General features: G+C 36.4%; 3 protein-coding genes across 8 annotated transcripts; all 3 read left to right on the top strand.

The window, feature by feature from the left end:
* Positions 1-22,226: 22,226 nt before the first annotated feature.
* Positions 22,227-47,148, top strand: LOC139887927 (metacaspase-3-like). Its single transcript, XM_071870995.1, has 5 exons — positions 22,227-22,715; positions 43,837-43,938; positions 45,887-46,094; positions 46,409-46,526; positions 46,708-47,148. The coding sequence occupies exons 1-5, from the start codon at positions 22,262-22,264 to the stop codon at positions 46,801-46,803; spliced, it is 978 nt and encodes a 325-aa protein (XP_071727096.1). The 5' UTR covers positions 22,227-22,261; the 3' UTR covers positions 46,804-47,148.
* Positions 47,149-49,657: 2,509 nt separating this feature from the next.
* LOC139885811 (uncharacterized) lies at positions 49,658-53,748 on the top strand. The gene is made up of 3 exons (XM_071869570.1): positions 49,658-50,227; positions 51,352-52,706; positions 53,398-53,748. Exons 1-2 carry the CDS (start codon positions 50,167-50,169, stop codon positions 52,197-52,199), a joined length of 909 nt encoding a protein of 302 aa, XP_071725671.1. The 5' UTR covers positions 49,658-50,166; the 3' UTR covers positions 52,200-52,706; positions 53,398-53,748.
* An 11,512-nt stretch (positions 53,749-65,260) lies between these two features.
* On the top strand, positions 65,261-71,600 carry LOC139885810 (uncharacterized). 6 transcript variants are annotated; one of them, XM_071869569.1, is made up of 10 exons: positions 65,261-66,763; positions 67,406-68,055; positions 68,146-68,413; positions 68,490-68,589; positions 69,301-69,423; positions 69,536-69,617; positions 70,345-70,477; positions 70,601-70,764; positions 70,839-71,137; positions 71,217-71,600. In XM_071869569.1, the coding sequence occupies exons 2-6, from the start codon at positions 67,912-67,914 to the stop codon at positions 69,549-69,551; spliced, it is 651 nt and encodes a 216-aa protein (XP_071725670.1). In that variant the 5' UTR covers positions 65,261-66,763; positions 67,406-67,911; the 3' UTR covers positions 69,552-69,617; positions 70,345-70,477; positions 70,601-70,764; positions 70,839-71,137; positions 71,217-71,600. The 6 variants fall into 4 exon arrangements, with proteins under 6 accessions (XP_071725670.1, XP_071725665.1, XP_071725668.1 ...); XM_071869564.1 differs by having other exon boundaries at positions 65,261-68,055; positions 70,898-71,137; XM_071869565.1 differs by having other exon boundaries at positions 65,261-68,055.
* The last annotated feature ends 489 nt before the right edge of the window (positions 71,601-72,089 follow it).

Here is a 72,089-nt window from a genome sequence, read left to right as displayed (position 1 = left end):
ATATTAATTTAAATCGTTATATATATTTAATAAAATAAAATATAAATATCGTTATCTTTATCATACTAGTTAAGTAATGAGTTGTCAAAAGTTGTTCTAGATATTTATAAAAGTTATATACGTTTTAATAATAAAGTTCTTTTTAAACTGAAAACATTTTTGTACGTTTGAAACTAAATAGATCAATCGAGTCTTTATGAGATTCAATCTTCCACTATCCTTTGTCTAGTTCTCAATGACTGACAATTTGTTCTTATTTATAAATCACTTTACCATTTTTCGAATATTGTTAAAATGGAAAGATTTCTTAAATCAACGTGGGCCTTTCAACAGAGACTTGTAATCATAATTCAATATATATGATAATTCAATCATTTGATCTTATCTTCTAATTCCATTGATAAACATTTTGAAACAGATACAATCATATAAAGTATTTAATCTAATATTTTGTTTACGTTTCAAGTTATAATATATATACACATATACATATATAATCATATTCGTTTAATGGTTCGTGAATCATTGGAACTTGGTCGAGGTTGAATGAATGTATGAACAGTGGTTTAAAATTCTTGAAATTTAACTTAACAAATATTGCTTATCGTGTCGGAAACATATAAAGATTAAAGTTTAAATTTGGTTGGAAATTTCCGGGTTGTCACAGTACCTACCCGTTAAAGAAATTTCGTCTCGAAATTTGAGTGAAAAGGTCGTGAATGATAATAAGTATGTTTTCATGATGCATACGGGCTGAAAATTAGAGTTTTATCATCAGCGAATAATTTGGATAAATAATCCATTTATATGAAGAGTACGAATGAAGCTAACATAGAAGAGTGAAATGAGTAAGTGTAGATTCATCTTATCATTTGACGTAGATATGATTGATTCCCAGATTTTAAGGGATTTGAAGAAAATCTTCTTAATAAGATTTGACTCTCCGGTAATCAAGGGAATTAGGATCCGCTTTAAATGCGATCGTCCATTTTAATTGTTCTGTCGAAGATTTTCTTATAAATTCCCCTCTTTCGTTTCCTTACAACTCACACCTTCTGTTGATGCATTTTATGCAAGTCCCTAGACATCTACCCATGTCCATTGCAGGTACAACAATTTACATGCCACCATGATTGCTCGTTATTATCCTATCCGTGTTTGTATGTGGTTACAGGAACTGCAGGAACGAGATTTAGATGTTTGACTATGTTAGACTTAGTCAGACGTACGAGTAAAGCCGCACTAGTACGGCTGACAGGCTCATACGCACGGTTGATGCTGAGCTAAGTCACAATTACAACCTAAATGAGAAGACACGAGTGAGTGATCACCCGTACGGCTGATGAAGCCAACTCGTATGTGTGATGAATGAATCGTATGGGTGAGTCAACAGCAGGGGTATATAAAGTCTTATGTTCTTCATTTCAGGTTAAGCCTCTCATTTGTTACACACACTCAGATCTAGTGAGCTCCTCCGATTCTCTCTCAGTCCAAATCACCCAGGTGGTGAATAATAGCTCTAGGTGTTGATCTAATCACACTTGATTTAGTTGTGGTTTGACTAAATTAATCAAAAAAAAAAAACTTAACCTATTCACTAGAGGGTTTGATTCACTTATTCGACCATTGTGTGAGTTAAATCTGTTGATTTCTAAGTTCCTAGTCATGTTTCATCACCTTCTATTCTTTCCCCCTCAACTCATATTTTAAAGTATTCATCAATATGCTCCATCCAGTTCTGATTCTCGATATACTTCTAACTTTCATATCGGTCATTCTTCTTTTTCATCTACTGCCGGAAGAATCTATTTACTTCTACTATACTCTTGGGTTTATAGTGTTTCTAGTTCTCCCGTATCTTTATATTGCTATATGCATCGATATATATGGTTTATAATTTCTGGTTTGTCGTTGGGCTTTATATGTTCCCTTATATTTCAAAGTCTCTACTTCTGTCTTCTATAATCATTTTCATTCACAGTTAATGCTCTCTTTTATTTGCTGCAATTTATACCCCAATTTCTATTTCGGAGTTTTGTCCTTTTGTTTCTTCTTCTTGCGATTAAGCACCGCTTGTAATGGTCCAGAATTCACAGATATGAATTTCGGAATGAACATTGTTAATGTTCTAGGAAGGAAATTGTGATGGTACGATCTTGACTTGTCAAATTACTAGAATACCTTAGAAAAGGCCGAATCATCAAGAAATATTTTCTTGATATTTTAGAGGTTAAATAGAATACAAGAGTCGTATAACAGGGCACATGATGATGTTATGATCTGTGAATCATCACGTTCCATTTAGAAACTCAGCATGACTTACTGTAATATAATCACATTGATCAAGTGTCATTATATTATACTAATTCATGTTTCAGTTCCCAACACTACTTCAAAATATTTCTATTTTAAACTTGAATGTTTCAGAATTTAGAAACTAAAATAGTTTCTTTTATGATGTAATACAGATAGTGCGAAGAGGTAAATGATTTCAAATAAGAAAAATTAAGAAAATATCTTCAGAAATATGGAGGATATTTATAATGAAAGATATGATGATATTTTAGAATTTCTAATATCAGAGGATGATGAAGAATATTGTCTGCAGGGGTTTAGAGTCAGGAGCAATGTATTCATTAATGACTTCAGCAGGTACTGAATCATTTGGATCCTTTGAAGTCAGGTTCAGTCTTTGTAATTTGTCCACAGCCTCCTTCCTACTTTGCTCAATCCGTTTTCCAGTTCCAAAACTTTTCTTTTTCTGCGCTTTGCCAGCACACTTCATCATTATCATCCAGCTTTAACCGTTTAAAGTCGTTTATAGTTTTTGCTGCTTCATCAGCATTTTTTTTTTCTGAGAACCAATTCGTAGTTTGAAGTGTTTTTCAGAAACTTCACATTCAAATTAAGTCCAAAAGATAGACGTTATATATACACATATAACTGTTGGCGTAGACATGCTGCGAGATTTCAAAATACTGATTGCTAATTCCCAATGATTCGTATGGCAATTCTCATTACAAGATGCGAATGAGTAAATGATGGGGTTTCAATGAATAATTATAATGACTTTTTGGAGAGGCTAAAGTCAAAGGGTAATGAAGTTGTTGGTACATCTGCTAATAATGTGGTGGAATGTAAAAGGTTCACTGGTAACGATGGTGTATATCTCAAGGTTATAATAAGGTTAGTCTGATTGAAAAGTCGTAGTTGACTTGCTGGAGCTGTGACAAAACTGGTTACTTTGAATAGGAGTCGCAAAGTTATTTTTGCTAATAAATGCCAAAGAATCTGACGCGGATACGTTGTTTAAACTTTTACTTTGGTTTCAAGAGTTTTTTGGGTACATAACTGTGGGTAACATGTGGTTGGATCATCATCTCGATTGCTCATCATTCGAAGTGTCTTCAGAAATTTTCGAAGGGTTTGAACACAGATTGTAATCGTTAACATACATTTGATGTTCTAACACAGTTTTGAAGTCAAAATATAGCTTGTGAAAGATGTAAGGATCTAAGAGTGATGATTTTGGTCATATCTCAAGTTGAATTTTGAGATTTCAAAATCAGAATATGTAATTAAATTTTGAATGAGTATGGTTGTTTTGATTTCTATAAAAGAATGTATATTGTTGTGAAAGTAGGGAGTATAATGGATGATTTGCTGAATCAGATTCGAAGAATGTAACATATTAATTGTGAATTTATATATCTCTCGGGTATTACCTACCCGTTAAAAAAATTTCACAATTAATATTTTGTACAAAAGAATTTTATTACAGTCTTTATGAAAATATATATACATGTATATTTTCTTCAGATGTAACATAGATTTAATGAGTTAATGTTAAATTAAACTCATTTGATTTACGGTTGAAACTAGAATTGAATAATCTCTAAAGGCTTTAAAAAGTACATAACTTTTACGCAGTATTTCTTTAATGACATTGAAATTATGAATCAATACTTCGTTATTTGTTGATGTATGATGTTCGGTTCGTGGAATTCTTGTGAATTTCGCAAAGTACGAATGATGTTATCTGAAAAGTTTCGGGTACATGGATGATGAAAGTGTAAAATCAAATATATACTTGATTTATTATGAATTGGAATTTGTTGAATTGCGACAGAGATTGTAGTTAACGCTGGTTAATTTGCGGCCGAAGGACGTACATTATTGCATATTTGTAATATGAATTAACCGAGTAGTTAAGATTCGAACACAATAGCTTAGCACGGAAAGATTTATTTCAATATATATATATATATATATATATATATATATATATATATATATATATATATATATATATATATATATAATTTCTTCAGAGGGAATGAGTTAATTCTTCATAACTCGTTGATACAATATACACGTTATTGATTCGTAATGATGTCCACAGTGATTCTTGAACTGACGGAGTTTGTGATGTTATCTGTGTTGTTGATTCGGATGTTGACTGTACTGATGATGCTGGTAACGCTGACGGTACTGTTGATGCTGTTGGTAAATGTCAGGGTTTCTACTCTTCCTTCTATCATTTTGGTTCGCTTAACTAATTTATGGTTAGGGCTAGATTAGATAATCTCTAAGACTTTAGAGATTACATAATCGCCGCGGAATGTTTCTCCAATGAAGTTATGAATTAATACTTCGTCAGTTATTGTTGTTGGTAACCCTTAGTATCTATGGTGCGTATGACGTTGATGCTCGTGGGACAGATTGTGAAGTTGAGGTTTACGCCGCGGTTGTGGTTGGAGTTGGTAATGGTACTGTTGGCATTGATGATGGTGGTACTGGTTATGCTGCTGATGCTGCTGCTGGTGTTTGTAATCTCTGCACCATATTCTTCAAAGCCACTACCCGAGCGCGAAGCTCGTTGACTTCTTCTATTACACCGGGGTGACTGTCGGTTCGGATGAGCGGATAAATAAAATCTAAAATTTGATGTAATATATAATCGTGACGAGATACTCTGGAAATGAGCGAGAAAATGGTGTTTCGGACAGGTTCACCGGTAAGTGCTTCAGGTTCTTCGTCAAGAGGGCAATGTGTTGGATGGAAGGGATCACCTTCTTCTTGTCTCCAATGATTGAGGAGGCTACGAACCCATTCCCAATTCATCCAGAATAGGTGATGACTGATTGGTTGATCTATTCCGGTCACACTGCTTTCGGAGCTTGAATGGGATTCCATTTCGGAATCTGAGTGACTTGAACTGATGACGAATTCCATTTCGTACTGATGTGGTAGCGTGGGGGTACGTGATAGTACTATATTTTACTACGAAATACGTTACAAATTACACAAGTTTTAATTATTTATTTACAAATGGGATATACCTAAACCTTGCTACAACACTATAGGCAGTGTACCTAATCGTAGAGTAGTATAGTTTTTAGTAAGTCCGGTTCGTTCCACAGGGAGCGGGCTTATTGCACACTATATTTTTAAACAACTATATTTGTACAAAATATATATAATAATATATAATAATATATAAAAGGGGGTTTACCGTTTAATGACCGGTTTGTCGATTTATATTTTAAGCGAAGCGTATAGTAAATGACGATATTTAAATAACAATATAAAATAAATAACAATAATTGAAATGACAATAAATAAAAGTACGAGGAAAATGAAATAAAATAAATTATGCTTATTTAAACTTCCGTAACCATGATGTTTGACGTGTTGATTTTAGTTTTATGCCCATGGGTTAATTGTCCTTTGTCCTGGATTATTTAATATGTCCATCTGGTTTTTGTCCATAACAGTCCATCAGTCATAAATATAAAGTGCGAGTGTCCTCGTCAAATTATCCTTATACCCGAAGTTAAATATTCCAATTAATTGGGGATTCGAATTGTAACAAGGTTTTAATACTTTGTTTAATGAATACACCAGGTTATCAACTGCGTGTAAACCAAGGTTTTACTACTTTGTTAGCAATTACACCAATTACCCTTGAATGTAATTTCACCCCTGTTTTAATTATTCTAGTGGCTATTAATCCATTCCCGTGTCCGGTTAAATGAACGATTATTCGTACATATAAATACCCCGCCCATCGTGTCCGATCGAGTGTATATGGTAATTTATAAGGACGCCCAATTGTAAATCTTTATATTAACATTAACAAACTATCATTTAGTTAAACAAATATAAAGCCCATTAATAGCCCATAGTCTAATTTCCACAAGTGTCGTTCTTTTGTCCAAACCCCAATTATGGTACAAAGCCCAATTACCCAATTTTAGTAATTAGCCCAACATCATGATTACTTCGTTTTAAATAAACATAATAATAACTTAGCTACGAGACATTAATTTAAAAAGGAGAACATAGCTTACATTGATTATTTATCGCGTAGTGTTACACGGACAGAGCTTCGACTTTAAAACCCGTAAAATAACCTTTACATAACCCAAACTAATCTAATATAACACTAATCTATACTATATATACATATATATATTTATTTATATTATACTAGGGAGTATTATTATTATTCTGTATTTAAACTCGGCAGAATTCGCGACCTTTTATAGGGATTCTGAAATTTCTGTGCTCCGCGAGTCGCGGCACTTTGTGCCTGAGAACTCAGCGAGTCGCGGGGATATGGAATACAGCTCACACCCCTTTGGATCTTCTTTGCCGACGTTTTATATATATAAATATAAAATATAAATAATTAATATAATTATTTATATATTATATTATATTCTTGTGCATAGTAGACTTGTAATTTTTAGTCCGTTGCGTCGGGCGTTGATAGTTGACTCATGTCCTGGTTCCGGATTTTCGAACGTCCTTGCGTACAATTTAATATCTTGTACTTTGCGTTTTGTAACTTGTACTCTTATCTTTTTTAGACGTTCTTCATCAATAATTTGAACCACTTGGATTGTATCTTGTACATTTGAGCTTTTTGGTCATTTGCGTCTTCAAATCGTCGTTTTCGCCTTTTGTCTTCGCACTTATTTAATATAAACGATTACAACTTAAAATAGGACAATTACAACTAAATAATTTACATATTGTGAGGATATTGCTACTAAATATATGTTCATTTGGAGCACTATCAAATATCCCCACACTTGAACGTTGCTTGTCCTCAAGCAATACAGAACTTGAAATAAAAACATACATGAATCACTTTTTTATTCATCACATTTTGTACATCAGTGATTTTGATATAGCGGTATAAACAATGACAGTAATGATGGTTAAAGGTGGGTGTGTCATCCACAGTTGCCTTGGGTTTAGGTCAACGACACTTGCAATCAAATAGCCGATTTACTTTCGATTTCCAAAGCAAAGTGCACATTTGAAAGGTGGTTTACAGTCCCACATGACTATAAAAATTTAGATCCTTTAGGAAATAGGATCTTTATGAAAACATTTGATCTTTTGAAATTTCAATCTAGCTTTTACCCTAGATAAGTTTTCTGATTTGATCCACCATTGGTGTTGCAAAATATATTTGTGGATCAATATTTTGGCTAAAAACATTTAGGTTCGTGTAATCCACTGCTATCCCGGTATCGGAAAGCACACATCCAGTTTACTTGTTCCGTATATTACCTTTCGGCAAACTACCGTCCGGTTGTAAAGGAAAGCGATGAACAAGAAACTGTTAAGGCAATGTCCCGTGACATGCAGATGATTATGGTCTTTTAACGTGTCGGATGCTAGAACTATCCTTGGTAGGAGTGATAGTAAAGATCATCCTATGATTTTTCGGTCTGGCACAAGGTCCTGTCTCCGACCATGCTATGCAACCACCGTTCTTACGGTTGACACCCGATTTGGTTCAGGTGACCTAATGAATTCCAGGTGAATTCCTAAGATTTTACGTTCACTGGTAATGAATGCATTGAAAATGGGTTTTCAGAAAACAAATCGGTTTGTATTTTTGATCAAAATATTTTCTCGTTCAAGCTCGAGTTTAGACATCATCGAATTCCATGAGTTTGAATTCTCAATCTTTAAGGTCAATCTCAAGGATTGAGTAATATCAGGCTTAAAAGCTGATTTTTGATCTTTAAGGAGATTATCCTTTCTGGGGATCTGATTCATTAATCTTATCAAGCTAATTTGCACGGTGCCCCCCCATTGTACGAGATAAATCCTTCTCATGGTTAGGATAAATCTGACCACTTGGCGACCCTGTTTGATGCTGAGGTCCGTGGATTTCCTGCTGATTTTAGAGATAACTTTTCTAGATTTTTCGTCAACCTACAGCTGGTCTGGACGACAACTTCCTGACCTAAATCAAGAAGCGCGTTTCTTTTTCGGAAGACTTTACTTCCTTTTAATGATGGAATTGATTCATCGTGTAGATCCATCTTTCTTTAATAAATCGGGTAAAACAGTTAATTTAGTCCAAAACAAAAACACCTGCAATAACTTTACAGAAACATGTGATAGATAGTTTTTAATTGAATAACTTGGTACATTCTCCCCACACTTAGTTTCTTTCTTTGCCTTTTTATTCTCCTTTATTCCATTTTAAATGAATTCAAGCGTTTTAGGGTGTTTCTCAATTTATGTCCTTTCCGAGGTAACGATAATTTCGGTATTAACACCTAGTTTTCATCGTTCATAAATATGTATAAACATGATTTTGACTTCATTTACTTGAAAATTTTTCAAATTTTTATAAAATTTGGCAAATAAACCAAGTATAAACTCGAGAGAATTTATAACCCTTCCCCACACTTAAGATCATGCAATGCCCTCATTTGCATGAAATCAGACTCTAATTATAAATTCATGAGGGTAATTAGTGTAGAAAAGTAATTAAAAATACCCAGTTTGTAATTACAAAGCTCGTCGAATGATAGATGGCGCGTCTCATCGTTCATTCCTTCTTGTTTTATCACACATGCTTTTTTTTTTTTTTTTTTTTCAAAAATGGCTGCTTTTCTGAACTGTTTACTAATATTTGAAAAAGCGTCTTTTACCCTAATCATGCATTTTTATTAACGAGTTATGCACTAACCCGAACCCCTAATTTAACGTTAAGTGGGGTTAGACTTCCCCACACTTAGCTGACGACATGTGAAGTCACTAGAATAAGTTCCACGAATTAGAATAGTGAGCCAGTTATTTACATCTCGGGTGGTATAAATTATATAAATGGATTTAAAGTTTAGACTCACCCGATCGTCACTACTTAATTCTTTTTTAAGTGTAGCTTTTAGTAAATGGATATGTCTCTTTTCTGGTTCTTGGTCAAATGGATCGATATACACCGACATACTTATTTCTATAGGGTGGACAATTCCTAATATTTCCTTCCGTTTATTCTCGGGATCAAAGTTTTCACCTCTATTACCCATTTGGGTGAAATCCGAGGTGTCATTATCTATTAAAGCTCGTAGTTCATCTTCGGTAAATGACTCGTCTATTGAGAATATTGGGTTGGAAGGTTGTGGAATGGTGAATTTCGGGATTGGAGTAGATTCTTCTTCATTAACGGTACTTATCGGTCCCACCACTTTGGTCTCGGGGGTAAAGTTTTTAACGTTATCGTTTTCCCAAGAGTACCAATTTGTCACCCTTACTTCTTCTTTATCCATTGATGGATCGATGATTTCGTCGGTAGAGGCTAATGTGTTGATATGTTGTGAAATTGGTAAGACTGAATAAAAAGTATCATCGGGATAGTTGGTGATTTCGGAGCTCTCGAATTCATCAAAATTCGATGATATGAGATTTTCTTGCACACGACTCCTCAGATCAACAGGTGTGTAGTCTGATAGAGTTTCAGCTTTCCGGTTTACAAACTCTCTCATTTGTTCATTTTGAGCGTTGAGTTCTTCGAGTTTGATTTTCATATTGTCTAATAAATTTTCAGACACGTAATTTTCCTCGTCTACTGGTTGTTGAGTTTGGAAATATTCTTGGGAATAATCCCAATTTGAATTGTATTCTTCATAATCATTCCATTCAGGTTCCGTGGGTGCGTAATTTTCCATAGGAACGTAATAATAACATTCCCATGTTGAGTGATAATCTCCACAGATTTCACAACCAGTTATTGTTTCGTCATTCGTGATCCAAGATTGACTGAACGAATTGTCATCAACACCCGTTTGAGAGTATTGATTTAATTGATTTTGGATATCAAAAAGAGTTTCCATAGCCTTGTTTTCAAAATTTTTCATTTTATTGCGATGGCCAAATTTTAGCTACAATGTGGTGCATTTACTAATTATCCTATTAGTTATAAAAATAGAAAAACTTATATAAGTTGTCCAATTAATAGACTTTTCTGCTTTTGCCCACGTTTCGAATAGCCAAAAGATGCAGCAGGGAGCCAGAACCCTTTAAATCGGAAGCTCACAACTCAGCCACTAACAAATCCAACTATTACTACGAAGCAGAAAATTGTCAACGTCCATTAATTTAATCACTTAAATAATTTTTCTTTCCGTTTGAGATATTAGATAAGAAATAGAGAAAATTTCTAAGTCCTAAAAACTAAAGCGTCGAGAAATAAGAAAGAAAAAGAATGCGCGTCGAAAAATAAAAATAAGAAAATAGCGCGTCGTAACTTAAAAAGGAATTAAAAACTAAGAATTAAAAGTTGCGTCTAAAAATATTAAAGCTTAAAAGAAAAACTATATCCCAAATGGTAATAACTTAAAAAGATACTAAAATATAAAAACGGCGTCGCAAAATTCTAAAGCACCTAAATCTTAGTCTAAAGAAAAAGCACTTAAGGGATTTTACGGCAAAGCCTAAAAATCTAGAAGTAAAAATAACTATGGCAAAAACTAAGTTTAAAACTAAATATGAGCGAAAAATACAAATATTACGCTAAAACGATTAAAAAGGGACAAAATATAAAAATATACAAAAAGTTGTAAAAAAATACAATTTTTATAAAAATATTATTTTTATATTATTTATTTTATAATAGTATTAATTTTTATATATAAATAAAACTAATTAAAATTTAATATTACAAATTAATTAAAAACTTAAACTAAATAATATTATATATAAAACCTAATTAGGTTTAATAATAATAATAATAAATAATTAAAACCTAAATCGTATTAATTGCTGGACCAGGTTCGTGTCAGACGGCTCCGCGAGTCGCGGTTCCCGAAGCTGCAAACCCCGCGAGTCGCGGGGTTCCAGAATTCAACTCTGGTACAGTTTGAAATTCGACGTTTTTTTTTTTTTTTTTTTTTTTTTAGGATTTTATATTGTTTTTCTAAAAATAATATATATTTATACAAAAATGAATTAAAAATATAGAGTTTTGCCGGTTCCCCGGCAGCGGCGCCAAAAACTTGATGTGGTAGCGTGGGGGTACGTGATAGTACTATATTTTACTACGAAATACGTTACAAATTACACAAGTTTTAATTATTTATTTACAAATGGGATATACCTAAACCTTGCTACAACACTATAGGCAGTGTACCTAATCGTAGAGTAGTATAGTTTTTAGTAAGTCCGGTTCGTTCCACAGGGAGCGGGCTTATTGCACACTATATTTTTAAACAACTATATTTGTACAAAATATATATAATAATATATAATAATATATAAAAGGGGGTTTACCGTTTAATGACCGGTTTGTCGATTTATATTTTAAGCGAAGCGTATAGTAAATGACGATATTTAAATAACAATATAAAATAAATAACAATAATTGAAATGACAATAAATAAAAGTACGAGGAAAATGAAATAAAATAAATTATGCTTATTTAAACTTCCGTAACCATGATGTTTGACGTGTTGATTTTAGTTTTATGCCCATGGGTTAATTGTCCTTTGTCCTGGATTATTTAATATGTCCATCTGGTTTTTGTCCATAACAGTCCATCAGTCATAAATATAAAGTGCGAGTGTCCTCGTCAAATTATCCTTATACCCGAAGTTAAATATTCCAACTAATTGGGGATTCGAATTGTAACAAGGTTTTAATACTTTGTTTAATGAATACACCAGGTTATCAACTGCGTGTAAACCAAGGTTTTACTACTTTGTTAGCAATTACACCAATTACCCTTGAATGTAATTTCACCCCTGTTTTAATTATTCTAGTGGCTATTAATCCATTCCCGTGTCCGGTTAAATGAACGATTATTCGTACATATAAATACCCCGCCCATCGTGTCCGATCGAGTGTATATGGTAATTTATAAGGACGCCCAATTGTAAATCTTTATATTAACATTAACAAACTATCATTTAGTTAAACAAATATAAAGCCCATTAATAGCCCATAGTCTAATTTCCACAAGTGTCGTTCTTTTGTCCAAACCCCAATTATGGTACAAAGCCCAATTACCCAATTTTAGTAATTAGCCCAACATCATGATTACTTCGTTTTAAATAAACATAATAATAACTTAGCTACGAGACATTAATTTAAAAAGGAGAACATAGCTTACATTGATTATTTATCGCGTAGTGTTACACGGACAGAGCTTCGACTTTAAAACCCGTAAAATAACCTTTACATAACCCAAACTAATCTAATATAACACTAATCTATACTATATAGACATATATATATTTATTTATATTATACTAGGGAGTATTATTATTATTCTGTATTTAAACTCGGCAGAATTCGCGACCTTTTATAGGGATTCTGAAATTTCTGTGCTCCGCGAGTCGCGGCACTTTGTGCCTGAGAACTCCGCGAGTCGCGGGGATATGGAATACAGCTCACACCCCTTTGGATCTTCTTTGCCGACGTTTTATATATATAAATATAAAATATAAATAATTAATATAATTATTTATATATTATATTATATTCTTGTGCATAGTAGACTTGTAATTTTTAGTCCGTTGCGTCGGGCGTTGATAGTTGACTCATGTCCTGGTTCCGGATTTTCGAACGTCCTTGCGTACAATTTAATATCTTGTACTTTGCGTTTTGTAACTTGTACTCTTATCTTTTTTAGACGTTCTTCATCAATAATTTGAACCACTTGGATTGTATCTTGTACATTTGAGCTTTTTGGTCATTTGCGTCTTCAAATCGTCGTTTTCGCCTTTTGTCTTCGCACTTATTTAATATAAACGATTACAACTTAAAATAGGACAATTACAACTAAATAATTTACATATTGTGAGGATATTGCTACTAAATATATGTTCATTTGGAGCACTATCACGTACGATTAGATAAAGGATTTTTTTTTTCGATATGAAATGATTTTGGCTAACGGATGGTATTCTAATTACATAGAATATATATATATATATATATATATATATATATATATATATATATATATATATATATATATATATATATATATATATATATAGATCAAAAGATTTCGTAGATTACAGAAGACTTTGCGGGATATGTCAGGCAAAGTTTAAAGTAACAGATACGATAAGATATAATTTAGCAGATATGCTAAGATATGAATTTTTGTCTATACACTATTCATGCAATCAATGCAGCAAGACGTGTCTTAGACTAAAAATGATAAGTAGGTAATTTTCTGAGGATGATAAGTAGTTAATTTTCGACACAAAATGATAAGCAAAACTTTTGACATGCAGACACGGTCGAAGTCCAGACTCACTAATGCATCCTATCGACTTATCAGTTAGACACACTAATGCAGACCTGGTTCGCTAAGACCACCGCTCTGATACCAACTGAAAGGACCCGTTCATATATATTATAAACGATTCATAATAGTTGATTACATTGCGAGGTATTTGACTTCTATATGATACATTTTACAAACATTGCATTCGTTTTTAAAAGATAAACTTTCTTTACATCAAAAATTGACAGGCATGCATACCATTTCATAATATCCACTATACAACTATAAATTGATTTAATAATAATCTTTGATGAACTCAATGACTCGAATGCAACGTTCTTCGAAATATGCTATGAAAGACTCTAAGTAATATCTTTAAAATGAGCAAATGCACTGCGGAAGATTTCTTTAACACCTGAGAATAAACATGCTTTAAAATGTCAACCAAAAGGTTGGTGAGTTCATTAGTTTATCATAATCATTTATTTCCATCATTTTAATAGACCACAAGAATTTCATTTCCAGTTCTCATAAATATACGTCCCATGCATAGAGACAAAAATAATCATTCATATGGTGAACACCTGGTAACCGACATTAACTAGATACATATAAGAATATCCCCTATCATTCCGGGATCCTCCTTCGGATATGATATAAATTTCGAAGTACTAAAGCATCCGGTACTTTGGATGGGGTTTGTTAGGCCCAATAGATCTATCTTTAGGATTCGCGTCAATTAGGGTGTCTGTTCCCTAATTCTTAGATTACCAGACTTTAATAAAAAGGGGCATATTCGATTTCGATAATTCAACCATAGAATGTAGTTTCAATTACTTGTGTCTATTTCGTCAAACATTTATAAAAGCGCATGTATTCTCAGTCCCAAAAATATAAAGGGTAAAAAGGCAAATGAAACTCACCATACTGTATTTCGTAGTAAAAATACATATAACGTCATTGAACAAGTGCAAGGTTGGCCTCGGATTCATGAACCTAAATTAATTATATATATTTATGTGTTGGTCAATATTTGTCTAACAAATTAGGTCAAGTCATAGTGTACCACAATCCTAATGCTCGAGACTAATATTCAAAAGTCAACAAAAGTAAATTTGACTCGAAATAATTTTCAAAAATCTATACATGATTAATATATAGTTTAAATATCGTCGTTTTATATTTTTAAATATTTTTAAAAGATTTATTAGAGTAAATAATATAATTTATTTATTAATAAATAAAATTTTATATTAAATTTATATAATAAAATATACTTTTATATATATTAAGTAATAAAATTTATAGGGTTCATTTAATAACATAAAGATAATATGATAGGTATTATTAAAGTAAGTTATTACACGTAGTAAAATATGTTTGTATCACATATTTATTTGATAAAATAATATCTATAATGATAGTAAGTAAAAGTTGTATTATTTTGTAATAATAATTATTATTATAAAAATATCAATATTTATAATTACTAAGATGACATTATGATAAAACGATAATTCTAATTATGATAACTTTAATATTTACGATAATTTTTAATATTATCTTTAAAATAATAATTATCTTTAAAATAATAATAATAATGATATTTTATAGTAACAATGACATTTCTATTAAAATGATAATTTTTATTAAAATGATAGTTTTAATACTAACGATACTTTTAATAATAATAGTAATGATAAAAATAATAAGAACGATAATTTTATCTAAATCAATATCTTATAATATTTTAATTTCATCATGATACTCTTACTCATTATTTCCTAATCGTTTCGTTTAATAGCTTTTAATCGTCTTTTATATCGTGTTCATAATAATGATAATAATAGTAATCAAAATAATTAGGTGTTACAAATATTTGTTTTAATTACACTAATATTAATAATGATAGTTACTATAACATTATTAATGATAATACTAATAATTATCTTAATGATAATATAGTAATAATAATAATAATAACAATAACAATAACCATTTTTAAATAATATATATATATTAATAATGATAATAATACTAATAATAATAATAATAATAATAATAATAATAAGTGGATAATAATAATAATACTAATTATAACTTTAACGATAATAACGATAGTAATAATAAAAAAAAATAACAATTTTTAATGATAAATCCCTTTTATTGATAAAGATAATAATAATCATAATAATAAGATAAAACTAGAACGACGATAAAAACGACGATAATAATAATCATTTTTAATAAAAATATCGAAAATTCAATTGATTATAACTTCTAATCCGTTCATCGAAACCATTCGATATCTAAAGGAAAAGTTCTTAATTTTTCGCTAGCTTTCCAAGGACATGCATATCTTATACCTTATCTCAACCGCAAGTGTAACTAATTCAAGATTCAACCTAACCTGTCTAAGGGCAATATCAAAAGTACAAGTATGCATAATCCTAAATACTCGATCACTAGTCAGGGATACACTATTAGTATGTAAAAGTTAAATTATGAGTACTCACGTATCAATATTGAGATTCAATATTGCAGGAAAGGTACGTAGACGCAACGGAAATGATAAACAATATATTGACCTCACGAGCATACCCATGAACCATACTCAATCACCTCCATAGCTATAACCCATAATTTCCTTAATCCTATCCTACTCGAAAAACAATTTCGAAACCACTCGGACAGCACTCCGTCGTAATATTTTATATATACTAATAATATCTTGAAATAATACGGAGTAAATATATATATATAAATCGATTGAGAGAGTTTAGAGAAAAATATTTTTAAGTTTCTATGAAATAATGAAACCTATTGAATTCTATTTATAATAGATTTTTGAATTATTAAAGTGAATTATTAAAGTATGAATTATTAAAGTGAATTATTAAAGTTAAAGTAAAGTAAAAATAAAGTAAAGGTAAAGTTTAAGTATAGTAAAAGTATAAAACTATGTACGTATAATATGCGTATAAATATATATAATATTAATTTAAATCGTTATATATATTTAATAAAATAAAATATAAATATCGTTATCTTTATCATACTAGCTAAGTAATGAGTTGTCAAAAGTGGTTCTAGATATTTATAAAAGTTATATACGTTTTAATAATAAAGTTCTTTTTAAACTGAAAACATTTTTGTACGTTTGAAACTAAATAGATCAATCGAGTCTTTATGAGATTCAATCTTCCACTATCCTTTGTCTAGTTCTCAATGATTGACAATTTGTTCTTATTTATAAATCACTTTACCATTTTCCGAATATTGTTAAAATGGAAAGATTTCTCAAATCAACGTGGGCCTTTCAACAGAGACTTGTAATCATAATTCAATATATCTGATAATTCAATCATTTGATCTTATCTTCTAATTCCATTGATAAACATTTTGAAACAGATACAATCATATAATATAAAGTATTTAATCTAATATTTTGTTTACGTTTCAAGTTATAATATATATACACATATACATATATAATCATATTCGTTTAATGGTTCGTGAATCGTTGGAACTTGGTCGAGGTTGAATGAATGTATGAACATAGTTTAAAATTCTTGAAATTTAACTTAACAAATATTGCTTATCGTGTCGGAAACATATAAAGATTAAAGTTTAAATTTGGTTGGAAATTTCCGGGTTGTCACACGATATACCCTGTTAATTTTTTTATAGGACAAGAGAGGATGCATCTGATGTTTCCATAGTAAGTAATTGGAGGAGGAGAGGTTGATGTTAAGCATATGTAAGATCGTGTTGAGTGGAAGAGTTCCATCAGATGGTGTAGGAGTTGTCGACATAATGAAAGTCGATGTTTAGGGGTTTTGAAAAAAAAAAAAAAAGAACGGCAGACGTACTTGAGAGGGGAAGAGGGATTAGGCTGATACTATATTGGGGTTTAATTCTCCACACCTTGTGGGATGTTTTATTGATCAATATATATAGGAAACAATACATGTTTGAATAGAAAATAAATACAACAAGGAAATAATCTATATAATAGGAATAATATATATCCTATAATTCTATCAGTCGTAGTCTTCAAGTTATATCGCTAATAGTTAAACATTGCAAAAACAATATAATGCTAAAAAGTCTAAGTGTGGGATATCTTGTCACCAATATATTACCACATTCGGCAATAAACATTGAGGACAATGTTATTTTAAGTGTGGGATGACATATACGCTTTTTCAAGAAACTATAACATATAAATTTTGCTTACAATCAAGGAAATTTGCAATTTTGCCAAGGAAACAAGTGACATAAACGAAAAATGAACGGTTTCAAAAAGTTTCCAAAAATGTGTTTTTATATAGAAATCCTTGCCATTTCAAATGATACGAACACTAAAAGTTCCTTGAGTCTCCTATCGAAAGCACACTACAAGAAAAATGAGTATATAAGACCCCAATAATGTACTAAAATCTGCATTTTTAGGAATTTTTATCTAAAAGGGCCCTCCAAACACGCGTCTCCTATAAGACGGTTGTACAAGTGAAAAGTGTCCTAAAACGCGAATCACATTATGAAACCTATGTAAGAGTTACCTTAAATACATCGTTAGGGTCCTTATAGATGTACACATTAGGACATATTATTTATGGTTTAATTAGCTTATAGTATTTTGAGACACACAAAAGGGTCTTTAAAAAAATACTTTATAGGAAGAAAAGAGCATCAAAAGAGAAACTTTGATATGATGTGCGAAAAAATATAAAAATACAGGAAGAAAAGTTCATGAAGAAAAATAGAAAAACAGGAAGAAAAGTTCTTGAAAAAACTGAAACTAGAATTTTACAATGTGTTATTCACCTCATAACATGCAAAATACTTCACAAACAGAGCAAAACCAAGTATATAAGCATTGTTTACTTTCTTATATAGTTGTCCTGCTACATCATAGCCAGGCTGGATCAGGGGCGGATCTTCTTAATGGCTTGAGGGGGTGGTCGTCCCTCCTAGGAATTTGATTGTGGCTAGCCTTTTTTTTAATAGTAAAGTACATTAAATAAAGGATGCTTTGGATCGTCCCCTATGACCCTATAAGTATATGGAGTATGAAAATACAAGGTGAGTTGTTAGAAATCTACACATATAATTTCATGGCCCAGGCCCAATGTGTCAAAGTCAATATTTAATTCTTTATTCTTGACTAGTGATACAAAAAATATATTTTACTAATCTACCCATCATGGTTTACCTCAGATAATTACTTGCAGTATTTCTTGTTTACATTCATTCATATATTGCATTATTTGATAATAATCTATTAGATTTGTATCCTACTCCGTCATAAAAACTAATCTAAGTATTAAAAATGACTTTCTTTGTTATTTTATAAGTTATAAGTTAATGCTATTTTAATATTCGGTATTTGTATGTAATATTTTAAATTATTGTATTGAATTAGAGGCGTTATAAAAGTAACAGAACTAAATTATAATTTTTGTAACTTGACCTTTGAGAAGTTTATAATAACAGAGGTGTGGTACATTTTATTATGAATATTGCATATGTTAAAAATATTAATTCCATATAATATTACAAGAAGTAGTATATTTATTTATGTAAAGATGATTTTCTCAAAAACTAAAGTTTTCAAGTGTCACCACTGGACTAGATATGAGCACGAACAAGCTCATAATTCAAAAAGATTTATTCTTTGCCAAATGCCAATAACTCTTTATTATAAAAGACCCATCATGCAAACCTCAAAGGAATTTACCGGTCTAATGAAATAGACTATATGTAAAATTTTGTATACAAGTATTTTTTATCTATCGAACATGCCTAAAAAATTGACGACCTTGTTCATAGCATCTGCACATAGTTATCGTACGTGGACAACCGACAACCCATCGTGGTTTTGAAATTCAACTGTAATATTTAAACACAATGTTTAGTTAAATATTGATCAGGAAATTTGTTTAGACTAATCAAACTAGATATTTTTTTTTTTATTTTAAAAACCTAACACAACTTTTAGTTATGGCAAGATTGACTTGCGAGTGTACTTGATTGAAATTTCTGTTCCACCATATATCCATATTTATTACTACTCATTTTACTTTCGTGTAGTCACTTGGCATGTTAGGTTTAACTTGTTGAATCAAAAAAAGTGGAGAATTGTGACCTAAGTTACTTCGGTATGCCAATTTTTATTTTTATTATTATTTTAACAATTTTAAATATAACATAAATTAATATAAATATAAAAATTAACATAAATAGATATAACTTCATTAAAAATAATAATCACACATTACATTAAATAATTAAAAATTACAATACCTAATTAAAAAAAAAAAAAAAAAAACATTACACATCCTAAAACAACACAATTCCTAAACTATTTCGCGATTATGCCATAGATGCGAAACAAGAGTATGTCGAAGATACTCATGCTCGTCTTTGTCACACAGCTCTTTTGTCTTCTCAGTAAATAAATCAAACATTTCTTACCAAGTTGATCCTTGTAGGTTGTTAACCGGCAAGTAGTAAGATTTATTTTCAGCGATGTTAAAACTATTGTCTTTAATTATCATGTTGTGCACCCTAGCAGGTTATCTTAAAATACCCCAACGACCTTGCAAAATTCCAAATGTCTTCTCAACATCTTTACGAGCTGCAGATTGTTTCTTTGTAAAGTATGTCCTATTTGGATCAACAACATTTGAGAATCCCTTAACGAAAGAAGCCCACGAGGGGACGAGGGGTATTAGTTGTATATATAGAAGAATTAAAGAAAAAAAAAAGTAACGGTTCAATTTATATCCTTTGGAATATTTATATTAATATTTTATTAATATTAACGCGTGCCTCAATTTACGTCGCCATGGCGACTGACTTGATCGGAACGAGCATACGCGACGAAGCTGCAGAGTGGGGGACGGCGTCTCTGGGCATGCGACGGGGGTGCCACGGAAGTCCACTCCCCTTGCTCGAATAGTAGCATGCATTCCGTATTTAAAGGTAGAGATAACTGATTCATTTGTTTTAGGCTCCTTCATGTTCCCTCGCCAGTTCCTTGTGACAAATGGCTACCCATCTAGCACTTTGATTCTTTGTGCCTTTGTGGCCTTTATTCTAAAATATCATTCACTGAATCACTGCTGCTAGTGGTATTTGAAACGAGCATCCAAAGCTCATCGACTTATTATTTATACGTACTAACGCATCTGATGCTTAATAGTGATTGTGCCTAATGCCTTTGTGGTCATTATGCTTTTCTAGAGGGTAATACAACAAATCATTCGGAAATGACCTTTCATTAGTACGGTATTTCATATTTCGTCCCTCTGTTCACAAGATATATGTTTTGGACCTTAATTTCAGCCTTGGAGTTGATTCGTTTTTGTTCTTAGACGCCTAAGTATTATCATTATCATAAGAGTAAATTATATATTCAAAGTTATTATTTTTTGGCATTACATTGATCATTCCCGACTTACTTAAAATGAACATCCATGGTCTATGCAAAACATTAAAAGGTATTTTCAGAATTTTTTTATTTCAAAATACCATCTTCAACAACATGAGTTCATTAAGTCTATTTCCCATTTTCTCAAGTTTCGTATCAGTTTCAATTCGATTTTTGTTTGATCTATCGATATAAATTCGATTTTCTTTTTCAAAAATTCTAAATCAAGTTAAATCGAAATCGAGCTCAAAAACATATTCAACAAATAATATATTCAATATTAAATTACTAATACATGGACACAACAAATTGAATCCAAAACCAAATTATTAAAAACTGACTTTTTATAGTTATTTAAAATTGAGAATAGGGCGGATGAAATAATCTGTAGAAGATGATGTTTTCAAAGGGAGAAAGAAATGATGGAAAATACAATTTTACCCTTATACGAATTGCACATACTTAGACTTAACGAGTTTTTTAACGAACACAAGAAGTAGGGACTATAACCGTGCACTTTTGAGTACACCATGGACGATTCATGTAATTATTTTAAATTTAAATATAATAATAATAACTACTACAGTAATATATTGATATATTTTTATTTAAAGTATATGGATCATTTAATTTACATTTATTTATCGTAATAATATAAAATAGGCAATATTCCCAGATTTCAACATTTAATTAGATTTTATTAATAAATGAATAAATAAACATTATTTACCACTTAAATATATCCCTGTTTTGTTTTCTGGACAAAACATCAATAGGACTAACCTTAGAGGATTAAACGTGTGATGTTTACAAAGAGGTTGGTTGTAAATTGTTACCTGAATTTGATCCACATGAATAAGAATATAGTTTCAAAGATTTGAGATAACAGCTGCAACACCAAATCTTATGAAAGTTATCTATGAAATGAAATAATTAAGATTAAGGAACCTGATACTCCACACCCACAGAACAAAATATAAGCATTGAACATTACATATAGAACAAATACCTTTGTGAGCATGTTACGCCTTAGCGCCCCACAATTTCTATAACTCGGTCAGTATCTTTTCGAAGGACCATTATATATATCATATGTGAATCTTATCCTTGCATTTATTCTGCGAAGACCGAATTTAAATGTACCAGAAAAGTAAAAAAGGAATATGTAAGACACACGACAACTTGACTATAAAAGTTGAAAAAATCTAAAGGTCGGGACTATCATGTTTAATTCTATTTCCAAAACAAAATCTAAGTTAAAACAACAAAACATGGCAACTGCAGCACAACACTGCAAAAAGTGTATCATGTTTAATTTTATTTCCAAAACAAAATCTAAGAAATTAATACAACAAAACATGGCAAGTACAACACAACAACACTGCAAAAAGTGTGGAGTAGCCTTGATAGAGGGATCAAAAACTGAAATATGTCCAGAGTGCAACAACGTTGGCCATAACAACCAAACGCTCATGAGCAGCCTTTTCCTCGGAGTTGGACCTTCTAAGAATGGCGCATCAAGTCAACATCAGGATGGAAATCAAAATAAAGCAGCATACTTATCACCTCAATTTCATTGGAGCAGGAAGAAGGCAGTTCTATGTGGTGTGACCTACAATGGCCATAAAAAGAAACTCGAATCAAGTTTCTATAGTGTCATAAGTATGCATCAGTTACTAGTTGAAAAAATGGGCTTTAAAGATTCTTCTATCGTCATCCTTTCAGGTACGTACTTTTTGTCACCCGGAGTTACTACTATATTTCTATGATCACATGAATATAGTTATACTATACTATATATCATTAAAGGATACATATATAATATTCTAATAATAAACGCTCTCATTCCTCACTCTGATCTGCCTCTGTCCGTTGTTTCTTCGCTAGTGGTTTGGTCTCTTTTTTCCTTTGCTTTCGTTTTTCGGCGAGCTATGGTGTCCATCTTCTGGTAGCTTGCTTGAGGTTGCTCCGACGGCCATAGCCACCCTCCAGCACCGTTCTCCTGGTGGACTTGGCTATTCCTAAATGGCGGAGGTGTTGGAAGCTTCGACGAGCCCAACACACCCACTATAGAGGATCTAGACTATACTAGACTCACTACACCAACACTTTGACGTTGTTTAGCCTTTAATTTTATAAATCCTTAGTGCACAATGTACTTAGGCGACAGTGTCGACCATATATCTTTAGGCGGTATAACCGACCATGTATTACTTAGGCGGCAGAGCCGACCATATAATAAGAACAACAAAAGTGCACTACGAACTTAAACACAAACTAAGGCTTGATCGGGAAACTTAACAAAAACACTTATATTAAATTACAATTACAATATTACTTACAAGCTTTATCTTCTCTACTTTCGCTAACTCACACTCTTCTTCTCTTCTTCACAACTCACTTCTTATTTCACTCTCACAACTTCACACAACACAAATGAAATCTCCTCCCATATTTATACTACTCCATGGAACATTCTAGAATCTAGATATTTCCATGGATATATAAATATCTAGATATTTCTACAACCTACAAATATCTAGATTTTTCTTTTACATTTCAATTTCTAGATTTTTCTCTCATATTCTAATATCTAGATATTTTCTTATACATATTAATATCTAGATATTTTACCCATATACATTTACTAATTCCATATTATTCTAAATTTGCATTGTATTTTAACACTCCCCCTCAATGCAAATTTTCTTCCAACGATGTCTTGCAGACCATTCCAAGTGCTTCTCTGAATTTTGTAAACTTCGGTTTACTTAGGCTCTTGGTGAATATATCTGCTACCTGTTCATCTGTCTTTGTTGGCACCATCTTGATCTCCCCTTCAAGGACCTTCTCGCGAACATAGTGATAGTGTACTTCTATATGTTTTGTTCTTGCGTGAAAGACTGGATTCTCTGCTAGACGTATAGCTGATAAGTTATTGCAGAAAAGCTTTACTTGATAATCTGTTGATTGATGAAGATCTTCCATTAGCTGCTTCAACCAAGTAATTTCTTGTGTTGCTGATGCTGCCGATCGATATTCCGCTTCAGTGCTTGACAAGGATACTGTTGGTTGTCTCTTGCTGCACCATGATATTACTCCTGATCCAAGACTAAACATGTATTCAGTTGTTGACCGTCGTGTATCATAGTCTCCAGCGTAATCGGCGTCACAATATCCAGTCACGTGACATTCTTTTGATTTCTTGTATAAAATACCAAATTTAATAGTGCCTTTAACATACCTTAAGATGCGTCGTACAACATCAAGGTGAGGCCTCTTCGGATTGCTCATGTATCGACTAACCACTCCAACTGCATAAGATATGTCTGGCCGGCTTAGTGTGAGATAAATAAGACTTCCGACCATCTTTCGATACATGGTAACATCTTGAAGACTTTTTCCTTCATCTGCTCGTAGTTTTGTATTCGGATCCATCGGAGTTGAGATAGGTTTGCAATTAAGCATTCCGTACTTTTGTAAAAGATCTCGCGCATATTTCTGTTGTCCCAGAAATAATCCTTCTCTTTTCTGCTCTATTTCGAGTCCAAGAAAATGTTTGAGTTCTCCAAGCTCCTTCATATGAAATCTGATAGACAGATTCTCTCTTGTTCTTTGAATCTCCTCATAGTGATCTCCCGTGATGATTAAGTCATCCACATATACTAGCACTATGGCTAGTTTTCCTTGATCTTGTTTCACAAATAAACTAGAATCTGAAGGAGCAACTGTGAAACCACTTTTTACTAAAAACTCGCCAATCTTCCCGTACCAAGCTCTTGGAGCCTGCTTCAAGCTGTATAGTGCTTTCTTTAATTTGCAGACATGGTCAGGATGGGACTTGTTCTCAAAGCCTCTTGGTTGCTCCATATAAATTTCTTTGTCAAGTTCTCCATGTAAGAAAGCGTTCTTGACATCCATCTGCCACAGCTTCCAAGATTTGCTAGCGGCTAAAGCTAGTAGAGCTCGAATTATTGTGATCTTCGCCAATGGACTAAACGTTTCTTCATAATCCAGTCCATATTGTTGAGAAAAACCTCTAGCAACAAGTCGAGCTTTATACCTTTCAATGGAGCCATCTGATCGAGTCTTCACCTTGTAAACCCATTTACAAGATATTGGTTTTACATCTTTTGGCTTTGGAACTAAACTCCATGTCTGGTTTTCTTTTAGTGCATTAATTTCTTCTTCCATCGCTTTCTGCCATTCTCGATTTTGCGCTGCTTCTTCATAAGTAGAAGGCTCAATAGGTATTGATTCATCCACATGAGCAGCATTGGCATACCTTGGATTAGGTTGTCTCGGCCTTGTTGACCTCCTTAATTCTTGTGCATGCTTGATGTGTAAAATCGCGTCTATAAATTTATAATGGGAAATACCGGTTAAAAGGATTACTACACACTAAGGGCAGTGTACCCGATCGTGCAATAGTATTAAGTTGGTAAATCCAAGTTCGTTCCAAGGACAGTTTAAGACGTGAAAATTAAGGTTGTAACTAATAAAGTAAACTAAGTTAATCTAGAAAATTGAATAACAAGATAATTTGTTTTGTTGGCTATTTAACGATTAGCCAAATCAAGATAGATTCAATTAATAACAAGAAATAACAATATTTTTGGTGTTTTTAGTTTAAGCTTTAAAGCAAACAAAAGAGTAAATAAAGATAGTTGTAAACAATTAGAGAAATGAATGCTTGTCTAGACCTTTTTCACCTAGTATTGGATGCATTAAAATTAAGCCCCAGTTATTATCTAACTTATGTGAATTATCTAATCAGTTCACCTGGAATTCTCCAGCGCAAACACTTCAATTAAGATTACACGACACGGAATTCCCCGTAGCCTAAGACTTCCTAATTGTGACTAAACAGCTCAACTGATATGAAGACTTAAATCACAATCACACCAACTCTCGTTGCGTGTAATTCACCCCTATTTCGTCTAGCCTTTTGAATTCAATTTACCCTCGTCTCCGAGTAGGCAAACAATCAATTAAGACAAACCAATTGTAAATTAATGCACTAAATTAATGAACTCTCGTCCTATCAAACAAGTACACAACCAATTGAATCGAAAAGTCTAGCTTCAATAAGAATGGTTCTTTAATTCAAACATCAAATCATCATAAATTGAATAATAAACTGATAAATAGCATCCAATACATAGGTTATTAATCTAGACAAGCATAAAAGAACTTAGCCAATAATCATGGCAACAATAAAAATCAAAGTAATAAATAATAGAGAAAACATCTTTGGATAATTAAGAATCAACCTAACACGATAAATCTTGAAGAATGGTTGGATCGATCCTTGAAATCGTAATGATTGGAGCGTTATAAGAACCTTGGAATTCCCCAAAAGTTGCAGAAAATCGCACCTCTAAGCTCCAAAAATCGGCTGCCAAAAGATAACCCTTCAAAATAAAAACTGCAGCCTTTAAATACCCTAAAAATAGTAGGTCGGCCCAATTTGCGCGGTGCGCAAAAATCTGCGCGGCGCGCATAATACAAAACAGATATGATGCCCGTAAAGTTAAAATCTCTGATCTGAAATTGCACTGTTCGCGCGGTGCGCAACCGTATGCGCGGCGCGCACATTAGAAATCAGCTATTCTCGCCCTTTTTTACTTATAACTTGATAATATCATAACCAAAATCACCCGGTGGCCTGGAAACTGCTAAAAACGCGCCGTGAACATCGTAAAACACTCAAATTATCACTTCTCAGCTCTCAAACCATAAACTTCCAAATACTCGTGAATAATAGCTAAAAACCGTATCCGAAGGACCAAAAATGAAAGATATTGCCATGATAAATGTATGAAAAATGGGCAATATCAAATCACCCCACACTAGAGTCTTGCTTGTCCTCAAGCAAAGTCGACTCGAAAATAATCTTCAACTCAATAATAATGCCTTCATAAGCGTAAGAAGAACCAACGAACATGAACCAAAAAGACAACTAGCGTGGGCACGGTTTAATAAGAACATAATAACAACATGACTTCCACTTGTAATCCCCAAAATCTCCAAAAAATCCCCAAATAAAGCAATCGGCACTATAATGATAACTTGAACAAATGTACCAAATATATAATCCAAATAAATGTAGAGGATCTCGAACCTGATAACGTCTTCAAATATGTGAAACAAGGGATACAAATGAAAATCATGAGCCGAGAAGGTGAAACCAACGAACCAAAGAACCGTACGGGCTACCCCGCAATTGGTCAAGCCAATGCCTCCCACAGTACCTAACATCGCGAGATGTCGGTAGAAAATAATGTGCTTAGGAGGATATACATTACGTCCGGATATCATCGATGGTTATGAGGTAACCGTCTAATCCGTTAAGTCAACCATAAAGATTGAGGTTCATCAGGCTTAAAAGCTGATATCTTACCTTTCCGGAGGTTATCCACTGGGAATCTGATCAATCACTGACATTTTGTGTATCATGGTGCGCTTCCCATTAAGCTAGCAAATCTCCCTCATTGAGATAAGCTTCGACTACCAGTTTCCCTGTTTGATGTTGAGGCCTGGTAGATTTCCAGTCGATTTTAGCAATGACTTTTCAAGACTTTTCGTCACCCTACAACTGGTCTGGACTACAACTTCTGAAATGAATCAGCAAGTGTGTCGTTCGGGAGACTTGACTCCCTTTAGGATGGAATGGATACATCCTGTATGGTCATAAAAGGTGGTCGAGCGCATACATTGTCCTTGTTAGGAGAAACAATGAAGACCGCCCTATAAAGTTTTCGATCTAGCGTATGGCCCGGCTTCGACCACACGATCCAATCACCGTTCATACGGTTGACACCCGTTTTTGTACAAGTGACCTACGTATGAACTGTTATGTTCATGTAGGCTTTCACATTCAAAATAATGAACATGTTTTGAAAGTTCAAGACTTTCTCCTCTAACGGTACCTCATCGTGATATGATGGGTAATGAAATGGCACGCTTAAGAGGTATACGTACCAAGTAGAACGGTCGGAAGACTTTACTTCCTTAATGAGTGGATCTGAGTCACTCGGAAGTGCCAATCTATTTCAATTGACACCGGTTTTGAAGCACTTTCGGAAGACTTTACTCCCGATAAATCCCGAAAACCTTCGGGTTCCATAGCTTTTGACTATGGGTTGTGTTGTCTAAGCAAACACAAGCACGTAGCTATTGCTCCTAAAAAGGACAGCACTGGTGAAGCTCAAGGCTCCTCTTCCCACAGTATCACACCATTAGATGATGTAATAATAAAATGATATAGTTTCGGAAGTCTGCTATACCAAGTAACCAAAAGTTTTTGATCTGGCACGTGATTCGGTCACAATCACGCTATGCAATCACCGCTCTCTCACGGTTTACACCCGTTTTGGTACAGGTGACCTACTATTTAGTTCCCCGAACTAGTAGGATTTCATGTTCAATGGTAATGAACATGTAAAACAACTTTGGCTTCTTTAAACATCATTAAATATAAATACCAAGCCATACTTAAACAAGGGTTTTGGTCGAATTTTTGTCTAGATTTTAAATTTTTTTTTTTTTTATTCTTTTTTTTTTTTACGACCAAAACCCCGTGAAACGTCAAGTCCTTTAAATATCAAAACCAAAATAATGATGATTCTATTAATAACCAACCCGAGAGATTTGAGAGATTTTACATCCCCCACCCCACACTTGAGATCAAGTAATGTCCCCATCACTTGAGATCAAAAATGGATTAAAATCAAAAGGGTAAGAAAAATAAAAACTTATCGAGCATAACCACAGATCGTGGAATGACAGTGACAGATGGCGCTGAACTGACTGCCAGCATAAGAACATCGTCCATTCCCGATCCTCACACCAATATCATCACTCAGGTAGTTTTGCTGAACTTAATGCCAGACTTGAAAAACTGTTTCACCAACAACCTATGAAAAAGAAAAACACACCAAATACATAAATGGGCAAGGTGGTACCACCCGGTACCGAAACGCCTTGCCCTTAATAGGTCTCAAAGTACATCATACGAAAAATAAAAATAGTCAAGTACAACCAAATCGAAATGAAAATAGTCTAAAACAAATACAACAAGATCTACGGGCACGCAGGCCCTCATCACTGAAACCCATCATACGGCCAGCTGTCGTACGGGTACTGCTGCTCATATCTGCGCTGTGCATCCTGCAATCTCTCCCTCTCATCATAAATGGGGACCTCAACTCGAGGCCTAACTTCACTTCGATAGTAAACTGGTTGCTGAGCAATGGTACCAAAATAATTCTCTGGATCATGGTAATAGAGGCGATCGTTATGACGTTGCCAGTCATTACCGTATGCTAACCACCGCTGGTCGTGAACCGACTCATTCATCCTATCCTCCATGCGTTGCTGACTTTGCCACATTCGATCATTATGCGTACTAACGTCAGTATTATGTCGCTCAATCGCTGAATGATGCCTACGCACCTCTTCTTGAAAGTCTATGTTATCCGAACGATCAATACCATACTGAACCACATGGTTCTCTAAATGTCCTGAAAGATCACCATAATCCAACCGTATTTGACTCACACCGCTAACCAAACTATCCCAACTTTGCTGACTTGGGTGCCAAGAACCCGCAACATATGCACCTGCCGACGAACCCGCGCTCGGGCCCGGCGCTGAACCCCCTGCAGCCCCAGCTGCACTTGTACCCGCTGCACTAGTACCTACGGGCTCCCGATACAAGACCAAACGATTATTAAAACCGGGCATCAAAATTTTCCCATTCGTGTAGAACAACGACCCAAAAACAGGCATACCCTGATCCGTCGGAACCAACAGACTCAAATCAACATTCAAAGCTTTTGCAAACTTAGTAATGTAATGACACCCAAGAAGCTTCTTACCACTCGCCGTCTCATTCGCACACTTACTCAAATAAGAACCGATAGAACCAACGATATCGGTATGTTTCTTTCGCTTAATTTGATCCATGAACCAAAGATCCTTCTTATTTGGTTTCTCGTTACCATTCACCCGCGCGTTAAAGGTAGTTGCAATCAACCTCTGTAACAACCTATCAAACGGAAGCTTTATTCTTTCATACCCAACTCGTCCCGCATTGAATTGTTCACCCCCGGTTATACTTCCCCAAAACGCATTATCATCAAACGGTTCTTGCTTGTAGTATTCGGTTCTTGCCAAATAATTTTTAAGTCGTATATCATCTAACTCCGGATATAAATCCAAAGCTTTTGCCACTTGAGCCCGACTTAACGATTGATTTTTACCTCCAAGACGAAACTGCATATAAGTACGTTCAAGTGGGTTTCGTGAACCCGAAACCGCTAACGAAGAGAAGAATTCTTTAACCAAAACCGGATAAATATCGTCATTAAGCGAAAACACTCTCTCCCAAGGGCGGAGATTCGTGTTGTTGGAAGAAACCATCAATAACCGCTCAAAATCCCTATGACATTCGGCTTCCTCAAGGAAGCTCCACTCAAAATACCAAGTCAACCCAATAACTCTTCTATCAACCCTTGAAAACTCGGTGGGATATTCATTCCTAACAAACTCGATCCAATCCCTTGGATCCTCTTGAGGTGGTTGTTCCGAAGTACTTGGACCCGTTCTAGAACGTTTGGTTTGTCCCTGCATTCATAATTTTAAACCACAAAACAACCACAAAAACTCAAAAGTTAGTGTTAGCTAAGCATAACCTCGCAAACAACCTCTTACTTTAGTAATTCACCTTTTCCAATTAAACAACACATAAGAGCATGTTTTCAAATTAGCACTAACTTTCATTTCAAACAAAACCAACTAATCCCACAAATTCAATAACAACTCATACGACATGGAAAGCTAGCATAAAGATTTAACAAGGAATTTCACTTTTCCAAATTTACTAGTCTTAACCATTCATACACATAAAACTTAACCAATTCAAATGCATCCTTAAAAACAACTTTAACACAAGAACAACTCTTAACATACTCCAACATACTCAAAACTATCAATGTATTTAGCAATATCAACTCACAACATTCAAAATCAAGAAACTTTAAACTTGACCCGCCCAAATTACCCCACACTATCATGAACTACTTCCAATAAATCAATTAATCACTTCACACACAAAAACCCCAAAATTAAAGATCAAAATTCGGATTTAATCTTAACACAAACCCTAGCAACAATTATATGCACTAATCATATGCAAACAACTCACAAATTAAGCATACTAGGCATTATCAACACTAAACATGTGAACAATTAAGCATTAAGCAATTTATGGTTAACCCCACACTTGAATTTCAATTAATCATCAATTTAAAGCATAACAAACACAATTAAAGATGAAATTAAGTGCAAGAATAAGAGAAACGGACCCTAGGAGGCATGATTCACAAGTTGTTTGAGATAAAATCACAAGAAACTTTTTGAAAAATTGAAAACCCTAGCTTGAAGATCGGTTGTTTGTGTTTGTGTGTGTTAGAGTAGGTGTAAAGTGGGCTAAAATAAGGTTATAAACCCCTAAAAAACGACCGAACCCGTTTGAAATTCGGGTTTAATTATTTTGATTCGGGTCATTAAAAACAGCGAATACAGCAGTTTGCCCATATGCGCGGTGCGCAGAACAAGCGCGGCGCGCGAATGCACTTTGAAAAACTGCGCGGTGCGCAAACAGTTGCGTGGTGCGCAAACAGTGTAAATTGATATCAGAAATTCGCCAGTTTTGGGATACTATATTTTGCGCGGTGCGCACTATTTGCGCGGCGCGCGGATCCTGGAACTCGAATTTTTCACCAATTTTTCAAATAAAACTCATTTTACTCCATCACATTCCATTCCCTTGTGCCAATACTTTACCGTAGATCATATTGTACCTGTTTCAAGCATAAAAACGCAAACTACAAAAATAATTTACAAAATTTACAACAACAAAATTACCAAAGATTATCACGCAACGTTTGAGGTAAAGATGAGTTTAATCTCATCATCCACCTCTTGCGGTCCATCGACATAGTGTTTCAATCGATGACCGTTAACCTTGAACTCTTCTCCCTTTGAATTTACCAAATCAACCGCTCCATGAGAATAAACCTTTCGAACAACAAAAGGTCCCGACCATTTTGATTTCAACTTTCCGGGAAACAACTTAAACCTCGAATTAAAAAGAAGTACACGATCTCCTTCCTTAAATTCTTTAGGATCTTTCAAACGACTATCGTGCCACTTCTTTGACCTTTCCTTACTAATCAACGAGTTCTCATACGCATCGAGCCTTAGCTCTTCTAACTCGTTCAATTGACTCAACCGAAGGCGACCCGCCTCCTTTAGATCAAGATTGCTCGTCTTTAGAGCCCAAAAAGCCTTGTGTTCAATCTCCACCGAGAGATGACACGCTTTCCCATAAAGTAACCTAAAAGGAGTGGTTCCGGTTGGCGTTTTGTACGCCGTTCTAAATGCCCATAAGGCATCATCGAGTTTAAACGACCACTCCTTAGGATTAGAACCAATAGTTTTCTCAAGAATTCTCTTCAAAGCTCGGTTGGTATTTTCGACTTGCCCGTTCATTTGAGGATGGTAAGATGTCGAAACTCTATGGGTTACCCCATATCGCTTCAACACCTTTTCAAGTTGGGCGTTACAAAAGTGAGTTCCCCGATCACTAATCAAAGCTTTCGGGGCACCAAACCGAGAAAAGAGCTGTTTTAAGAACGACACTACAACCCTTGCATCATTAGTGGGCAAAGCTTGTGCTTCAACCCATTTTGATACATAATCAATAGCGACAAGAATGTAGAGCTTATTATTCGACTTCGGAAACGGGCCCATGAAATCAATCCCCCAAATATCAAAAACCTCACAAACTTGGATGACATTTTGAGGCATCTCGTCTCGTTGGGTGATTTGGCCCGCCCGTTGACAAGCATCACACGATTGACAAATCCGGTGGGCATCCTTGAAGATAGTAGGCCAATAAAAACCGGCCTCAAAGACTTTTCGCCCCGTAACTTGGGGACCATAATGCCCACCTGTCGGACCAGAATGACATTGGACAAGAATGCGCTCGCACTCTTCTCCCGAAACACACCGGCGGATCATTCCATCGGAACACCGCCTAAAGAGATAAGGGTCCTCCCAAAAATAATACTTAAGGTCACTAAAGAACTTCTTACGTTTATGATGTGACCAACCCTTCTCTAAGAATCCACCAACCAAGTAATTCGCAAAATCAACGAACCAAGGGTCTTCACACTCTTCCACCTTCATGAGATATTCATCGGGAAAATCATCATGAATAGTAGTCTCATCGAGAACCTCACGGGAGGGGTTCTCAAGACGTGAAAGGTGATCGGCCGCTAAGTTCTCGACACCCTTTTTGTCCCGGATCTCAACATCAAATTCTTGCAAAAGCAAGATCCATCTAAGAAGTCGGGGTTTTGCATCCGGTTTAGCAAAAAGGTACTTTAGAGCAGAATGGTCCGTAAAGACAATAGTCTTAGACAAGACTAAGTAGGACCGGAACTTATCAAACGAAAAGACCACCGCAAGGAGCTCTTTTTCAGTGGTAGTATAATTTAATTGCGCTCCTTGCAAGGTCTTGCTTGCATAGTAAATGGGTCGGAAATGCTTCTCGACCCTTTGACCCAAAACTGAGCCAACAGCGAAATCAGATGCATCGCACATAAGCTCGAACGGAAGGGACCAATTCGGAGCAATTATGATTGGTGCATTGATTAGTTTCTCCTTCAAAAGCTCGAATGCCTTTTGGCACTCGTCGGAGAAGTTCCACGGGGTGTCCTTTTCAAGGAGTTTATTCATCGGGTTGGCAATCTTAGAAAAATCTTTAATGAATCGCCGGTAAAAACCGGCGTGCCCGAGGAAACTCCTAACACCCTTAACATCGGTAGGAGGTGGAAGGTTCTTAATAGCGGTAACCTTTGCGGGATCCACCTCTATACCGTTTTTAGAAATCTTGTGCCTGAGAACGATGCCCCCTTGAACCATGAAATGGCACTTCTCCCAGTTGAGCACAAGATTAGATTTTTCGCACCTGACCAACATCCGTTCTAAATTAAGAAGGCATGAATCAAAAGTGTCACCGAAGACCGAGAAGTCATCCATGAACACCTCCATGCAATCTTCGATCATGTCATGGAATATGGCCATCATGCACCTTTGAAAAGTGGCCGGAGCATTGCAAAGGCCAAAGGGCATGCGTCGATATGAGAACGTGCCATACGGGCACGTGAAAGTGGTCTTCTCTTGGTCCTCGGGCGAAATAGGAATTTGAAAATAGCCCGAGAAACCATCGAGAAAGCAATAGAAACTGTTTCCCGCCAACCTCTCTAGCATTTGATCCATGAAAGGTAGCGGAAAGTGGTCTTTACGTGTGGCGTCGTTCAACTTACGGTAGTCGATACAAACACGCCACCCCGTGACAGTCCGAGTGGAAATTAACTCATTTTTATCATTAGTGGTAACAGTCATACCACCTTTCTTAGGTACACAGTGTACCGGGCTAATCCATGGACTGTCAGAAATCGGGTAAATCAGACCTGCATCAAGGAGCTTAATGATTTCTTTCTTCACGACATCCTGCATGTGCGGGTTCAGCCTCCTTTGGCGTTGCACCACAGGTTTGGAGTTATCCTCCATTAGAATTTTGTGGGTGCAATAGGAGGGACTAATACCCTTAATGTCGTGAATCTTCCATGCAATGGCCGGTTTATGGGCCTTTAGCATGGTAATAAGCTCAGTTTTCTGACCTGCTGAAAGAGAAGAAGAAATAATTACCGGAAGCTTAGATTCCTCATGCAAGTAAGCGTATTCCAAATGATCTGGAAGTGGCTTCAATTCAAGCTCGGGAGGTTCTTCAATTGAAGACTTGCTCCGGTAATTAACATCACGTTCGAGTTCTTTGAACTCCTCTTCAGTCGGCTCATAGCCGTTTTCCATCAAGGTGGTTAAAAGATCCACCTCCTCAACCTGCAACTCCTCATCAATCTCAACCAAAGAACATTCTCCTGTACCCTGTAACTCTGGGAATTCCTACAAAAACTCAGGCTGGACATTCACAGTGTTAAGAAAATAACATGTATCATCAGTGTGGCCAGGGTATTTTAGAGCATGGTCGATTGAGAATGTTGCACTCAAATCATCTATCCTAAGGGTCAACTTTTGGACATACACATCAATCATACACCTAGCAGTATTTAAGAATGGCCGACCCAAAATAAGTGGAATCCTTTCATCCACTTCCATATCCAAAACCACAAAATCCGCCGGAAAAACTAACGACCCGGTCTTAACTAGCATATTCTCTATGATTCCTCGAGGGAATTTAATAGAGCGGTCAGCTAGCTGAACAGCCATGCGCGTGGGTTTTAACTCCCCGGGGTCTAGCTTTAAGTAAATAGAATAAGGCATTAAGTTAATGCTAGCCCCCAAATCCGCCAAAGCCCTCATACAATCCAAATTACCCAGTAAACAAGGAATGGTAAAACTTCCAGGATCCTCAAGCTTCTCGGGAAGCTTGTTTGCAACAACCGCTGAGCATGCGGCATTCAACCTGACTGAAGACACGTTCTCCAGCTTCTGCCTGTTAGTCACCAAATCCTTGAGAAACCTCGCATACTTAGGCATACCTGCAATAACATCAATAAAAGGCATATTTATGTTAACTTTTTTAATCAAGTCCATGAACTTGGACTTTTCGGCCTCTAGCTTCTCCAAACGCTGTTTCCTCGGGAATGGGAGCGGTGGTTGATACTCTTTAACTACCGGTTTAGCAGCAACAGTAACCGGTTCCTTAACAACTTTTTCAGCCACCTGTTCCGGCTCCTTTTCCCCTTCCGGTTCACTTTCAACAACCGGCTCACTATCATCAACTAACGGGACCCTCAAATCATACTCGTCGGGCTTCCTCGGTGGATCATATGCTAAACCACTTCGGGTGGTGATAGCATTAACATGCCCGTTTTTCGGGTTAGTGTCCGTCTTGCTCGGTAACTCCCCCGGTTTCCTCTCACTATTCTTATTAGCAAGTTGACCAATCTGCTGTTCAAGATTATGAATAGCTGCTTGTTGATTTCGAAACATTTGGTCATTCTTTTCATTGTTCTGATTAACAGTGTTAACAAGTTGAGTCTGAGATATCACTAACTTCTCAAGCATAGCCTCAAGGTTGGACTTTTTCTCCTCGGCCTGTGGTTTCTGAAAATACCCGGGAGCTTGCTGCTGAAATCCTCCACTAGAACCCGGTTGGAACCTCGAACCCTGATTACCTTGCGGATTATAAGGATTGTTGAAATTCCTGTTAAACTGAGCACGTCCCTGAAACTGATTGTTATTCTGCTGACTAATGTAGTTAATCTCTTCTTTCTGATTCATAGTCAAACCCGCATCACAATCTTTGCCCAGATGTAAACCCCCATAGTATTCACATCCAACCTTCATACCATGAATATCCTTGTTCATCTTCTCCAAATTCCTACCAAGCGAATCCAACTTAGCACTGAAAGACCCAAAATCATCATAAGCACCTGTACCTGTAGTCTCTGTTCTCTTAACTGAAGCTGAATGGAAAGACTCATTATCCTGATGCCACTCATGAGAATAAGCAGCTTGCTTTTCAATGATTGCAAGTGCCTCTTCTTCGGTCTTGTCCATTAACGTACCACCTGCTGCTTGATCAATACTTTGACGCGTAGGAATATCACAACCTTTGTAGAAAATCTGAACCTTTTGTAAATCATTCAACCCATGTTGCGGACACGAGCGTAACAAGGTAGAAAAACGGTCCCAAGCATCAAACAATGTCTCACTGCTCTTTTGTCTAAATTGAGAAATATCTGCTTGAAGTCGAGCAGCTCGAGAAACAGGGAAGAACTTCGACAAAAACTTATCTTCCAAAGTCTCCCAAGATGTAATAGTACCCTCAGGTTGCTTGTCTAACCATCTCTTAGCGTCTCCCTTAAGAGTCCAAGGGAAAAGCCTAGTCTTAATTGAAGTATCGGCAACCTCATGTAGCTTAAACAAGTTACACACATCATTAAAATTACGAAGATGCTCGTTAGCATCCTCAGTATCCTTGCCATAGAATCGGCAATCAGATTGAATCAAACTCAGGATCGGCCCTGTGATTTGAAAAGGCTGAGTAATATTAGGCTGAGTAATCGAATTGCCTTGGCCTCCTCGGGTGGCCTTCAACTTTTCTGCCATATTCTGAGGACGAGGTGGTTCTTCGGCCATTTCTTCAGCATCGGAAAAGTCAGACGGAACGTAAGAATCTTCTTCTGAGTTAACTTCTGGTGATGTCTCGGGCACCACAATATCGTCGTTACTGAACAAATTGACTACTATTTCACTCGAAGACGGTGAAGAATCCACTTTAGATTGTTGCTCTTGACTTAAGGCTTTGAAAAACTCTCTTTCAGGCTCGTCAAATGGTGTTAAAATCGGAGAACTTGAAGAACGCGTGTGTGGCATGCACTACCTGTAACTGTAAGAACACAGCTAACAAACCGATTAAACGCACCGACTCAATTAGAATTAAAATAAAATTAATAAACTTAACTAAGAACAATTAGAAACAAACTTAATTTTCGACACAACTGTCCCCGGCAGCGGCGCCAAAAACTTGATGTGTAAAATCGCGTCTATAAATTTATAATGGGAAATACCGGTTAAAAGGATTACTACACACTAAGGGCAGTGTACCCGATCGTGCAATAGTATTAAGTTGGTAAATCCAAGTTCGTTCCAAGGACAGTTTAAGACGTGAAAATTAAGGTTGTAACTAATAAAGTAAACTAAGTTAATCTAGAAAATTGAATAACAAGATAATTTGTTTTGTTGGCTATTTAACGATTAGCCAAATCAAGATAGATTCAATTAATAACAAGAAATAACAATATTTTTGGTGTTTTTAGTTTAAGCTTTAAAGCAAACAAAAGAGTAAATAAAGATAGTTGTAAACAATTAGAGAAACGAATGCTTGTCTAGACCTTTTTCACCTAGTATTGGATGCATTAAAATTAAGCCCCAGTTATTATCTAACTTATGTGAATTATCTAATCGGTTCACCTGGAATTCCCCAGCGCAAACACTTCAATTAAGATTACACGACACGGAATTCCCCGTAGCCTAAGACTTCCTAATTGTGACTAAACAGCTCAACTGATATGAAGACTTAAATCACAATCACACCAACTCTCGTTGCGTGTAATTCACCCCTATTTCGTCTAGCCTTTTGAATTCAATTTACCCTCGTCTCCGAGTAGGCAAACAATCAATTAAGACAAACCAATTGTAAATTAATGCACTAAATTAATGAACTCTCGTCCTATCAAACAAGTACACAACCAATTGAATCGAAAAGTCTAGCTTCAATAAGAATGGTTCTTTAATTCAAACATCAAATCATCATAAATTGAATAATAAACTGATAAATAGCATCCAATACATAGGTTATTAATCTAGACAAGCATAAAAGAACTTAGCCAATAATCATGGCAACAATAAAAATCAAAGTAATAAATAATAGAGAAAACATCTTTGGATAATTAAGAATCAACCTAACACGATAAATCTTGAAGAATGGTTGGATCGATCCTTGAAATCGTAATGATTGGAGCGTTATAAGAACCTTGGAATTCCCCAAAAGTTGCAGAAAATCGTACCTCTAAGCTCCAAAAATCGGCTGCCAAAAGATAACCCTTCAAAATAAAAACTGCAGCCTTTAAATACCCTAAAAATAGCAGGTCGGCCCAATTTGCGCGGTGCGCAAAAATCTGCGCGGCGCGCATAATACAAAACAGATATGATGCCCGTAAAGTTAAAATCTCTGATCTGGAATTGCACTGTTCGCGCGGTGCGCAACCGTATGCGCGGCGCGCACATTAGAAATCAGCTATTCTCGCCCTTTTTTACTTATAACTTGATAATATCATAACCAAAATCACCCGGTGGCCTGGAAACTGCTAAAAACGCGCCGTGAACATCGTAAAACACTCAAATTATCACTTCTCGGGTCTCAAACCATAAACTTCCAAATACTCGTGAATAATAGCTAAAAACCGTATCCGAAGGACCAAAAATGAAAGATATTGCCATGATAAATGTATGAAAAATGGGCAATATCAATGCTCCTCGACTTTCTTTTGGCTTGGACGAACCTCCTCGGATATAGATTGATGTACACCAGTTTTCCGTGGACTCTTTTTCTTAGAGTACGACCCTTCTCCTTCTTTTATTGGATCCAATATCTGCTCTTTAGGTTCTTCTTTTTCTTCTGGAACTTCTTCTAATCCATGAGATTCTGGAAGCTCTATCTTTTGAGGTGACCACCATGAAGAAGCTTCATCAAATACCACATTTCTTGAAGTATGGCACTTTCCAGTATTTAGATCACAACATCTCCATCCTTTTCTTGATTCATCATAACCGACAAAAATGCACCGAATTGCCTTCTTATCAAATTTGCTTCGTAGATGATCTGGTACGAAGACGTAGCATACACATCCAAAAACCTTGAGATGGTTGACGATTGGCTTGATCTTCCATAATCTTTCATATGGTGAAATATATCCCAACTTTGTTTGTGGGAGTCTGTTAATCACGTATGAAGCCGTCCTCATACATTCGGCCCAAAATTTTCCTTGTACATTCTTAACATGAAGCATACTTCGACAGGTTTCAGCAAGATGACGATTCTTACGTTCTGCCACTCCATTTTGTTGTGGAGTATTAGGGCAAGTTAATTGCCTTCTGATCTTGTGCTTCTTAAGATAGATATTGAACTCGGTTGAAAAATATTCTCCTCTATTATCTGTGCGTAAGCATCGAATCTTAGTATTGAGCTAATTTTCTACCTTGTTCTTGAACTCTTTAAACTTCAGAAAAGTCTCCGACTTCTCCTTCATGAAGTAAACCCACACATATCTTGAGAAGTCATCAATGAATGTCACCATATATTTCATACCTCCAAGTGATGTTTGTTTCACTGGGCCAAAAACATCTGAGTGTATGAGCTCTAGTGGTGTCTTGGACTGATGCGCTGACTCCTTGAATGGCAATTGGTGAGCTTTGCCAAATTGACATCCAGCACATATTGTATCTGTTCGGATATCAATTTGAGGAAGCCCATTTACTATGCGTTTTACCATCATCTCCTTTAACTTGTTGTAGCCCACATGCCCAAGACGTTCATGCCAAAGATCAGCCGTCTCATTTTTTCGAGTCTTATCCACATAAGCTGTTTTAGCAGATAATACATAGACCGATTCTATTCTTCTTCCATGCATAACTGGATTGCCAACCACCTTTACTCTCTTGAATACGGACACATCTTCTGGTCCAAAGAGCACATAGTTCCCTTCTGCTGTCAATTGTGGTACTGACAGTAAATTCTTCTTTAGGCCTGGGACAAGATACACCTTCTCGAGTTGGAGCTTATGAGAGCCGCCTTCATTTGGAATTATTGTCTTTCCAATGTGAGAAATAGACAACCTTGAATTGTCAGCTGTCAACATGACTCTCTTTCCTTTGTAATCCTCCATTTCTTGCAGCTTCGTCTCATCATTGGTCATATGATTTGAGCACCCAGAATCAATGATCCAATCATCTTTGTAGTTTATTTTTGACTTTAAGGTTGTTGCAAGAGCTTGATCATCCATGTCAGCTTCAACGGAGAGTCCTGCTTCTGCATTCCATGTTTCCTCATTAATGGTTGCTTCGAATGTGACCTCTTTCTTCTCATCTCTTGCGGTGGCCACATTTCCTTCGAAATTTCGCCTTCTGGGGAATCTACATTCTCGAGCAAAATGACCCTTCTTGCCACAATTGAAGCATTCACCATTCTTTCTCTTATCATTTTCCCCGTATTGTTGGCGATGATCTCTTCTTCCTTGTTGAGCTCCCCCTGAAGCGTTGCCTTTTGATTTTGGGTGACCCTTCCACCCATATGTCTTACTTTCTTTCATCGCCTCATGTCTTCGAGATGTTGCTTTCTTTTTATTGGTGAAGAGTGCATCTTCTCCGTCTTTTACGGTTACTTCATTCATCTGCTTGGCTAATGCCTCTTGATTTGCCAATAGATTCTCCAGCTCTATTAATGATGGTTGAGTAGGCCATCCTCTCACAGCGGCTATAAATCCATTATACTCGGACCTTAAGCCATGGATGATAATTCTCTTCATCCTTGCATCACTCACTTTCTCTTCAGGAGCAAGTTGAGATATCTCACGGCAAATTGATTTCACCTTGGTGAAATACTGAGAAATAGACAGACTTCCTTGTGAGATACCCGCGAGCTCATTTTCCAAGAGCTGGAGGCGTGCTTCATTCTTCTTTGAAAATAATTTTTCAAAAGTTTCCCAAGCTGCCTTTGGTGTTTTCTCGTCACGGATGTGCTCCAATATATCCTCCTCGATTGTAGTCTTCAATATAAATAAAGCCTTCCCGGCCTTGATGTTCCATTTTCTCAAGGTTTCTGCATTTTCTTTCGGTGGAGGCGTTGTGTCACTGCCAGCAACTATTTCCCATAAATCCTGTCCTTGTAGGTAGGATTCTATGCAAGTCCGCCAATAACCATAGTTGTGGTTATTGAGACTCTTGATTCCACTGCTCGTACTTGCAAGATCTGCCATCATGACGTCCAACGTCCAATAAGCTTGGTCCCTGACCGATGAGCTTTCACAGTTCCTAACTGTGCTCCGACAGAATCTTCCTTAGAGCCTTGGTGAAAACAAGCCGATGTAAACGTCCAACGTTTACCGATTTCCTCCACTAGAAATGGTCCCGAACGACCCGCTCTGATACCAATTGTTGGAAGCTTCGACGAGCCCAACACACCCACTATAGAGGATCTAGACTATACTAGACTCACTACACCAACACTTTGACGTTGTTTAGCCTTTAATTTTATAAATCCTTAGTGCACAATGTACTTAGGCGACAGTGTCGACCATATATCTTTAGACGGTATAACCGACCATGTATTACTTAGGTGGCAGAGCCGACCATATAATAAGAACAACAAAAGTGCACTAAGAACTTAAACACAAACTAAGGCTTGATCGGGAAACTTAACAAAAACACTTATATTAAATTACAATTACAATATTACTTACAAGCTTTATCTTCTCTACTTTCGCTAACTCACACTCTTCTTCTCTTCTTCACAACTCACTTCTTATTTCACTCTCACAACTTCACACAACACAATGAAATCTCCTCCCATATTTATACTACTCCATGGAACATTCTAGAACCTAGATATTTCCATGGATATATAAATATCTAGATATTTCTACAACCTACAAATATCTAGATTTTTCTTTTACATTTCAATTTCTAGATTTTTCTCTCATATTCTAATATCTAGATATTTTCTTATACATATTAATATCTAGATATTTTACCCATATACATTTACTAATTCCATATTATTCTAAATTTGCATTGTATTTTAACAGGAGGTTGCTAGCTCCCCATCATGTCGGTGGTGGTGGGATGGCTCTTCACCCTCTGTTTCTCTTTTTGTTTTTAGTCCATGATATGTAGCGTCTTCGCCATGTGGAGGCCCACCACCTTATTGGTGGTGGCCCACCATGGCCACAAGAGGTTGTCTTTACGCGTTTGGATGGGACTTGCTTTTTTCGGTAGGCATTGGAACTGTTTTTTTTTTTTTTTTTTTTATTTTTTTGACGGTTTGGGGCCATTTTACGAGTGATGTTGGGGCTATTTCTGTTCTTCCGACCGTCTCCCCTGTTTGTTTGTTTGTAGTTTGTTCGGTGACTGACGTTCTCTCTGTTAGTGTAGTTTGTTTGTTTGTTTGTAATTTAGTATAGCTGATGTTATTGTATTCATATGTTGTAGCTTTTGCGTTAACTTATTTCTTAGTTAAACTTAATTTTTTCACCCTTTTGGTGATACCACGATAGGCCACCTACATTTGAGATTCTGAGTAGATAAAATACTTGCATTTTGCCAGGTAGCGTGGATAGAAAAACCTTATTTATTTACCCATTTATCAAAGGAAACATATTTAAATTTATGATTGAGACCAACGTTAATATATATATATATATATATATATATATATATATATATATATATATATATATATATATATATATATATATATATATATATATATATATATATATATATATATATATTGGACTAATCCATGGATAAGCATTAAATGGGGTACAAACTGGATAAGTAAAATTTCAAAAATTTTTTATATAAAAAAACGATCCTTTAATATGCAAATAGAAGAAAACGAAAAAAATTTAAAATTTTTTTTTAACAAAATCGTTCGAAAATCGATGATGAATGGTAAAAATTGATGATGAATGGTAAAATTAACCATTCATCTGGTTAATTTATCCTTCATTTTGTTCGCGATTAATGATAAAATTAATCAATGCTAAAAAAAGCAGATGAATGGTTAATTTAACTATTCATATGTTTATGATGAATGATAAAAAAATAGATGAATGGTTAATTTAACCATTCATCTGGTTTTTTTAGCATTGATTAATTTTATCATTCATCGTAAACAAGATGAATGATAAATTAACCCGATGAATGGTTAATTTTACCATTCATCATCGATTTTTGAAAGATTTTGAATTTTTTTTATGAAAAAAATTGATTAGAGGTGCATTTTAATGCAGATTTATGAATGTAAAAAAAATTCAAAAAAAAAAAAAAAAATTTTATTTTGCTTATCCCGTTTGTACTCCTTTTAAGCTTATCCATGGATCATGCCCCTATATATATATATATATATATATATATATATATATATATATATATTATTTTATTTTTATTTTTATTTATGCAGAAGAGGAATCAGATCCTGACAGGATTCCAACAAAGCGTAACATACAAACCGCGTTAGCATCGCTGGTCAATGGTTGCCAATATGGGGACTTATTATTTTTCTTTTTTTTTGAAAAGCAAGATGAATTATATTCACACAAATAGTACAAGAGTACAATGGTTGTCAATTTGACAGCATAATACAACTTGAGACTACAATCTATACAAACAACGAATTGCACGAACACGAGATTAACCATCTAAACAAACGACTAAATTGCAAAGGAAGCAATTACACCACCAACGGCTTTGTAAACCAATTATGCCACTCACAACACCAGTGTTTATGTCTTCGCGAGATCCAATCAAAAGCGAGTGCTTGAATTTCCATAAATAACGAAGGAACCGTCGTGGTCTTATTCTTGAATACTTTTGCATTCCGACATTTCCAAATCAAGTAACACGCAATCCAACACACCGCTTGCCATACCATATGCTTACTATCAGTAGCTGTCGAACCAAATGTACCTAGAAAAATATCGTCGAAGCCAAAGATAGCCGAACCATAACCCCACCAATTGAGAACTTTTAGCCAAACGTCTTTCGCGAATTGACAAGAGAAGAGGATGTGTTCCACCGACTCGATCCCCCCATCACAAACCGGGCACCGCAAACTATGTAAATCAATACCTCTTTTATCTAATTCGACCCTTACCGGAATTCGACCCCTTCTTGCTCGCCAAATAAAGATCTCAATTTTTTTAGGAACCAAGCGATTTCGAAGCGACTCAATGTAGTGATTCCCCCTAGATAAAAAGCTGCCATCGATCAGTTTAGACAACTTCTTAACAGAAAATATCTTGCTCGCGTCTAACACCCATTGCCACCCATCAGATTTGTCACGATCCATTGCGATGAACTGCAGCAACCCTTGAAGCTCTCTGAATTCTGCATCCGTACGCCCCGAGGGTTCACGGACCCATGTCCAGCCAGGTCCTGACCCCTCACCCGAACCCATTTTATCTTTTACACTTGCATCTTTGTTAACCTCAAGCCTGTATAGTCTTCCGAATTTATTTTTAAGGCATTGATTATCGATCCAAATGTCTTCCCAAAACAAAGTAGTAGCCCCATCCCCGATTAAGCGAGAGAATGAGCTAGAGAAAGCAATCCCTAGATCATCCACCCATTTTCCTGCATCACAAATAGAAGTCCAAGGACTAGTGAATGAGGGACGAGCAAGCCCGCCCTCAAGCACAAGTCCCCCGTTAGAACCATAGATGCTTCGAATCACGGTATACCACAAAGTGTTGGTTTCGGTTTTAAACCTCCACCACCACTTACAAAGAAGTGCAATATTTTTACATTTGAGTGACATGATATTTAACCCTCCTTCTTCGTAAGGAAGAAGGATTGAATCCCAATTAACCCACGCCATTTTTGAATTAGATCCCGACCCGCCCCAAAAGAAATTTCGCCTCACACTCTCTAACTGTTTAAGCACACAAGGCGGGGCCCGAAAGAGCGAGAAATAGTAAAGAGGCAAACTAGAAAGAACCGATTTAACAAGAGTTAGACGTCCACCGAATGACACCGATTTAGCCCTCCATGCCGCTAGCCTATTGTTGAACTTCTCAATAACCGGGGACCAATCACTCAACTTCTTCATCTTACTACCCACGGGGAGACCCAAATACATGAAAGGCAATTTACCCGCTTGACAAGAGCACCAAGAAGCCATATCTTCCACAATAGAGTTACTAATCCCAACCCCATAAAGAAGGCTTTTGTTATAGTTAACCTTTAAACCCGAGGCTCTTTCGAAACATTCCAACAAATACATAAGATTACGAGCATTACGCTTGCTCCATTCGCCGAAGAAAATCGTGTCATCCGCATATTGCAAATGAGAAACCACCACCTTTTCTAAACCGACCTCCACACCCTTGTACAAACCTTTATCCACCGCGACCTTTGTTAAAATATTGAGTCCTTCCGCCGCTATGATAAATAAGAAAGGTGATAGTGGGTCTCCTTGTCTCACCCCTCTTTGCAAGACTTATTATTTTTCTACTATACAGGACATGCTAGCCAAATGCCTGGATATGCTAGCGCCGCGTTGTGTCCCCTTGACTTTGAAGTTTCTGGAATGATATTAAATGATGAAATCAACGCCACCATTGTAGCACCACTAACCCGCGGAGTCAACCTTGTTAGTGTCATTGACAGTGACTTCAGTGGAACCATGCTGGATCTACCTTATAATTACAGGATGGACATGTTATTATCAATTTTCTATGTGCAATATTATATCCTAAATTAAATAATTAACATTTGTGTTTAAACAAGTTTTGAAAATCAATCACACTGCTTTTTGTGAAACTGATTGTGTTCTCTCAGTATATAGTTCTTGTCGAAATCATTTAACAGTCTAATATATTGATAAGTCGAATAAATTGGAATAGTGTGTTAATTTAAATGCCTTATACATTTAGGAGGGATGGAGCATTAGTGTTGTACGTGCAATGTTTTATTTTTTATTTATGTTGATTTTTACATTATACGAAACATTATCAGTTTTATTCTTCAAGCAGAAATGGAAATGGACTATATATATGGGAAATACACGATGAAACAAAGAAACCGGCTAAAGGTGGAAAAGCAGTGTGTACAAGTGCCTGCGAAGAATACCAAAAAAGAGTTTATACAAAGGTAATCACCATGGTGTACGTAGTGTTTCAACACAATCTTTTTTTAGTCGTACATATAATTTTATCAACTAGTGGTTTTAATGCTTATACTTAAGTAATAATGTTAAACTGTAGAAGATAGGTTAGTTCAATAAGGAAAAGATTCAATTTAATTCAAAAATTAAATGCATTAATGCTTGCAGGATCCTTACGCAGGATTTTTAACTATGGGGGCATTGACTTATAGCTTCATCCAAGTTATGAAAACAGCTGATGCCAAATTGACATATAGAGACTGACTTATCTCTATGCGCCAAAAGCAAAATCAAGGTGAAGTTGTTCGAGGGGTAGGTAGCCTAATCAAACAAGTTGTCCGAGGGGTAGGCAGCCGATTCCCACAAGTTGTCCGAGGGGTAGGCAGCGACGAAGTTACGCCACAGCTGGTATTAATTTCTCTCTACATTTAAAACCTTAAGACTTAAGGGGTAAAACTATTGAACCAAAGGGTGTATATATATATACATACATATATAATATATAGGGGCGCGATTTAGGGAGAAAAACAAAAACGGGAAACAGGGGAAGCAACGTGATGAATACATACATCACATGTGTAATGTGTGATGAATGTTATTACACCGGTGATGAATGGTATTATCTTGCTTTCTCTCTTTTTTTTTTACTTCTCACTGGATCACTCCAATATATACATACACACACATATATACATATACATATATACACACGTGTGTGTATATATATATATATATATATATATATATATATATATATATATATATATATATATATATATATATATACACATACATATTTTGATGATCACATATATGACACTATGTTGTGAGGTGCGTAGTTATATAAAGATGCTAACTTTGCAAGACAAAATTCAGATGGTATGGCAGGGCAAGTAACTCGTATAGCAAAGAATACTAAGCTTTTGCTATGTACTTACTATGGGAACTTTGGTCTTTGCAGGAACCTCTACTATCATCTTCCTGGAAAATCGATATTTATTCAGAGCAAGTTAGCTTTTGTAGATAATAATATTATGGTTATTGTTATTATTATGATCGTTATAGATTGTGTTAGAGTTTAGACTCAATGATTACTATATATGGTCATAAATGTCAATGGCATCATACCCACAATAAATTATACGAATACTACTAAACCTGTAACAGGGAGTCAACCACTAAGCCTGCGCATAGCTTAGTTCATCTTCACTGCAGCTATACAAAGATGAAAAACTAGATCGAAAATGAGGAAAAAGACTCATCATAAAGGAAATCTTTTTGGTGTTTGGCAGAGTACACGTCATGTGGCCAGATCAAAACTCGTATGATGATGAGATTATGGAATAAGTCAGAGAAATTTATAAAGGGAAGGTTGTACTTTTTCAAGCTCTATAGTGATCGCAACTTTCATATATTCATATATATAATATCAAGACACTACAAATATAAAAATAGTGCTCATGAAATTAGGTTAACCTGATCATCTTAGACCAATTTTAACACGGCGTCAGAGGGGTCCCGTCAGACATGCTGGCGACGGGTGACGCCCCCTGACACCTCTAGTGGGGCGTCACCGGTGACGAAACCGGGGCGTTAGTCAGATTTCTCACGGAAAAAAGAAAACGCGTCAGATGATGTGATTGGTCCACGTATTTTGATGATTTTTATTTTGTTTTTGTTTTTTTTTATTTATTTAAATTATTTATATTCTTTTCTATATAAATCCATCAAACCCCGTCATTTTTAACCCATCAAACTCAATATTTTCTCTCATTTTAACACTTTCATTCAATTATTTTTGTTTTGTTTTTGTTTTTTTTATTTATTTAAATTATTTATTTTCTTTTATATATAACCAATCAAAACCTATCATTTTTAACACATCAACCTCAATATTTTCTCTCATTTTAACACTTTCATTCAAATAATTTTTGTTTTGTTTTGTTTTGTTTTTTTTTATTTAAATTATTTATATTCTTTTCTATATAAACCCATCAAAACCTATCATTTTTAACACATGAAACTCAATAATTTATGTAATGGTTGAATTTTATGAAATATTAATTTGTGATGTTTTTCATATTTGATATGCATTTTATTTTATAAAAAATACTTTGTATTCATATTTAATATAAAATAAAAAAATAAAAAAACAAAAAAACTGGTGAGACCTACATTCAGGTGACACAGAACTGTGGCGTCAGGGTTATTTTGGGTCAGAAACTGACATCTACCACATCACATGCATATTGTACTTTTTGGCCAAAAAGTGTATAATCCGCCTGTGACGTCACAGGCAGAGTTATATATGGTCTTAAGGACTCTTGAGTACTGTCTATCATTGAGAATCGGTTGTATAAGTTCCATTTTTTCTTTTACATAATCTGTACACATCAGCTACACATATGCAAAATGTTATGCATGCTTTTATAACATGTAGCAAGTAAATTTCCTTGTTCATTGTAAACATTTTCTGTTTTCGTCTTGAGCGAAAATGCATTTGTTGAAGCCATAAAGAAAGTTTTTATTTTTTCACAACATATCCATACAAAATATTTAATGTCACCCCAAATTGTTATTACCCTATCTCTAATTACCCCCGACTAAGTCTTCTTCCCATTGGGCCACTCAGTTAATACACATTCTCTATTGGGCCGAACACTGTTCAAGTTTTTTTTCCTTTTCCCCGGCTGCTGTTTATTGCGAAAAGGGATAAATAACACAGCGTAATATTTTTTTTTCCCCTGTTTAATGGCGAATTAGGGGGAAAAAAAAAGGGAGTTTTTACTTAATCTTTGTCATGCTGTAAAGGGTGATTGGACGTCATCAACGCATGCTCTCCACGTTTACACTTATTTATCGTCTCTCAGGTTTTAATCACCCCTGTTCTTAATTTTTTTTTTTTCGCGCGACAACAATCACTTTTCTTGCTCTCTTTCAGTTTCTTCTTCCCTACAGTTTTTACAGGTACTTCAAATTGCTCTTTTCATATGCTTTCTAATGCAATTTGTTTGCTGTATATACAGAATCCTGTACTTAATTTACTGGTACACAGATTAGGTTTTTTTTTTTTTTTTTTTTTTTTTTTTGTATGATGTTCTATTGTTTTCATGTAGCTTTCGTATATCCCGCTTTATCTGCAACTCATGTATGATTTTTTACTGTTTTCCATTGATGTTATTCAGTATCTTTAATTGCTGTTTGTTGCCCTCTCTTATGGATGCTATGGGCTGCCTTTTATTGATCGATTATTTCATTCTTTTAGCGCTGTATTTTTTTGTCTTCGTAAATTATTTTGCTGATTTTCATAATGAGACCCTTGAGAAAAAGAAAGAAAGATAACGGTAAGGCACCTGCGCTTGATGATTGTGTTCCTTTGTCAAGTCAATGGCCCGTAGGGTCTGTTGTTTCCTCCGGGCAGGTTGCTAAACGAGCCGCCTTGCGTCGTTGCAACAATAATTCATCGACCTCGACTCCTCTGGATCCTAATTATGTTGCCTATGTTAATGGTGAGAATTTTGTTAATTTTCCTTTTTTATTGCTACTTTGGTGTTCCGATGATTATTTTTCTATAATCGTGTTTGTGTAGCTGCTGTTAATTCTAGGCCTGCTGTACAATTGCCTGTCATGTTTGTACAACGGGGAGTTGCACCACTATACACTTTGTCCGCGTCGTTCGATTGCTCAGGTATGATATTCCGTATTTTTCTAATTCGCATGTACAGTTTGTATTGCTAATCGCCAGTTACTAGATGGACTTGTATATGGTTGAGATGGTTATATGCTGGTAGGATTTGATGTAATCTAATTTGTTGTAGGGTATACGATAGTATATATGATTATGATATATTTGATGTAATCTAATTTGTTGTAGGGTATACGATAGTATATATGATTATGATATATAGGAAGATAGTATATACTTTTTAGTTTAGGGTGCACCAAGATTTATTCATGTGTAACTTTATTTAATTTCCCTTTTCAATGAACGTCGTTGACCTACCGCGTCTATGATCATCTATATAAATATTATCATCTTCATGAACGACGAGTCTATTTGTTTCCCATGTAACAAATGCCCTATTCTTAGGGGTCTGTTGTGCTACTGTTGTGTTGCAACTTCACATGCCACTGGCCTTCTTTTAGGTATTGTATGCTTAAACTTCAAATTTTTTCCTTTTTTTTATATTTTTTTTTTCCGTGTAAAAAGTTTGAACGCCTGATTTAAAATAACAATAATATATACAAACCTTAAATGGCATCCCAAGAACAAGTTTTGTTGCTACCGATCTATAGAAGAGTTCAGGTGTCTGTAAGCCAAATATATATATATATATATATATATATATATATATATATATATATATATATATATATATATATATATATATATATATATATAAATAAAACAAGAGGAATGCAAGAGGTTAATTTTTAAAGAATCGATCGATACACAAAAATATTAAGTTGATCCAAGGTAAATCTACCTCTTCACCCTGTCGTTGATACACCTAAAAGTTACTAATTTAAAATTAACGAGAAGAAAATACGACAAAAAAATATTAGCTTTACGTAGAGAGTTGCAAACTAACCTCCTTCTGTACAGGCAAATCACCAGTTCTTCTTTGGAAATGTATATAACATGTATGTGATATCAATACATAAGTTTAAGATTTTGTGACATTTTTACCACTGTACTACTTTCTCTGTTTACGCATCATCACTACGCATCATCACTGTTAGTCATGTACATTGATCGTCTTCAGTCCGTTTACTTTGTCATTAATACCTAATGTTTTTGCTTTGTAACAGCTCTTTCACCGTTGTATCGTGATTCTGGCGGGTGTGACCGCATTTGCACGCAATGTGGTGCTCTCTTCTGGCATGCTGAACGTATCAAGTCTAGCTTTAAAGACAAGCAAATACATTATCATCGCTGTTGTGAAAACGGGCGTGTTTCGTTACCGCATTATGAGGACCCTCCTGTATTGCTTAAACAGCTGTTGGAAACGGCTGCGTTTCAAAACAACATTCGTGCGTACAACCATATGTTTAGCATGACTTCCTTTGGGGCCCGAATTGATGACAGAATAAATGATGGTCGTGGTACTTATGTTTTCAAAATATCCGGACAAATTTACCATTGGATTGGTTCCTTGTGTCCCCAACAAGGAACCCCTCCTAGGTTCTTACAGCTCTATATCTATGATACTGAACATGAGGTCGAAAACAGAATGGCTCATTTTGGCGGGTTGGATTCGGGTAGTTTGTGTCAGGTTGTAGTTTCGCGCTTGATTAGCTTGCTAGATACACACAATGAATTGGTAAAGCTTTTCCGCACCGCAAGAGACAAATGTACTGGTGTTGAAGTTCCTACATTCAAGGTTCATTTGTTTAGTCTTACCGGCTCTCGGCAACATGCGTTGCCAACCTATAACGCAGTAGGAACCATTGTATTCGATAGTGGTCCAGAAGCTATCTCTGACTATGATGTCATAATTGAACCACGGTCTGATCGGCCTAGGCGAATCAACAAACTACATCCCTCCTACATGTCACTACAATACCCGCTGATGTTTTTTTATGGTGAACCAGGGTTTCATCCAGGCCTCATGTTACGTGATACACCTGGTTCACAGAGTCAGAGATCAAAAAAATGACGATGAACATGTATTATAGCTACCAGATTCATGATAGGAGCGGTATTTACAGTTTGATGCTACGTATGGGTCGTCTCTTCCAGCAGTATGTTGTCACAATTTATTGCAGCATAGAACTTGATCGGATGGATTACATTAGGAAAAAACAAAAAGATATATGAAATGAGTATCTATCCGGTTTGTACGACGCCATTAACAGAGGCGATCAAACTGGCGCCGATGTCGGTAGTCGAACAATTTTACCCGCTTCTTTCACGGGCGGCCCCCGTTACATGTATAGCCATTATTTGGACGCTCTCGCGATTTGTCGGGTTTTCGGTAACCCACTATTCTTCATCACCTTTACCTGTAATGTTAAGTGGCCAGAAATCGCTCGATATTTACGCCCCTTTCCTCACCTAACACCTTCAGATAGAGCTGATATTGTTGCACGCGTGTTCCATGTAAAAGTCAGAGAATTCGTAGCATTCTTGAAAGAAGAAAAATCACTTGGCCCTTATAGAGGAGGTAATTTTTGTTTTATATTTAAAATATTCACATGGTTTTCAAAAAAAGGAATAGTTTTGTGTATGATACTAGAGTTACCTGATAATAATATGTATACAATTTTTTTGATTTGGAAATTGAGTTCTTTTTTCATGAATGTTAGCGTTATTTTAGATGAGGTTTCGATACGAGGACTATGGTGTTCTGATTTTAGATCTTTTAATGGCGGAGATTTGTTGTATCACTCGTAGTGGCATCGTACGCATTTTTTGATCGTACATGTAGCTTCCTCTTCATGTTGCGATTCATAATATGATAAATGCAATACATATTCAGCTATAATGTTTTAGCCTTTTAGGTACCGGCGTAAGTAATAATCTATTTTTGTTTCTTTAGTTGTGCTCCATTTTCTTTTGTGATTTTATAACTTTTTAGGATTCTGATTTAAGCTCTTACACTTCAAGTCCAATGGTTAAATTTGTAAGTGAACTTTCTGGTTTTTGTTTGTGACGATTACCTAAAAGATATTTTATATGTAGACACAAAAATAAAATTTGTACAACTGTGGAAACGTGACCGAAAAAATGAACTTTGTATACATTTTTTTTCCCAAATTCCATTATCCTTGTATAGTGTTCTTTTTTATGTATACTACTCAGTAAAATCAATAAATGATTCCTGGTACTTATGTTTTTTTACTTCTGACTTGCAGTATTGTACATGATCGAATTTCAGAAGCGGGGCCTGCCTCATTGCCATACGCTGTTGTGGGTTTATTCAGCAGCTGCAGATCCAATTACCGATCATCTAGACGATTACATATCGGCCGAGTTACCTGATCCCAGAGTCGATCCAGCTGGTTACGCGGTTATTTCTGCTACTATGATGCATGGTCCATGCAGTCTGTGAAATTTTAAGGCGCCTTGTATGGAAGGTTTCAATTGCTCAAAAAAATTCCCAAAGTTATACAACGAAAAGACATACTTTGATTCTGATGGTAGGGCCCACTACCGACGACGCAGCACCGGCGTATATACAACCCGTTCCGGGGTTAACCTGGATAATAGCTGTAACATCCCGCCTTTTTCCGTTTACTTTTCCGTTTAACTATTTAAGTTCCGTTATATGTTTATAACATCTCCCGTTAATACGCGTTACAATTATCTTGTTTTAGGTAATTTAACGCACCCGATTGCAACTTGAGGGACTAGTTTCGCCAATACACTAAAGAGGTGACTAGCATGTGACTAGTCAACCCCACCTCTTCTCATTTTCATTTTCATTTTATCTTTTCTTTCTCTACTTTCTCATTTTCTTCAATTATCCAATTCAAGAATTCATCATCCATATTAAATCGATCAAGCTTCGGGCCAAACAAATTACATATTTGAACTCCTCGTGATCTCCTCTTCGATTCCATACCGATCTCATCAAATTTGGGTAACTTTCTAAAATCACTAATTTTATGTGTTCTTGAGTTTTTGAGTTAAAAAGGTTGTTAATTAGTGTCTATGGCTCAAGTCTAGTATGATTATGTGTTTTGTATGCTTGTTCTTGCTAGTTTGGTGTAACTAATTCATATTGAAAGAATGCTTGCTTAATCTTGAGTTTTAGGTGTTCATATGTTGTTTAAAGATGAAAGATCATGTTTTAATTGTGTTCCTAACATCACTAGCTTCAAATTGGTATGTAGGTTGACATGGATTAGTTCATAAACTTGATTATGAAATTTGGTGAATATGGGTTAGGGTTTCATGAACTTGAAATGGTTTTGTAATGCTTTGAATGACATGTAATGTTGTTTGTAAGTGTTTAGATACATTGTATGCGTGATTATCTACACAACGGCGTATTAAATGGGTGTATTAAATTTCCGAATCATTAAATTGCATTTATGAACTTGGAAGTAATAAATGTGAGCATTACAGGTGAACAAAAAAACCGGATCCGAAAAAAATCCGAAAAAAAATCCGAAACCGGATCTTGTCAGATCCGGATCCTGTCAGAACCGGATCCGGTTCCTGGATCCGATCCGGATCCGACCGGATCTAGCCGTTGCCCCAGAACCGGATAAATACCGGATAAAAACCGGATTTTATCCGGATTTTTGAAAACCGGATAAAAACCGGATTTTTTTTTTTTTTTTTTTTTTTTTTTTTCTGTTCGAAAATCAAAAAAAAACTAGCCGTTTGGAGCGTTTTTTTTGCAGTTTTTTGAACTTTTTTTGACCATTTTACCCCTTCAAGTGTAGTATAAATAGATGGTATTGGGTTTTGGTTGAAAACACACCATCTAATTCTCTCTATTCTCTCTAAATCTCAAAAAACTCTATAATTACACTATAATTACTCACTAAACTCTACTTACTAATCCTATAATGGATAACTCACAAGCATCCGCTTCCGATGCCGCTTCCGTTGCCCAATCTTCACAACGTTATACCAACAACGATGTTCGTACGATCAAAAATACGAGTCGTAAAGGCGACGTTTGGGCTAATTTCGACTTGTGCGTGATGACCGATAATCAAGACACCTTTGAGCAATTATTTTCAATTTATGCAACAACTTATGGTCGACAATCAAACCCAATTGTTGACCAATTTGAGAGCGGATCATCTTCTCGAAGGGCCCGAGACCTTAATATTACTCTTTTTAACCAATTACGTGAAGACGCTTCAAAACGTGCCCGAACATCGGCACCCACAAGCGAGTTGGGAAATTACAAAATTGGAAACTTTGCACTAAACATGAATCCCGAACAATTTCACAACTTTGATGTTTTGGCTTGGTGGAAAACAAAAGAAGACACCTATCCAATATTATCCGCTATGGTTCGTGACTTATTAGCCGTTCAAGCCTCAACCGTAGCTTCCGAATCGGCTTTTTCTCTTAGCGGTCGAATTATTTCGGAAAGAAGGTCAAGACTTACCCCCCAAGCCGTGGAAGTATGCGTATGTTTGAAGGATTATTTGGACGGGGTAGATAGGATACAAGATCAAACGTCATTAGAATGTCCGTTAGATAATGACGTTGAAGATTTTATAGAGATGGAAGAAATAGAAGCGGGATTATCACCTTCATCAACCGAAGGAAATACCGAGACCGAAGTGGAGGAAGGTGAATATGATCCCATTAACATGGAAGAATATATTGCAAATTACCAACGAACATTTGCGGTTGATGACCCCGAATTTGAAGCAAGTGAAGACTATTTCGAACGACGAAGGCAAGACGAGTAGTCGAGTAATGTATAATGGGTGATGGCAATGCCGAAGCTCAATATACTTTGCTCGTAATACATTATCGGGTGATGGCCATGCCGAAGCTCGAATAATGTATTAACTTTTGTATACTTATAGTTGTAACTTGTATCGTTCAAATAAATGTATTGTTATTGTTATTTATATTATCTTTAGTGGTTAATCATTTGAATAAAAATGTTGTTGTATTATTTATAATTGTTGTAGCGTTATATATTTTGTTTATATTGATTATATTATTGTTGTTCAAAAGTTATAAAAATCGAACCGGTAAAAATATAACCAGTAAAAAACAAAATCCGACAAAGATCTTAGTCCGAAAAAAATCCGGTCGAGATCCGAAAAAAATCCGATTCCGAAAAAAAATCCGAAAAAAAACCGACCCCGAGAACCGGATCCGGAACCGGAACTGGATCCGGAAAAATCCGGATTTTTTTTGTCCGGTTTTTTTAAATCCGGATCCGGTCCGGATCCGGTTTTTGTGCACCTATAGTGAGCATTAATGGTGATTTTCATATGAGTTTGTTTGGTTTTGATTGAGTAAATGCATTTAGTTATCTTCCTTGTCAAATTACCTTTCTAATGATATATGATATGCGTTTTAAATGTTTTCGGTGCATGAAATGTGTTAAATTGTGTTTTGGGTCGTGACTTAGACCAATTTTCTGCAAACAACATGTTTCCCAGGTAGTGCGCGCCGCGCACATACCTGCGCGCCGCGCATAATCAAAAATCCCAGATGTCTGCCTTCTTGGTTAGCTTCTGACCAGGATTTACACTTGGGTGCGCGCCGTGCAACCCACAGCGCGCCGCGCATTTGGTCCAGCTCATTTTTGTATTTGTTTTTCATATCACAAAATGTTCCCGCTTAACTATAATCCTGTTTACCATGAGACTTGACTATTATGCTCATATATGATTTCTCATCATGAGAAAATTGTCGGACACCCGACCCGACCCCGATGACTTTGACTTTGACCAAGTTTGACTTTAGTCAAACTTAACCAAACAATTATACAATCGTTCTAACATGTTTAACTACTTGTAACGTGCATGAAACTTGACAATTTGCTTCACATGCTATATTAATCGAGTCGTATTGAGCCATAGGACTAATTGAACATCTTTGACCTTTCGTGACTATCGATATTGATACAACCTAATTGTTTAGGTCAAGACTAGCATTGTTCTTTGCACACGTTACTTGTCGAAGTACTTTTTGTTCGTGCATACAAGGTGAGATCATAGTCCCACTTTTACTCTTTTTGAACTTACTTTTGGGATGAGAAAACATAAACGTTCTTTTAAACTACGTGAACACAAGTACAGGGAAAACAAACATTCTACATACGAGTTTGAACACAAATCCTCAATTCGATTATCATTAGTTACATCAGATGGTGTAAGCGAGAACTTATGTTATATGGCCATATGGGTTTGACAAACCCTCACTTCGGACGGTTCGCTACCGTCTACGGGTGAAATATATTTTCGGGAAACAGTGTATGTTCTAACACTATTATTACGGGGTTCAACGGACGGAATGTTAAGCTTTGATAATTGAGTGCTCGTGAATATTAACTTTTAGAATGTACTATGACTTTATCGATGTTGTAAATCTTGTGGTTCAACTTACTTTTACTCACTTACTTATTTAAACCTGTGATTTCACCAACGTTTTCGTTGACAGATTCTCTATGTTTTTCTCAGGTCCTTGAACTTAGGTGATATATGCTTCCGCTCATACTTTTGATACTTGCATTGGATGTCGAGTATACTTGCATACGTGGAGCGTCTTTTTGACTACTTTTAATCGTGTCGCACGTGTTTCATACAAACTTTAAACATTGTTATGTACTTGTTATGGAAACTACTTTTGTAAACTTTGAAACACCCTTATTTATGAAATGAATGCGACATACTTTTCGGTCAAACTTTGTTATAAAGACTTACGACCATGTAATGGGACCATACGTAGATGACGCCGTCATTTGACGATTTTTCGGGGTCGCTACAAGTGGTATCAGAGCTTTGGTTGTAGGGATTTAGAGTTCATTGGTGTCAACCCCGAGTCTTAGGGTACATTGGTGAGTCTAGACTACAACCGGCATATAGACTTGACATAGGAATTACTTGACTATTTGTGCATTTATACTCGAACTCTCTTACTCATATCTACTCTTATTCTATCTTACTCTTGCGTTGTATAATTTAATTGACACGCCACCTTGACTATATGTGGTGATGTCGAATGCACATATGAATTAGGGTAATATAATTCCCGGAAATTATATTACGGTGACTCATATGAACATACCGACATTATGACATAAAGAATTTAAGGCGAGTCAAGGATAATTTCCTCTTTATCTTTATTCCATATCACGGTTAGTATTATTTAGAATACTAACCAACGGTATTCTTGTGTTTTGAAGGAACAATGGCTCGTCGACGCGCCCCTCCCGAAACTCCCGAACAAGCTTTGCAACGCATGATAGCCACCGCCGTGGATGCGGCCATGGCCGGTCACTCGTCCAACAACAACAATAATAACAACAACAACAACCAAGGAGCCGGTAACTCTAGCGAAGGGTGCTCCTACAAAGCTTTCATGGGGTGCAAACCTCACGCCTATGATGGAACCGGGGGACCGGTTGTGCTTACTCGTTGGTTTGAACAAACCGAGGCCGTCTTTAGCATAAGCGGTTGTCGGGATCAAGACAAGGTCAAATACTCCACCCACACTTTCTCCGGAATTGCTCTAACATGGTGGAACACCTATGTTCAATCGGTGGGTACCGATGAAGCTCATGCCCTCTCTTGGGCCGATCTAAGGGAAAAGATGATTGTTGAATATTTTCCGCGCGAAGAAACCCGAAAGCTTGAGGAAGAACTAAGAGCTTTGAAAGCGGTCGGAAACGATCTTAAAGCTTATAATCAACGCTTCGCCGAACTATCCTTGATGTGTCCTAATCTTGTTAACCCCGAATCTCAAAGGATTGAGCTCTACATGCTCGGTCTTCCAAAAAGCATCAAACAAGGGGTGATGTCATCCAAACCCACTACTCATCAAGCCGCTATGAACATGGCTCGCCAACTAATTGAAACGGTTGACGAAATCGTAGTGCCGGCTCCTAAGGCCGAGGACAAGTCGGGTGGCAACAAAAGGAAATGGGAAGCCACTCCATCAACCAACTACAACAACAACACCTTCACCAAAAAGCCTTTCAACAACGACGGCAAGAAGGGTTATGTCGGAAACTTACCTTTTTGCAACAAATGCCACAAGCATCATCACGGCGAATGTAACAAGCTAGTTTGTCACCGTTGCCAAGGTGTTGGTCATAGGGCCAACAATTGCACAAGCGCCGCCCCCGTTGCTCGAAAGGGGCCCAATCCTCCAAAAACGGTCACTTGTTACGAATGTGGCCAAACGGGCCATTATAAGAACGAATTCCCGAAAAAGAAAGCCAACCCCAACAACCGAGGCCGAGCCTTTAACATCAACACCGAGGAAGCCCGAGATGACAATGAACTAGTCACGGGTACGTTTCTTCTCAACAACACTTATGTTACTTGCTTATTCGATTCGGGTGCCGATAAATGTTTTGTGTCTAAGACTTTGGCTCCTACTCTTTGCACTCCACCACACCCTTTAGATACTACTTATTCCATCGAAGTGGCCGACGGAAAACTTTTAAGTGCCGACACATACTACCGGGGGTGTACTTTGAACATTTTGGGTAATGAATTTGAAATTGACTTAATACCCATGGAACTAGGAAGTTTTGATGTAATAATCGGTATGAATTGGATGGTCAAAAATAAATCTCACATTCTTTGCGATCTTCACGCAATCCGAATTCCTATCGAGAACGGTGAACCATTGATTGTCTATGGCGACAAAAATTGCACCGGACTCAATCTCGTTTCGTGCCTTAAAGTTCGAAAGCTACTCCGTAAGGGTTGTTTCGCGATTCTTGCTCACGTTAAGAAAGTCGAGGCCGACGAAAAGCGCATCGATGATGTGCCAATTGTTAGTGACTTTTCCGATGTATTTCCCGACGAATTACCGGGTCTTCCACCTCATCGACCGGTTGAATTTCAAATCGATCTTATTCCGGGAGCCGCACCCGTAGCGCGTGCACCATATAGACTCGCTCCACCCGAGTTGCAAGAATTGCAAAGTCAACTCCAAGAACTACTTGACCGTGGTTTTATCCAACCTAGCCATTCACCATGGGGCGCTCCGATTTTGTTCGTCAAGAAGAAAGACGGATCCCTACGAATGTGCATTGATTATCGTGAACTAAACAAATTGACGGTTAAGAACCGATATCCTCTTCCTCGCATCGATGACCTCTTTGATCAACTACAAGGGTCTTGTGTATATTCAAAAATCGATCTCCGTTCGGGTTATCATCAACTAAGGGTTAAGGGGGAAGATGTCTCCAAAACCGCTTTCCGGACTCGTTACGGTAGTTACGAATTCCTTGTCATGCCTTTTGGTCTCACTAACGCACCGGCGGTGTTCATGGATCTCATGAACCGCGTTTGCAAACCTTACCTCGACAAATTCGTTATCGTGTTCATTGACGATATTTTGGTCTATTCTAAAAGCGAAGAGGAACACAAAGAACATCTCCGACTCGTGCTTGAACTCTTGAGGAAAGAACAACTCTATGCCAAGTTCTCCAAGTGTGAATTTTGGTTGAAGGAAGTTCAATTCCTCGGTCACGTTGTAAGTGATCAAGGCATTAAAGTCGATCCCGCAAAAATCGAAGCCATTAGTAAATGGGAGACTCCTACTACTCCTACTCAAATTCGTCAATTCTTGGGTCTCGCCGGATACTATCGTAAATTCATCAAGGATTTCTCCCTAATCGCTCGTCCTTTAACCGCGTTAACTCACAAGGAACGAAAATTCGTTTGGACATCCGAACAAGAAACCGCTTTCCAAATCTTGAAAACTAAACTAACCACCGCTCCTATCTTGTCACTTCCTGAAGGCAATGATGATTTTGTTGTATATTGTGATGCCTCGAAAAATGGTTATGGATGCGTATTAATGCAACGAAAGAAAGTCATTGCTTATGCCTCTCGACAACTCAAAGTTCACGAACGAAACTACACGACACATGATCTTGAACTCGGTGCCGTCATCTTTGGACTTAAGTTATGGAGACATCATCTTCTTGGTACCAAAAGTACTATCTTTACCGATCACAAAAGTCTCCAACACATCTTCGATCAAAAGCAACTAAACATGAGACAACGAAGGTGGATTGAAACCTTGAACGATTATAATTGCGAGCTTCGTTACCACCCCGGGAAGGCAAATGTAGTGGCCGATGCCTTAAGTAGAAAGGAAAGAGCGGTACCTCTTCGTGTCCGAGCTTTAAACATCACTATCCACTCCAACCTTAATAGCCAAATTCGCGTAGCCCAAGAGGAGGCTCTTAAGGACAATCACATCGGACGTGAACTTTTAAACATCCTTGTCTCTCGATTCGAAGTTAAGGAGAACGGACTTCGATATTACGCCGGAAGAATTTGGGTGCCTAGATATGGAGACTTACGAAACCTCATCCTAGACGAAGCCCACAAATCACGATACTCGATTCATCCCGGCGCCAATAAGATGTACCATGACCTTAAGGAACAATATTGGTGGCCGAACATCAAAAAGGAAGTTGCTAGATACGTCGCCAAATGTTTGACTTGCGCTAAAGTCAAAGCCGAACACCAAAGACCGTCTGGGTTACTCCAACAACCCGAGATCCCGCAATGGAAGTGGGAAAGGATCACGATGGATTTTATCACCAAATTACCGAAAACGTCGGGCGGTTATGATACTATTTGGGTCATTGTCGATCGCCTCACCAAATCCGCGCACTTTCTCGCCATGAAAGAAACCGACAAAATGGAGAAACTTGCACGACTTTACATTAAGGAGATTGTAGCCCGACATGGCGTACCTTTATCGATTATCTCCGACCGAGATGGCCGTTTCGTTTCTAGATTTTGGCGTACGTTGCAAGAAGCGTTGGGAACGCGTTTAGACATGAGTACCGCATATCATCCTCAAACCGATGGGCAAAGTGAACGTACGATACAAACCTTGGAGGATATGTTACGAGCTTGCGTTGTTGATTTTGGAAAAGCTTGGGACAAGCACTTACCTCTCGCCGAGTTCTCATATAACAATAGTTATCACGCGAGTATTAAGGCCGCACCTTTTGAAGCATTATATGGCCGAAAATGTCGCTCTCCTCTTTGTTGGGCCGAAGTGGCTGACGTGCAAATTTCCGGGCCCGAACTCATTCACGAAACAACCGAGAAGATTCTTCAAATCCGAGATAAGCTTCGGATGGCCCGGAGTCGTCAAAAATGCTATACCGACAAAAGACGCAAGGATCTCGAATTTCAAGTCGGTGACCGCGTCATGTTAAAAGTCGCACCTTGGAAAGGTGTCATCCGTTTTGGGAAACGTGGAAAACTAAATTCGCGGTACGTTGGTCCTTTCGAAATCTTAGAGCGTGTTGGAACCGTTGCGTATCGTTTGGATCTTCCGCCTCAACTAAGCTCCGTCCATCCTACTTTTCATGTATCTAATTTGAAGAAATGTCTTGCCGAGCCCGATATCGTCGTTCCTCTCGAGGAACTTACTATTAATGACAAACTCCATTTTGTGGAGGAACCGGTTGAAATTGTGGACTACGTCGAGAAGGAATTGAAACAAAGCCGGATCCCGATTGTTAAGGTCCGATGGAACGCCAAAAGAGGACCCGAGTTTACTTGGGAAAGGGAAGATCAAATGCGAAAGAAACACCCTCATCTATTCCCGGTTCCGGAATCGTCGGATTCCGAGGAGGAAACAACGATTACTACGCCTGCTTAAATTTCGGGACGAAATTTCTTTTAAGGTGTAGGTAATGTAACATCCCGCCTTTTTCCGTTTACTTTTCCGTTTAACTATTTAAGTTCCGTTATATGTTTATAACATCTCCCGTTAATACGCGTTACAATTATCTTGTTTTAGGTAATTTAACGCACCCGATTGCAACTTGAGGGACTAGTTTCGCCAATACACTAAAGAGGTGACTAGCATGTGACTAGTCAACCCCACCTCTTCTCATTTTCATTTTCATTTTATCTTTTCTTTCTCTACTTTCTCATTTTCCTTCAATTATCCAATTCAAGAATTCATCATCCATATTAAATCGATCAAGCTTCGGGCCAAACAAATTACATATTTGAACTCCTCGTGATCTCCTCTTCGATTCCATACCGATCTCATCAAATTTGGGTAACTTTCTAAAATCACTAATTTTATGTGTTCTTGAGTTTTTGAGTTAAAAAGGTTGTTAATTAGTGTCTATGGCTCAAGTCTAGTATGATTATGTGTTTTGTATGCTTGTTCTTGCTAGTTTGGTGTAACTAATTCATATTGAAAGAATGCTTGCTTAATCTTGAGTTTTAGGTGTTCATATGTTGTTTAAAGATGAAAGATCATGTTTTAATTGTGTTCCTAACATCACTAGCTTCAAATTGGTATGTAGGTTGACATGGATTAGTTCATAAACTTGATTATGAAATTTGGTGAATATGGGTTAGGGTTTCATGAACTTGAAATGGTTTTGTAATGCTTTGAATGACATGTAATGTTGTTTGTAAGTGTTTAGATACATTGTATGCGTGATTATCTACACAACGGCGTATTAAATGGGTGTATTAAATTTCCGAATCATTAAATTGCATTTATGAACTTGGAAGTAATAAATGTGAGCATTAATGGTGATTTTGATATGAGTTTGTTTGGTTTTGATTGAGTAAATGCATTTAGTTATCTTCCTTGTCAAATTACCTTTCTAATGATATATGATATGCGTTTTAAATGTTTTCGGTGCATGAAATGTGTTAAATTGTGTTTTGGGTCGTGACTTAGACCAATTTTCTGCAAACAACATGTTTCCCAGGTAGTGCGCGCCGCGCACATACCTGCGCGCCGCGCATAATCAAAAATCCCAGATGTCTGCCTTCTTGGTTAGTTTCTGACCGGGATTTACACTTGGGTGCGCGCCGCGCAACCCACAGCGCGCCGCGCATTTGGTCCAGCTCATTTTTGTCTTTGTTTTTCATATCACAAAATGTTCCCGCTTAACTATAATCCTGTTTACCATGAGACTTGACTATTATGCTCATATATGATTTCTCATCATGAGAAAATTGTCGGACACCCGACCCGACCCCGTTGACTTTGACTTTGACCAAGTTTGACTTTAGTCAAACTTAACCAAACAATTATACAATCGTTCTAACATGTTTAACTACTTGTAACGTGCATGAAACTTGACAATTTGCTTCACATGCTATATTAATCGAGTCGTATTGAGCCATAGGACTAATTGAACATCTTTGACCTTTCGTGACTATCGATATTGATACAACCTAATTGTTTAGGTCAAGACTAGCATTGTTCTTTGCACACGTTACTTGTCGAAGTACTTTTTGTTCGTGCATACAAGGTGAGATCATAGTCCCACTTTTACTCTTTTTGAACTTACTTTTGGGATGAGAAAACATAAACGTTCTTTTAAACTACGTGAACACAAGTACAGGGAAAACAAACATTCTACATACGAGTTTGAACACAAATCCTCAATTCGATTATCATTAGTTACATCAGATGGTGTAAGCGAGAACTTATGTTATATGGCCATATGGGTTTGACAAACCCTCACTTCGGACGGTTCGCTACCGTCTACGGGTGAAATATATTTTCGGGAAACAGTATATGTTCTAACACTATTATTACGGGGTTCAACGGACGGAATGTTAAGCTTTGATAATTGAGTGCTCGTGAATATTAACTTTTAGAATGTACTATGACTTTATCGATGTTACAAATCTTGTGGTTCAACTTACTTTTACTCACTTACTTATTTAAACCTGTGATTTCACCAACGTTTTCGTTGACAGATTCTCTATGTTTTTCTCAGGTTCTTGAACTTAGGTGATATATGCTTCCGCTCATACTTTTGATACTTGCATTGGATGTCGAGTATACTTGCATACGTGGAGCGTCTTTTTGACTACTTTTAATCGTGTCGCACGTGTTTCATACAAACTTTAAACATTGTTATGTACTTGTTATGGAAACTACTTTTGTAAACTTTGAAACACCCTTATTTATGAAATGAATGCGACATACTTTTCGGTCAAACTTTGTTATAAAGACTTACGACCATGTAATGGGACCATACGTAGATGACGCCGTCATTTGACGATTTGTCGGGGTCGCTACAATAGCTATGTGGTCCCTTATAATCGATTACTATGTATGATGTTCCAGGCGCATATAAATGTTGAGTTTTGCGGCGCAACAATGCTAATCAAGTATCTATTCAAGTATATTTCAAAGGGCACAGATCGTGTCGCCGCTCGTATTTCAAGGCCTGTTGGTAGAAAAAGCCAGCGTACACCTCAACTTTCTCAACCAGTTGATGAAATACAAAACTTCATTGACGCCCGATTTATTTGCCCACACGAGGCTTGCTGGCGCATTCTGAATTTCCCGATCCATTACCGTGACCCAGCGGTCCAAATCCTAGCCGTACACCTAGAAAATATGCAACTTCTTAAATTTCAAGAATGCCAGCCCCTTCAATCTATTGTCAAAAATACCAAAAACAAAAAAACAACCCTCACTGAATGGCTCCACTATAATGCATTGTCTTCTATCGGTAGTCACCTCACATACCTTGACTTCCCGTTCGAATTCGTGTGGTACGACGCAAGTAAAAGCTGGAGGCGACGTGTTAATATCAACAAGCCCTCTGTCGGAAGATTATCATACATACATCCTGCATTTGGAGAGGCGTTCTTCCTCAGAATGCTTCTCTCCCATCAAAAAGGCTGCCGTAGCTTTGAAGACATATGAACGGTCAACGACATCGTGCACCAAACATACCGGTGCGCTTGTGAGGCTATTGGTCTCCTTGGTGATGATAAAGAATGGGCGGTCGTGCTACAAGAATGTTTGGTATCAGCCACCTGTTCCGAACTACGGTCACTTTTCGCACATATCTTAGCATACTGTGATGTGACGAACACGCTAGCGCTATGGAATGAACATTGGAAATTAATGTCTGATGATATACCTTTACGGGCTGCTAAGTCTTTAAACATCCCAAATTTACATATAAACGACGAAGAACTCCGCAATTATGTTCTTTATGAGATCGAAATACTGTTGAATCAATGTTCAAAGTCCATTTCCGACTGCGGTTTACCAGGCTTACCACCGAATCTGTTGTTAGATCTCGCCAACCGGTTAATTATGGAAGAGAGGAACTATGATCGTCAATCTCTAAACAATGAACGAATTGAACTGGAGGGTAAAATGAATGCAAAGCAGAGGCAAATATACGAGCTCGTAATATCAGCATCGTATGATCAAAAAAGCGAATTAACTTTCGTTTACTGTCACGGCGGCACGGGTAAAACATTTCTATGGAAAGCCATAATAACGGCTTTACGAGCAAGGGGCAAAATTGTGCTCGCTGTTGCGTCATCCGGAATCGCATCCCTTCTGCTGCCCTCAGGGAGGACCGCACACTCCCTTTTTAAGCTTCCATTGGTACTGACCGATGAAACAATGTGTAACATAAAAAAAACACTCAAATGGGGAGGCTGTTAGAAAATACCGACATCATTGTTTGGGACGAGGCACCGATGAATGATAAACGTTGTTTTGAAGCATTAGACAGGAGTCTCAGAGATATTCTAGGTCACGACGACCAGCCTTTTGGAGGTAAATCCTTCATTTTAGGAGGCGACTTCAAGCAAACATTACCTGTTAAAAAAAAGGGGACTAAATCAGAAATATTAGCCTCGTGTATTACAACTTCTTATTTATGGCAGAGTTTCAAAGTATTTACACTCACAGAAAATATGCGTCTTTCGCAACCACATCTGACAGTCCCACAAAAACAAAGAATTTTAGAGTTCTCAAGTTGGATCCTCAGTGTTGGAAACGGTGACTTAGGGACACCTGATATAGATGATCCAACTAATACCCGGTGGGTTTATATTCCCGAAAGATTTTGCATTCCAGATAACGAAAATGGGCTTGCAAATCTTATATCTTTCATATATCCACATGAAACCCTACAAAAACCAACCGCCTCTGAACTTCAAGAAAAAGCCATAGTCTCCCCAAAAAACGATGCGGTAGACTCTATAAACAAACTTGTAGTAGACATGGTGGAAGGGCCGGTTACAACTTATAGCAGCTTCGATAGCGCAACACCTCATGGCAACGATGGCGGGGAATCAGAGATGTTGTACCCTGCAGAATACTTGAATACACTTAACTACCCGGGCCTACCACCACATCTATTAGAATTAAAAATAGGCATCCCTGCTATCTTACTGCGGAACATTAATATTGCAGGGGGCTTATGCAACGGCACGAGAATGATTATCACACAACTGTTCACTAAGTCAATCGAGGCTCAGATAATCACGGGCACAAGAATCGGCCAGAAAGTTTTCTTACCATGAATGAACCTCATCCATAAAGAACCGACACTACCGTTTGATCTGAAAAGGCAACAATTTCCACTTAAAGTTTCGTACGCTATGACGATAAACAAAAGCCAAGGGCAGTCACTAAACAAGATCGGAATATACCTGCCGAAGCCTATATTCGGTCATGGTCAACTGTATGTTGCACTATCAAGAGCCACGTCACCGGAGGGTCTGAAAGTGATAATTAGGGAACACGAAAACTATGGGCCGAATGTGACCAAGAACATTGTATACAGAGATTTCTTATCAGGGATAGTCGATTTTGAGGCAGCACCGGCTGTCCATACTACCCATTAAAGCAACCAACAACAATTAGTAATTGTATATTTGTAAATATAGTACTAATCATTATTTATTAATATTAGCAGCATGGCAGCTATTACTCCACTGGCACAACTAGCGACTGGTGACAGGAACCGAACAATTGCAGCAAGAATCTACCGCAAATGGGTAACTTATAATTACCATACTCAAGCTCCCAACGGATATTGCTGCATGTTGATAGACGAAATGGTATTTATATCCCCGAAAATTAGCATTTCTATTTAAGTATATATTATATATTATTATGTGTAACAAATAGCATACCTTTTTTTTATGCAGCACTACCCTATGGTCGTGAATATGAGATACACGGACAAAGACTTTCTTGATAATCTCATGCACCTAAATCAGATCTACATGATAGCGAATTTCTCGTGTAATGCAACGGCGAGATGGGAAAAAGTCCTACCAGGTCCAACAACACTCTCCTTTGATCGCAACACAACCTTTGAACATCTACCCCAGGCAGATTTCCCGGAACACTACTTTCAATTTGTCGCATACAACCAGCTACGTACCCGTATTCCAAATACAACTGTACTTGCAGGTAACTCTAGTATAACAACAATTGTATACAAATTACAAGTTACTACATGTACTAATATGTAACTTACAAAAAATAGATTTCATCGGTTGTATCGATCGACTCGAAGATCCAGTTGTCATGGGGGATGTTAACCGTAATCAACTTATTCGGAGGACAATAGATCTAACCAACCTAAAGTAAGCTACCTTTATATCTTAATTATAGTAGCCAATTAATTTCAGAATTTGTTCCAGTCTTATTATTCAATTAGTTCACAGTTTTTTTTTTACTATGAATAGCTTTAAGAATTTCTACAACACTGATCTCCTTGAATAATTACATCTGCCATGTTTTTCATGAAATATCTAACTGACATGAGCTTTGTTTTTAGATCTGTTTATAGGGAGAAAAAAAATCCTGTTGCAAAATAAGTTAATTGCACCTTGCTGAATCTCGTGTCCCGTACAACAACCAACATCCTAAACTTTGCAATATCCTAAACTTGATGAATGATGGCTAATTTAAAGATTAAATATTAGTCAATGCTTTTTTGTGAATTCATGAATTAATGATCAACACATAGAATTTTTTTCAGTGTTATTATCCAATTACTTAACAGTCTTTATTAAGAATTTGTACAACACTCATGTCCTTGAATAGGAAAAAAAAGGAAAAAAAATTGTCACAAAATAAGTTAACTGCAGGTCCTATACAATAACGAACATCCTTGACTTTGCAAAGTCCTAAACTTAATGAATGATGGCTAATCTAAACAATAAATGTTTAGTTAATGCTTTTTTCTAGTTACTAATAAAATTCTAGATAACTATGTTTTCATATATGCTGCAATTCTTAAAACCATTATCCGTAATATTCGTATTATTTCTTTAACAAAAATATACTTGCAGTGGAAACACAATACAGTTACTCTTTGGAATGAACTCGCAACTGCATTTGACTCTGAAACATAAACACGATGGAGAAACCAGTCATTCTTGCAGTGAGCTCGTGTCGTCCGAAAGTTTTTCGTGGTATGCATACTCAACTAATAAATAACTTCTTATACTTATTATATATATTCGCAATGAACCCAACCATTAACACTTATAACTATTAATTACCATCCTTCTGCACTTTCTTAAGGGGAGCTGCAGCTTAACGGAACCCAGGCCACGCATTGTTATTTCAACCCGCCTATTCCAGAATTTATCGACTCGGTCACTGAGTAAGCCTCAATTTTGAGTTTATATTTTTCCATCTAAAACAATGATTATTTTCTATTTAGTCTTCCTTGGGCGTAAATACACATGTTTTGTAACAACTGCATCGTTGCTCGGTCAACAGCTTTCAACTGTTATTGTCGAGTTCCCCGAACCTGAAGTCTTGAATATGGTTCCGTTTGAAGCTTTAATTATTTAAAAGCTCCAAGTTAATTAATGTATTCAATATTGAATTACTGTTTCTCGAGTTAAGAAGTTGCAGACTGTTGAAAGTTTATCGTGCTTTAGTAACTTGTAGGTTTTTAGTTGAGTTGTACTCCGTACATGGTTGGTTGTTTGAGTAGGAGTATCATTGGTTTAGGACTTGCAAAGTTGCGTTCAGAATTAAATGCTTTAGTTACTTGTACTTAATTACTTTTTAACTACTCATTCATTGAATTGAGACTGGCACAAAGTTCTTAAATTCAGCAGCTTCACTATTTATTTTAGTTGAAACTTCAAACATATGTTTGGTTTAAGTACACCATGAAATATTGAAATTAACATATTAGTGACTTGTAGTGTCTTGCACTTGATAGGTTAAATAATTATTTATTTAATTTTTATAATTTTTTTCCACTCGAATTGTTTAAATATATAACGAATCAATCACTTCTGTTTCAAACACGAATAAACGGTTTCTACTCAGCCTTATATACATGATATTAACCAAAGAACATGTTCAATGTGCAGGTACAGGGAACGATTTCTGGCACACCCACCACTTGCGATCAACAGGCAAAGATCAAATGACATGGCCATCGAACGATTTCGTAACAGATACCCGATCGCAGAACTTGTAACTCACAACTTAAACAACTATAGAGTAAGTCAACTACCGTAACCGTATTTTCATACAACTCAACAATATAAAAATTATTACATATACAATTAAATTCATAACAACATATCTGTTCTCATCAGACATATATGCATAAAAAAATTGCAGTCCGTGGATTTCACATGCGAGGTAACTATCGAGCAAGTCGCCGGTAACAGAGAATGGTTCTACAAGAGCTGTAATGATTGCTCACTAAGAGTCCTTGAAGACATTGACCAGCCAAACAGATACACCTGCAGAACACACAGAACTCATGCCACCTGCAAACACACGTAAGAAAATCACTTACAACAAACATTATCGTATATAGGAAATATTACTAACACTGAATGTTACCACCCAAGAGATACTGCTTCAAAACCATCGTGAATGATACAACAACCGCATTCTTTACCTTCTTTTCAGATGCCGGTAACGCAATTGTCGGCCATACATGCAAAGAACTCGTAACTGTTAGAGGCTACGATCAACCACACGAACTACCACCTGTCATACAAGCCATTGAAGGACAAAGGCACACATTCCAATTTTGATATAACCCTCAATCTAGACAAGGATACCCAGAATTTATTGTCGTTCGACTACTTGATGAAACTCCCACTGCAACACTGACCACTCCCGCATCAAACAAGCCCCTACAAACAGGTATAGTGCTTCCGACTACTAACTTGTTGACGAAATTTAATCAAAAAATTTATTCAATAAAATACTTCGTGTTTAACAGCCCCAACAACAAGTGCAACACCTCCAGAGGCAGAGCAAGTAATAGTTGAAGAGCCATCGAAAGAGGGAACATCCCGTAGGCCAGGAAGGCGACTTGTGTTTAATGCAGATTCCGACGAAGAGGAAGCAGGAACGAAAATAGCGAGAGTCGAAGACGATGCATAAGAAGCTGTATGTCTGACAGTTCTTTTTTTTGAAGAAAAACAGGTGTAACCCGTACACTTCTGAAAAAATACCAGTAGTATAACCTGTAAATTATGTGTGTATGTCCGCCCATAAACCAACGACTTTGTAACCCCTAAAACTGTCCGTTGTATGTGTGTAATGTAAATTATGTTTGTAATCTAAAGCCATGGAACCGACCACTGGCAATTTTCAGCCGCAACGCGCGCACCATATCATTTTGTTAAAATCAAAGGTAACCTTCTTTCAATTCTTTCTTTCTAAGATATGTTCACTCGGCTAATTTACACAATTTAACTGTAACAACCCGACATCGTTTTACCAAAAACACGACTTAAATTTTTTTTTCTTTACAACAGACCATCTGGATGGCATCCAGACCTCTGGACGGCGTCCAGTAACAAAGGACAGGACGGCGTCCAACAATCAGGACGGCGTCCAGTAACACTAAAATGTTCTGTGACTGAACTCACCCAACCCACATTATACTGGACGGCGTCCAGCCCATCTAGACGGCGTCCAGCATGCCTGATCAGCTCCATTCCATTTCAAAACACACTTAACACTTTAAATCAACAACCAACGCTTTGTAACAACCCAATCAAGTTTTTTTACATCAACAAAACGTTAAATAAATGTGTTTACACCACAAATACGGGTTAAGACTCAATAACCCAACCCAATACCAAGA

This window comes from Rutidosis leptorrhynchoides, chromosome 1, assembly GCF_046630445.1.
Source record: "Rutidosis leptorrhynchoides isolate AG116_Rl617_1_P2 chromosome 1, CSIRO_AGI_Rlap_v1, whole genome shotgun sequence".
Classification (NCBI taxonomy): Eukaryota; Viridiplantae; Streptophyta; class Magnoliopsida; order Asterales; family Asteraceae; genus Rutidosis; species Rutidosis leptorrhynchoides.
Note: the sequence above shows the minus strand (reverse complement) of the source record. Positions and strands in the feature narration are given on the sequence as shown.

Bases quoted from the DNA above. Each gene is read 5' to 3' on its own strand.
- LOC139887927 (XM_071870995.1), top strand. From the start codon at position 22,262: ATGGCAACTGCAGCACAACACTGCAAAAAGTGTATCATGTTTAATTTT. The intron at 22,716-43,836 runs GTACGTACTTTT...TTATTTATGCAG, and splicing joins TTCTATCGTCATCCTTTCAG to AAGAGGAATCAGATCCTGAC. The intron at 46,527-46,707 runs GTAATCACCATG...TAATGCTTGCAG, and splicing joins AAAAAAGAGTTTATACAAAG to GATCCTTACGCAGGATTTTT.
- LOC139885810 (XM_071869567.1), top strand. From the start codon at position 66,634: ATGGGGAGGCTGTTAGAAAATACCGACATCATTGTTTGGGACGAGGCA.
- LOC139885811 (XM_071869570.1), top strand. From the start codon at position 50,167: ATGTTTGTACAACGGGGAGTTGCACCACTATACACTTTGTCCGCGTCG. The intron at 50,228-51,351 runs GTATGATATTCC...GCTTTGTAACAG, and splicing joins CGCGTCGTTCGATTGCTCAG to CTCTTTCACCGTTGTATCGT.